Source organism: Prionailurus bengalensis, chromosome F2 (genome assembly GCF_016509475.1).
Source record: "Prionailurus bengalensis isolate Pbe53 chromosome F2, Fcat_Pben_1.1_paternal_pri, whole genome shotgun sequence".
NCBI classification, from domain to species: domain Eukaryota; kingdom Metazoa; phylum Chordata; class Mammalia; order Carnivora; family Felidae; genus Prionailurus; species Prionailurus bengalensis.
Window position 1 is genome coordinate 69,290,137 of NC_057353.1, and position 71,843 is coordinate 69,361,979.

Here is a 71,843-nt window from a genome sequence, read left to right on the forward strand (position 1 = left end):
ATAACTTTAAATTCACAGAATAACTGTAAAGATAGTGCGAAGAGCACCTGTATGTCCTTCGCCCAGCGTCCGCTATCATTAACATCTTACATTATCATGGTAATATTTGTCAAAGCTAAGAAACTGACACGGGTACATTATTTTTAGTGAAACTCCAGACTTTATTTGGATTTCACCAATTTTTCCATTAATGTCTTTTTCTTTTTCTGTTCCAAGACTCAATCTGGGATTGAATTTAGCTGCCATGCCTCTTTAATCTCCACTGGTCTGTGACAGCATCTCAGCCTTTCCTAGTTTTTGATGACCTTAACCAGCTTTGAGGAATATGGATCAGATATTTTGTAGAATGTCCCTCAATTTGGGTTTAAGTGATGAAAAACGGTTTTTATTCTATGACATATCTGCCATGAGTTTGATTTTGCTTTGGCCAGATGACCTATAACATTAATAGGGCCCTGACTCATTTTGGAGAAGAAGCATCTCTTTTACATGCAGAATTTCTGTAGCTAAGTATTATCCCTCTGTCCTCAGTGCCTCTGGCACTGAAAGATGTCTGACCCAGAGGAAAGAGCATAGGCATTAGGATCATAAAAACTTGGATTTAAATCTTGACTTCACATTTACTAACTTTGATCTTGGGCAAGTCGCTTAACTTGTGTGAGCCTCAGTTCAGTCTTTAAAAACAAAAGAGAAAGAGAGAGAATCAAATGCTGAGTTTCTGGTAGTGTTGCTTAAGATTAAACGAGCTACAATGTAGCATTTGGAATATTACGTAGTACATGTCGGTATTTAATTAACTTCCGTTATCTCCCCCTTACATTTGTTCTTTTTAGTCAAAAGAGCCTGCCTCTAAGTATCATCTGTTGTCATTTGTTTCTTAATAAGAATATATGGAAAATGAGCTTATCACAAGGAAAAAAATTCTAGCTTTGAATGGGGACAGATGACAACTAGACATTGGTGATCATTTTGCATTGTACACAAATATTAAATCATCGTGTCATACACCTGAAACTAATATAATGTTATATGTTGATTACACCTGAAAGAGAGAGAAAGGATGAAAGGAAGAAAGCAAGGAAGAAAGGAAGAAAGGAAAAGAAAGAAAGAAAGAAAGAAAGAAAGAAAGAAAGAAAGAAAAGAATAGAGAATAAAAAGAAAAAAGAGAAAAGAAAAGAAAAGAAAAGAAAAGAAAAGAAAAGAAAAGAAAAGAAGGAAGGAGGAAAATGGAGACTGGAGTGACAATCCAGCTCACAATCCCCCTCGTAGTGCCATTACCTGTGTGATTAATTCCTTTCTTACAGTAATGGACCTGCCTTACTGGTCATAGAAGGGACATGTGATCCAAGTCACCCAATGGTAGGGCTCCCCTTCCCTGGCCATAGTGATTGGTCCAAGCTCAGGCAATCAGAGTTTTTCCCTGGAATTTTTTCCACTAGAGTTAAGAAGAAAAAGTTCTCTTTCCTCTCTGTTCATGCAGTTAGCTGTAAGGATAAGCTGCTTGTAGCTTTGCTTACTGCCGTGTGGAGACAGCCAGCCTGACGGCAGGAAACCAGCATGCATGAAGAAGCTGAGCTGAGAGTTGGAGAGAGCATTCAATGGAACTCTAGTACTTGGCTCTGGAGATTCCTGAGGACAGCCTATCTCTGGCCTTTCCATAGTTTGGTGACCTGATTAAATCAAAGATCCTTTTTTCTTAAGTTATTTTTGGATTGCGATTTTATAAAGTGCAAATTAAAAGCATCTGAATAGATTGCTTTTCTGAACTTCGCTGCCTATGCCACCTGTTCTAAGCACCTTGCCCTATAACCTGTTATCTTTCCTTTCCCCCTCCTGTGGACTGGTTGGTACCGAAGTGGCCTCCCTCTCTGGCCCTTTGCCCAACACTGGCTCTAACGTTAAAAGTCTAAATTACTCTGACACGGACCATCCACTAAAGGGACAAGAATCGAAATCTCTAGGAGCAAGTCTGTGAGAATGCACTGAAAAGAAATAAAACTACACATAATGTCAGCTAATTGTTCAGAACATAGACTCCAGAGTCCATCAGACCTTACTCCATACCCTGCCTCTGTCACTCACTAGTTGTATGACTTCAGGCAACCCACTTAACCTCTGAGCCTGTTTCGCTTCGTTAATAGAGGAGCACAAGGAGACCTTTTTATGCAGTTTTTGTGTGGGTTCAATAAGATAACATACATGTGATGCCAAGCTTAGTGCCTGCTACGTTGCTGATACTTAACTTTACAATACCAGTCATTGATAATGATAAAACTGTGTAAATCACCTGAATCCACCAATTCATCTCAGCCGCAGGAAAGGTGGAGTAGTCGGACTTTGCGTCTAGCTTGATGTGCTGTAGTATGAGACACACACGAAGCGCCACTCATGAAGTATTCTTGCCAAAAACAAAACAAAAATCCGATTCTGAATCTGAATCAAATCAATCCTCAAGGGCTCATTTATAGGAAAGGGGCATGAGAAAGAATAACAAGTTACGTAAAACTCTAAGGAAACAAACACACATGCAGAATGTGGGGCATCGTAAAAGACAGATAACTTGATTTCTTCAAGGAGTCAATGGCAGGAGGAAAGAAAAGAAAGACAAACATACCGACAGAGACAGAGACTGAGAACAAACCGTGATTATGCTGTTATCTCACCATGTTATACTCATTTGGGAGGTACTGGAAAGAGTGCTGATTTTATGAGGTGACCTGAGCACGTATCCCTATCAGCTATAGTAATTACACAAATAAGCTTGTGTGATTCGTCGAGGGATGATAATCTAAGAGCTGAGGTGAGCTTCAAAAGAGACAATGTCTACGAACTAAGTCATGTGAGATCGTATGTATACATAACTTTGTTTACCCTGTCTCACATAAATGCCTATACACTAAGTTCCTGCAATGCTTATCATTTCTCTCCGTTTGCTCATACTGTCCTCATGTGTTTCAAGCTCATCTGTAACCTGCCCCTCCACCCATTAATGCTGTCAACAAACTCTTACTGAATATCTGTGTGTGCTCAGGATGGCAGCAATTATAAACACAGTAAGAAAAAGTCCCTGCCCCGAGAGGATTTCCACTGCAGTCAAACTGTCACAGGTGCATCGTGAAATAAAGGCAGAGGCAACCAAATGTGACATAGGGGTTGGGGTAGGCAGACACGGTTTCAAACCTCAGCTCCGCCATTACTGGCTGAGTGGGTCAGATCCACTCTCCACCCCAAATCCCCTTGCTCATGGCTCTGGGAGACCCATATATAGGGACAGCTTTAACAGGCACAGGTAGTGCCTGCTGGCTCCTTACTGGGTTTGACTCCCAGAGGAGCTTGGAGACAGAGAGTAGAGGCAGGCAGGCTGGCTTCCTTCCTGAGCCATGACTTAGGACCTGTTGTCTCCTACAACCTGAGCTCTCTGCTCCTCTCAAAGTGGCCCTCAAGACCGTTTTCTCCTTCTCTCCTCCTTCTCGTCCTGGGGTAATAGCCCTGCTGCTAACTAGTCCCGAAAAACTGCACTATCCCCTGTGGCTTCCTAATGCTGCCCACATCTTTCTAAATGATTCTCTATTAAACTGTTTTCGAGCTGCTTCCTTTGTGTGAGCCACCTGTTTCCTGCTGGAACTTGGACTCGACCACAAGATGGACTTTGACTAGTCTACAAGGTGGACTCTTAAACTTCTGGAGACTTTGTTGGCTCATCTGTAAAATAGGATTGAGTGTAATCTCTTCTTCTTGGTCCTAGGCCACTTCGGTTAGGAGAAGGATTTGGAGTACAGGGAAGACTGAGCAGGGAGAAGGACGGATCAGGATTCAGATCTGATTTCTGCTCTCACAAGTTGAGTGACTACTGGCATTTGGCAACAAATTTCTTTGCAGTTCAGTTCCTTGTGGGTAAAAGGATAATAGCCAGTGTTTACTAAGACGAAGTTTTGGCTGAAACCTCAAAGATGGGGGCAAAGCTAAGTAGCCGTGTGTCCTAAAGACAGGACCTCGACCCCTCTCCACCAGAATGCCTGGTCTGTATCCAAATCAACATTCCCAATAGCTTGTTTATAGGCAGGCTAGAAGCTTCCTTAGAGAAAAGGAATTCTTCCAAGGAGCCTAGTAGTATTGGGTATCGCATTGCTTCCATTCACCCACAACAAGATGAGGACATCTAGGATAATTGATCTTGGAGAGAGGATTCGTTGGAAGAGGGCAGGCTGGATGCTTGTAGGACGTGGAGATGCAGGGACTGGTCCCAAGCTGTCCAGTCTTGGAGCATAGTGGAATTCTTGGGAGATCTTCAAATATGTTCTGTTGGCATTGGTTGCTAAGAGACTGGTGCCTAGTGCTTGCCTGGAGAAGGCTGGGGCTGGGGCTCGTGAAAGCTGCCCACGATGGCAAAGCAGGTGTGTAAGCATTTTACTAGGGCCAGGCGAATGCCATGGAAAGCAGCCAGCTTAACTTATCTGCTCAAATGGACTGGGGTACCACGAGGTACAGACACTGAGAGAAGTCACAAGAGGTTAGTAGAGTGCCTTGCCAAGTCAGGGTCTCTAATGAAAGCCACCATTTGGATCCTACTATTTGTAGGGCCTTCAACAGCTAAAAGGACACCAAGAACAGCATCCGCCACGAGATCTCCCATCCTTCTCACTACTCTAACCTTGGAATATCCATCGGCAATTAGGCGAGTCAGGTAAGAGGTGGAGCAAAGATTGTTGAAGAACAGATCAAAGGCTCTATGTCTTTTCTGGTACCTGAGCATCTGGATACACCTGAGCCGGGCAGAAGGGAGAAGCTCTGAACTGGATATGAGATTCTATTTTGATTTCGATTGGACTGGACATTTTAATACTTACAAGTGACCAGGAAGCTATAGACTGTCCCCAATATGCCATCAGGGGAAGGAAGAGGCAAATGAGTGTGAAGGCCATAGGGAGAAAAAGAAAGCTATTTCCTGACACTATCAACCAGGTCCAACCTATTTCCAACAAACCTATTGTATTTACCGTGCAGAGTATTTGTCAAAAATAAGTGAAATGACATGAAGTCGTGCCTGGAACAGTGCATCCTTGTGAAAAGCAACAGTATTAAGATTCCAGTGGATATGTTACAGTGCGAGTGAACAACACACGAAGTAGTCACATCCCAACAGTTAATGTAGAAGACTGGTTGCCCACAGTGAGCTTTGCTCCAGGGATCTGTTTTTAGGGGATCCCAGTTTCCTCCTGGAAGCGGCCTGTCCTGCTTTTTAGACCTGGTTGCCCTTTCAGAACACTCAAATTCTTTCCGTTAAGAATAGAATACCGAGGTGTCTATGTTCTTTTCGGCTTCTTTTTCACCTCCCTTTAGCAATTCACTAACTCTATCATTTAACTATTACATCCTTTAAAGGCAAGTTAGGTGAGCAGGCTTGCCTGGATTGAACAGGTGACGGAACGCAGGCTGGGGCATTAAGAAATTCGTCAAAATTCACACGTAGGACACAGACCTTGAGACTTTGAGAAGACTCACTCCGTGGTTTTGCACACTCAGCGAATGTCGAGTGGCTGTTCTTGTAAGAGCACATCTGTGGCAATACACAAAAGCCATCAAAGCTTCTGTGTAATCAACATATCCCTTCCTGGCTGTACCCGTGTGGCAGGCACGGAGGGTGAGTGCCCATCTTTAACCACTTCATGGCTAGTATTTTGGAGACCACACAGATTCAGAAAGCCAGCTGGTATCCGAGTGGGGGCTACAACTGAGCTTCAACTCCCACTACTCCTTTGCCACGCCCACCACTGTCCCTGTGCGTGGGTCTTTCGACGAGAGTAAGACTCCTGTAAGCCAAGGAAAAAGGGAGTTTCTTCCCCTCTCTTTTTTGCCTAAAATATACTTTGTACAGTTTACAGAATGTTTCAACTAACCCTCCACGTTAGTGGTTCTTAATGTTTTGGAGGATGTGCACAACCATGGGATTCTCCTGAAAGACTTGGAAATTTTTCTCAGAAAGAGAAGCCCATGGAAGACAGAGATACAAAATTGGTCTAAGTATCAGAAGGTTCATGAACACTATGTATAGATCTTTGCACATCAGTGAACTCCAGGCTGAGATTCCTGCGCTCATTCAAGTGGGAGAGAACCAGAGGATCGATGAATCCAACATGGTCCCCCTTCCAAGTAGTGCAGGAGAAGAGAGGACAAGGTCACTTGGATCAATGCTACTGAAATGTGCCCTACGGGAAGTCCTCGGCTGAGCCTTCCCCAGGCACTTTCATGCAGCAAACAGCAATGTTTACCAGTGCTACACATTTCAGGGAAGTTTGCTTCAAGTCCAGCTTGCATTCCTGACTGTGATTCATGTTATATGGATCGCCATAATGCACAGGAACCAAGTACCATCCTCAGCTGCTGAATTTAATGAGAACATTTTGCTTTAATGTTTAGCTAATAACACCTTGAAAGAAAGCTGCCAAATGCCTCGTATTTTGTGGCCCCTCATTCCTGCCTCCTCTCTCCTCCTCCAGCACCCAGGTTGCAGAGGAGACTGATGAGCTCATGTTAGAAACACAGTGAACACAGAGTAGGGAGAGTCCCTGTAGAGAGAGTCCCTCCTTGTCAGACCTCAGGTGGGTGTCCGCGAGGGAGCTGATACAGAGAGCCAGGGGGAGTCGGTCCGCCATTTTGTCTGTTAAATGCTGTCTTCACCGATATTACCACTAAACACACTGCTTTTGGTGGAATGAGGGGCGGGAAGCATGGGAACGAGAGCAAGGCATGAGACTCTTGTGGTGAGAATGATGGAGGCAAAAAGACTCGAACTTTTACAGGCTGAGAAAGCTGACTGGAAAAACAAAACAAAACAAAAAGATAAAAAAAAAATCACAACTAACCCAGAGACGAACTACTTAAGCACCATCTCGTGACCTGGTGTCACCCCGGGCTTAGGAAGGCTCAGCAAACCCCTGCAGCAAGAGCTTCTACCTCAGAGAGGACGAGGAGGGGTGGCTTTTAAGCCTTCCTTCGTAACCCTTACACGTGGGGTGAGAAGCCTGCTCCGTTGTGTTGATTTAATAACAGAGGTCACCTTGCTACCTGCACAGCTTTCTTCGTCGGCTTTTTTCTCAAGTGGGAAGCTTAAGACCTGTTTGTTGTTTAGACGGGACTGTCTGGAAGCAAATTCGTTCAAATAATGGAGGTAGCGAAACGTTTCCCCAAGGGAGGTTACGTCCTCGTTATCACGGTCACTGTCATCATATCATCATGGTTACCTTGCCAGATGCAAAAACAGTATTGAGAGTGCGCGCGTGCGTGTGTGTGTGTGTGTGTGTGTGTACAACTTCCCAGAAATCCTGCAAATGTAGGGACGTTTAGTTGTCCTTTCATGTGTGAGCACACTCAGGCGTCCAAAGACTCGATGGCCTCCCCAGGGACTCTCACTTCACTCAAAGATCAATAGCACCAGAATGATGTTCCTGATGTCATTGGCTACCAAAACCCTCAGGGTTCCATTATTTGCTCTGTTTCCAAAGACTGATTTAACAAATGGATTTGCGGATGGTAGCTACTAAGTGTCAGACGCCTTGCTGGGTTGCAGGGACACCAAAATGACAAGCCACCATCCTCAGGAAGCCCCCAGTCTAGTAAAGGAAACTATCGGCTGCTGAAATATTTGGGAATCTGTCTTAACCACTAAAGCACTATACAAATCGTGGCTGCCGTGGTTGCACTAAAGCAATGTGTCACTCTCCTCTTTCACCCATTTCTTGAGGAATGGTGCCAACCTCATGTATAACCTTTATGTTCCTTATCGCTTTTCCTCTGGGCCCGACCTCCAGGCTCCAGGTGAAAGTCTGCATCTGGTCTCTATGTTCCTTTCTGCTGGTTCCCTGGTCACTGTTCTGTGGCCCTGTCTGTCCACCACGAGCTGCTCAGCTGCGGGCCTTCACCGGGTCCGGTCTTGCCTGTTAGCGCCTGGACCCGATTTCTGAATCTTGTGACCAGTGATTCAGACAAGTTTTGGAGAGGAGGGGAAGTCAAGGAACCAGGTCATAAAGGCTCCTTAGGGTGCTGAAGAAGCCTCTGGCTCTGAGGAAGTGCCCAAGGAGAGGGTAGAATAAGTTTGTAGAATGTAGTGGTTATAAGCAAGGACTGAACAGGGGCGTCTTACAAACTTTTTCTCAGAAGTCTTTCTAGCTATATTGGAGCAGTAATTAATCGCTGTCTGCCTTGGTTTCTGGGGAGTTAATAATAATAAATCCCTTACAGGGTGACTCAAAGTAGTGACTGAATTATCAGAGCAAAGTAATTATCGTTGTACGGTACTTTGCCATTTAATTGAAAAAGTCTTAGATTGCCATATGAACACTCGATGACATGTGGTCCCCGTGGCCTTTGTGCTGGGCATGTGCAAGTGACTGGCCCAGATCCACTCTCCATTCTTCTCTGTGCCCCAGGAGGCCGCCTGGAGGAACCCATCAATGGGTTCTCTTGCCATTCGGCTTCTTGTAGGCTTTGGCTAATTATCAACACCAGGAGAAGAGGGAGGAATGTGAGGTGGGGTGTTTATTCTGAGTCACACCTGGAGATGGCCACCTCCTTCCTCTTTGGGTCTGTCTCATGTCAGGCAGCTTTCTCCATACTGGTCAGGCCCTCTCTGTTTCTGTTCGATATGCCACTCTGCCCCTCTTTCCCTTGGACCTGGGGATGCAAAGGAACCTTGTTCTTTTTTTTTTTTTTTTTTTCAACTTTTATTTATTTATTTATTTATTTATTTATTTTTATTTTGGGACAGAGAGAGACAGAGCATGAACGGGGTAGGGGCAGAGAGAGAGAGGGAGACACAGAATCGGAAACAGGCTCCAGGCTCCCAGCCATCAGCCCAGAGCCTGACGCGGGGCTCGAACTCACGGACCGCAAGATCGTGACCTGGCTGAAGTCGGACGCTTAACCGACTGCGCCACCCAGGCGCCCCAAAGGAACCTTGTTCTTATCAGCCCTGGTACTGGTCCTCAGGGTTTCCTTATACCCACATGTGACATCAGGAGTCTCTCCATGAAACTCGCCTTGACTGTGACTAACCTGAAGGGCATGTCTGCTCCCAGGTACAAGACTGAAGCCACTCCCTTCACTTTGCCTGAGATGCTGCTGCTTGCTCCAAAAGAGGGCCGGAGTCCAGCTTTGAAGTTCTTGTCTTCTGGTTGGAATTTCTGTTGGTAGGATAATTGAGAGCAAAGTACTAGTTAAAATAAATTACCCTGGGGACGATAGGTCCTGAAGGAATAAAGGGAAATGTTGCAAGGAGATTTTAGCCCTAGAGATGAACAAATCCTAAGGGAAGAGCTGACAAACGGAATCAGGAACCACCTACCTCAGTTCTCATACCTCCCCAAATCCCCCTACCACATCTTCCTCCCTGTCTAGCACCTCCAGGCTCCCTCCCCTGCCACCCCCCAGGACTCCTGAGAGCAGATCTGGGACCACACTGGCTCTGGGGCAGGGCGGGGCTGGGAACGACTGACGAAGAGCAGAACAGATGTTCAACTTCACTGGTAACCGAAGAAAGGAAATTAAATAGCAATAATGGTTTTAAAGAAATGAAGAATGCTTTCTAAGCCAGGACACAGTTTTAGATTCACAGGTTTAATGAAAAGACTTCTGGTGTCAGCTCAGAGATGTAGAGAACCGGAAAGGACAAAGAGGGAGAAGAGGGGAGGGCACAGGGCTGTCCTGGAATCTGGGAGAAGCAGGCATTTGTAAAGGAGACACGGGATCCAACAATTTTGCTCATTTACTACCCCGGGGCCGATGCCAGGTAAGAAGATTCAGTTAAACTCATGTGTGGTTATATGTGTTATGTGAAAAATACATAGAGATAAACACACACATGTATATAAATTCGCTGATGCAAACATATGGTGGGTAAGCATTAATTTGAGTTTAGGGTACTGTAAATTATACCATGCCCGGTTCATTTCACAAGGTGGGTTTAATCATTCTCATTCAGCCCGTTGTTACCTGTACTCTTATTTTACATTTTACTCATCTAATTTTTTAAATGTTTATTTATTTATTTTTGAGAAAGAAAGAGCACAAGCAGGGGAGGGGCAGAGAGAGAGACACAGAATCCGAAGCAGGTTCCAGGCTCTGAGCTGTCAGCACAGAGCCCGACGTGGGCCTCGAACTCACGAACCACGAGATCATGACCTGAGCCAAAGTCGGACGCTCAACCGACTGAGCCACCCAGGTGCCCCAATTTTACATTTTATTTTTAAATATTTCCAACTTACGTAAGATGACAGAGAGTATAGACATCGACAGAGCTCCCGCTCCCCAGGTTTAACCAATGAGGATATATGTCACCTTCCACGTTGGCCACCCCTCCTGTGTTTAAACACGGCCGCCCCAGCTCCTTGGGTTCAGCAGACTTCTGGGACAACGCCTACCCCATCTTACTGCCCACGCCCACCGCACCATGCCTGGACAACTGCAGCCCGTGTTCTCCTCCGGTTCTAGCAATCCACCCCCTTCCTCTCCGAATGGAACTCAGTGTGGTGAGGCAGAACATCAAAGTTCATTTTTGTTTCTCTTGGAGCTGGTGAGTTTTTGTTTTCATGTGTAAGCAAAAGGATCTTCTCTGAGCCTCAGCTTTGAAACAGAAGCTGGCCTGTACCTGGCCTAAAATAGCATGCTTCCTGTCACACAAAGACCTTAATGTTAAAAAAAAAAAAAAAAAAAAAAAAAAAAAAAAGCTCTTGGTTTTTGAAGCTCTGATTTGTACTAACTCATTTAACGAATTGTTCCATTTGTCTTTCCAGCAACACTGTGAGATGGATGGGGTGAGCCCTGCATGACAGACGGGACCCAGAGAACGGGAAAGGTCACCAGCTTACCCAGGTATACAAATGTATATCTGTCAGGCATCAAAGCCTGCACTTTCTTTCTTTCTTTCTTTCTTTCTTTCTTTCTCTTTCTTTCTTTCTTTCTTTCTTTCTTTCTTTCTTTCTTTCTTTCTTTCTTTCTTTCTTTCTTTCTTTCATGTTTATTTATTTTGAGAGAAAGAGAGAGCACCAGCAGGGGAGGGGCAGAGGGAGGGGGGTAAAGAGGACCCAGAAGCAGGCTTCGAGCTGACAACAGAGAGCCCAAAGTGGGGCTCGAACTCACCAACCATGAGATCGTGACCTGAGCAGAAGTAGGACACTCAACCGACTGAGCCATCCAGGCGCCCCAACACCTGCACTTTGTTTTTAATGACGAAGGTACAGGTTGCCTTTTATCTTACAATATCTAGATCTGTTACTCATAAGCCTTTTCTAGGTGTGTGGCTACATTCAAGGTAATTGACGCTGAAAGGTAAATGACCTCCACGTTCGTAAGGACAAGGGGGACCAGCCGGTGGTTTTTTATAGCAAGACCTTTAATTCCTGGCTATGATATTATTTTGGACTTAGAGGAAAGATCCAGCAGAATTTCGTTACTATCTGCCTTAGGTCAGTGACATCAAAGCAGCCCTTGCAACGGTGATTTGGGTGAATGTAGATTCAATGCCTGCAGAAGGCCCTGGAGAGAGAAGAAATGCAGGGAGCAGGGTGGGCAGAGGAGGATTCTAAGCAAGGATGTGGTCTCTGGTCTCGGCAGGTTCCAGCCTTCACCTGATCAAAAAGGGAGCTCTGGAGCATGAAACACACCTGCTTAGTCATTGCTGCTTTGAGGCAGTGTGGAAAGACGAGAGATACCTTCTCACAGCAGTAGGGGAATTTGTGTGGGGACCAAGTAAAGGGAATCTGGAAAGGGAACCAACATCCTAGCTCCACTGTCCTCTAACATTTGAAGGACTGATTGATGAGGGCCACAAGTGTCCATTTGCATTACAATGGAAAGCCGCAGCATCATTAAAAAGATCGAATTGGAACTAAAGAAAACCTGCTACCTTTTAGATGATTGGACGCGCTGAATAAGGAGATTAAGTAGAGGGAGGTGGGAAAGCTGGTCCTAAATGGTTAATTTCCTCTACCACTTGCAAAACCATTCAACTGAAGTGAAGTGAGAATGAGTTTGGTCCATGGCTGACTACCTTCAGAACCTTCTGCTATTCTTTGTGATGAGGCCTTCACGGAAGGCCCCGTTGCCAGCCTTGAGATTGCTGATTTCAAGGCACTTCTAAGACAAAAATAAAAATTCCATTACTTTCTGCGGGAGATGACTGCTCCTTTAGAGCTGGGCCGGAGGGAGCATTCAGAATACATTGCTGGGAGTAAATGGAATTTCTCAGCTATTTAAATTGCAATTCACCCCTGAAAACTCCATTTTATCAAAACTCCTGGTTAATACTATTTTCCATGCTCAAGTATTCTCCCCAGATACACAGGCAGGAGATGCAGGAGCCCGGGGGAGACTGTGCCGGGAACAAAGTTCCTTTAAGGAGCCTCAGATACTAACATCCTTACTGCCGTGTAACAAACAAAACTTAGAAAAGTCTGAGCTTTAACATGGCGGACAGGTGTGCAGAAGGACAGCGGGTGTTCTACAGGAATCAGAGGATTTAATCTGCCTCTCATTAGTTGTACACCCATGAGAAAGTCATATGGTCTCTCTGAGCCTTTAAGTTCCCATCTCTGAAATGCATTTTGGGACACCTTCTTTGCTATCTCAAAGAACTGTTGTGATGATTACATTAGGTTAATTTATAGGTATGATTTATATAAAACAGTGCTACACAAAACCCTACAATTAAGACTGTGGTAGGCAAAATTCTAAGACAGCCCCCAAGAATCCCATCCCCTGGTGTATGTACCTTATATTATCCCTCCTCCTTGAGTGTGAATATGTCCTGTGAATATGATAGGCTAGTCACTCCCATGATTAGACTATGTAGCTTAAGTCTCTATCTTAACAGACCGAGGAGAGGCTTTTCCTGCTGGCTTCAAAGAAAGTAAGTTTCTAGGCCATGTTAGGACCTGAGGGTGGCCTTGAGGAGATGAATGGACTGTCAGCCAGCGAAGAAACAGGGACCTCAGTACCGCAACCAAAACTCAAAATCTACCAACAACCTCAAGGAGGATGAAAGGACAGCCCAGACTCAGAAAGAACTCGGTCCAGCCAACACGCTGATTTTAGCCTCATAAGACCCTGAGCGGAAAATCCAGTTGTTCTGTGCCAAAACTTCTGACCTATGAAAACTATGACATAATAAATGGGTGTTGGTTTAGCCTCCAAGTTTGTGCTAATTTGTTACGTAACTATAGAAAGTGGATATACAACTGGTTGTTCTGAAATGGTTGATGGAAGACCTCTGAAACCCGCTTCTCCATAAGGGCAATGAGAACCCTAGTGAAAACTGTCAAAATTAACTGTTTCATAACTGAAAAATCACCAGTGGCTTGCAACAACCCCAGCAGCATTTACTCAAGAAAAATGGCCGAATCTCAACAAGGACAGGGAGTATCGTGGCATTTTAACGGGACTTAAGCCCATCACCCTCTCCCCAGCACTTCAGTAGCACCGAAAGCCAATAGCCTCACAATTACAGTAGCTGTGAAAAATAGTGGATTAGCAGCTCCTGAAGAAAGCAAAATGGCTTTGGAGCTTCTAGGAAGTCCCATTCCTAGAAACTGTCGCCGTGTGATCTGTCTGGCAGTTCGCGGAAAAGCTCCACTTTCAAGGATGCCTTTATCTGATCTAATCAGAGCGTGCTTTCTGAGGAGCCCCACCCACAGAGTATTTGTCAAATATAATCAGTGGCAATTGTTTAATATCACAGCTGCCTGAGGATGTGTTAACAGTTGGAGCTAACAAGTGGCAAACCAAAAGCATTAAAAAGAAAAGCAAAACTGGGTAATGAGATATCATAGGCATCTTTGAAAAGCTCCAGCATATTCCCGGGAGTCTAGAAGCCCATGTGCATATTCAGGACTGTTGGGTATGCCCAGGAAAGCCTTGAGAATGTCCTACTCTCACCTCTGGTTATCTTGAGTCTCTGTGTGAGCAAGGAGTTGAGTACAAACTAGAGTTGTAAATTGCCTGCCAGAGCACTGAAAACATTACACACACACACACACACACACACACACACACACACACACACCTTAACAAGGCTGGAAGATTATTAGTTTGAGTAATTTTATGGAAACCTCTTGTCCAGTCATCAGTTAACCACTAGGCTAAATGAATAGAAACTTCAGTAAGTTACACATGACATAGAATACATATTTTACACAAATAGTCCAGGAATGTCACTAAATTAGCAAACAGTGGCAACAATAACAAAGCTCAGAGAAGAGAAGGAATCTGAGTTTCAGAACCGACACGCCATATTATTTTAAATGTCCAGTTTTCAGTAACAATAGCAACAAATACAAGACATGAAATGAAATAGGAAAGTATGGCCCACACACAGGGAAAAAAAATAGTTTACAGAAACTGTCCCTGAGAAAGCCCAAGACACTGGACTCACTAGGCAAAGACTTAAATCAGTTATCACTGATATATTCCATTCCACTTGGTCATGATGTGTTATCCTTTTTTATATATGCCTGCATTTGATTTGCTTATGTTTTGTGAAGAATTTTTGCATTTATCTTGATGAGGGATATTAGTCTAAAGGTTTTTGCTATTTGGGAGGCATTTCAAAATAAAGCAAACCCACAGTTTTTCCCGAGTGTCTATTCTGTCCACGAAGCATAAGCGCATGCACTTGTTTAATTGCTATGTGACTTTGGACAAGTTATGTGACCTCTCTGAGCCTCAATGTCCTCATCTATAAAATGGGAATAATACTAATATCTGCTTCATTGGGTTGTTATGAAGATTGAATGAGAAAATATGTATTACGATAGGTTGAATTGTTGTCTCCAAAAAAGATATGCTGAAGTCCTAATCCTCAATATCCCAGAATGGGACTTTATTTGGAAATGGAGACATCGTAGATGTGATTAGTTAAGATGACAGTAAGACGTGAGTAAGGTAGGCTCTTCCCCCAATATGACCAGTGTCCTTATAAAAAGGTAACTAAGTGACGACACAGACACGTGGGGGAGAATGCCATGTCACAACAGAGGTGGAGATTGGAGTTATGCTACCGTAAGCCAAGGGATGCCTGTGGCTTCCAGAAACTAGGAAAAGGCAAGGAAGAACATCCCTCAGAGACTTTCAAAAGGAGTTTGGTCCTGTCAACACTTTGGACCTTCTAACCTTCAAAACTGTGAAACAATGAATTTCCATTGTTTTAATCCACCTAGTTTGTGGCATTTTGTTATGGAAGCCCTAGGAAACTAATGTACGTGCGATGCTCTGAGAACAATGCCAGGCATAGGATAACTCCATAGTTGTTTGTATTAATTTTAAAACAATTTCATAAGTTAGGTAATTAGTCTATTCTGGCTACCATATCAAAATACCGCAGACTGGGTGGCTTAAACAACAGAAACTTCTTACAGTTCTGAAAGCTGGAAGTCCAAGATCAGGGTGCCAGTGTGGTCGGGTCTCTGCAAGGACTTCTTGCTGTGTGCTCACGTGGTGGAGACAGGAAGCAGGGTCTCTGGTGTCTCTTTTTATAAGGACACTCATCTCATCATGACCTCATCTAAACTTAATTGCCTCTTTTTTTTTTAATGTTTATTTTGAGAGAGAGAGAGAGCACAGCAGGGAGGGGCAGAGAGAGAGAGAGAGAGAGGGAGAGACAGAGAATCCCAAGCAGGCTCCATGCTGTCAGCACAGAACCCAACGTGGGGCTTGAACTCACAAACTGTGAGACCATGACCTGAGCAGAAATCAAGAGTCAGACGCTTAATCAACGGAGCCACCTGGGCGCCCCATAAACCTAATTACCTCTTAAACGCCCAACCTCCAGACACCATCACACTGGGGGTTAGGGCTTCAACATACGAATTTTGGGGAGCACAATTCAGTCCATAGCAGTAGGTATTATTAACTCCATGAAAATGGAGTCTCAGTGAAATTAGTACATGAAAAACTATAAAAGGACAATGGTATTAAGAGGAGAATATTCTTGTAGACATGTGAATTCCTCATGGGCATTTTCATACACAGCCATCCATACATATACAACCATGTATATTCCATAGTAACAGTCATGTTACAGGTCCTGAACTCAGAGCCTGAGTTGAATTCCACTTTCTGCCAATCATGAACTTTGGGGCCTTGGAGAAGTTACTTAACTGTTCGGAGTCTCAATGTCCGTTACCTGCAAAGGGGAGAATTCCTAATTTCATGGAGTAGTTGTGGGCACTAAATGACAAATAAAGAGTGTCCCAGAGTGCATGGCACAAAGCAGACATCAATTAAGAGTTCAGACATCAAAGATACATATACAAACTTGTTTGATGCCCGTGTGATTGTTAGAACAGATTTGGACGACTTCCATATCCAACAATAAGTCACACAAACTCCGGTTCATTCCCATAGATACTATTCAGGCACAAAACAGAGTAAGATAGATTTTTTTTAACCTCCTGGGTTCTCTTCCCATCCCTAAGTGTTGTGTGACTTTAGGCAAGTGATTTAACCCCTCTGGGTCTGTTTTCCTATCTAAAATATGAAAATAAAAGCAGGACCTTTTTCACTGAGTTGTCATGAGGGTTACATGGCATATAGTCCATACAAGATGCTTAAAATCTTTCCAGGCACATAGCAAGTATGTGATAAATATTATCCATTATTATATTATAATTCGATTTGTGTGGAAGGAAGAAGGCTAATTGATTAATTTCTGGGAAAAGATATAAGAATCTGCTATTAGCTGTTGTTTCTGGGGAGTGAGAGTGGGAAGTAAGAGTGGGAAGTGAAAGAGAGAAGGGCTTCAACCTTCCCTTTACCCCTCGGGTGCCATTGGGAAAAACCACCCCCGAATCATTAGCTCTACCCCTTCCCTCTTTCTCACATAATGAAGGCTAGACTGAATGGTAGGTGAGCACTTTCTTTTACTGCCAGCCAAGGCTGTTGTTCAGTCAGGACACATGAGTACAGTAGCTAAAAGATCTCCGTTCTACTTGGTACATAGCCTCCTTGCCCCCATTATCCAGTAAGGAAGCATTAACCCCTTGCCTGCTGGGGGGGCCCTGAGAGCCTCTGGGATGCTGATTCACCATGACTGGTTTCTTTAGGCGCCTGTAATCCAAGTTAGTAAATATTTTGACTCACTCTTGGTGCTAGGCATTGAGCTCAGGGCTTTGCACCCATTGTATTCGACTCTAAATAAGTCTTCAAGGGACTTATTCTTACTTTCCCAGTGATGAAATACAGATTACTTATTATATAACTGGCCCAATAGCACACCACTAATAAGAGTCTCTCTGGCTCCCAAGGACATGCTCCTCTCATTGTGTCTTTGCTTTCATTGGCTCACATTCTGTCTCTAAAAATATTCCTATGTTCTGCCTCAACGAGTTATTTTTAAAAAGTTAGTTTTACCAGCTTTGTAGTTCTGGCTTGTTCCAACTGGTTCAACAGTTTCAAGAGAAGAGCAGAATTATCATCAACTCTGTGAATAATTAACAAGTTGAGTTTGATCTCTGGACTAAAACTGACCACTGAACTTAATATTTGCCATGAACAAAAAGACAAGGAAAATTTCCCTAGATCAGCACTTTTTCCATGCCTGGAGAAGTAGGGAAGCCAGAGAATCATTCTCACTCTGTTGCCCCTCTAGGAGATGAAGTCCCCTGCTCAAGGTCACAGGTGCTGAACCCAGCCTGGAGGCTGGGACTCTACTCTGTGGGGACTGGATAAGGTTTTGGAAATTAAATAGTCTCAGGCTGAAGTCATTATCAGTTGTGTGACATTGGGCAAAGTTACTCCCTCCTTCCCTCAACTTCCTTCGTCATTTGTAAATGGGGGTGGTAGTATTTATAGGTACTTAAGCTAATATTCTGCAGTGATATTAACATTTTTCAGCAGTCATCAACCAATCAAAGTGGTGCACATAGAACTTCAGCCGAGTGCTGGAGGCCCCAACTCTGCAGGCGTGTACCTGTTAGTCTTTGGGGATGTTGTGGTGGGGGAGGGGGTCCCAGGGCAGCGGCAAGATAGCCAGGAAGGTGGGAGTGCTGAGGGGATGAGGGGCAGGTTTTGGGGAAGCAGATATTTATCAACTGCTATGGAAGTGTTTTAAGATTTTAACATCTGCTAGGCTGTTCAAATGGCTACAGGATGAAATAGGGGTCCTTGGCAATGTGAGTTTGCATTTATAGGGGAATTTACTCTGCTTGGTGCTGTGGCGAAACTTCGTTTCTCTCACATGATTCCACATAATCTTCACAAACACTCTGGAAGGGGCCACCTCAGGCCCCTTCTTTCGACGAGGAAACTGCCTCTCTGAAACTTACAATAGTAGTAAGTGGTAGACCAGCGATCTGGATTCTTGCTGGCCCATGCCAGAGCCAGCCATGCACCTCCGATGGGTGAGAGCAGGAAATCCTGGGCAATAGTGCAAAACTGAAGCTGAGAACATGGGTGGGAAAGGACGAGTAAGAGAGATGGGCGGCAGGACACTTCTTATGAGGAATAACAGAGCTGCTAGACTCACGGAGTCCTTGGCAAGAATGACATTAAAAACATGTATCCCACTCCCATTTTGCAAATGGAACAAAATGCTGACAAAAGATGAATCTGCATCAAGGGTAGATAAGAGTTTCTTTTGCATTATGCGTATTGAAGCAACTTTGAAATTCTGCCCAAATAATAAGTTCAAGTAAAAAAAAAAAATCATAGCCCTTTGTACAGAGGGCTTTGTCCTCTCTCAGCTCTTGGTCATCTGTCAGTTGGATTGTTCAGTTTCTTGCCTTCATTGACTCCGTTTTCAGAGTACCAGGGGCCACTGAAGAAGGTATAGGTGGAATGTTCCACCTCGCCAACTTTCAGCAGCACCGAGGAAATCTGAAGACAAGCTTTTGTGATTGTGTGACCTGGAAATGCTTGCATTTCCAGTCAGATAACTGTGGGCTGAATCTTGTTTGACCCATTTCACAGGTCAGCCATCTTGGACAAATCATGACTTCATATTAAAATAAGAATCACCGTGGCAACCTCCCAGGTTATACTGGAGATTAAATGAAATACCACTTGTAAGGCTGCAACCATGGGGTCTGGAGCATAGTATGTGCTCAGTGAGCATTTTATTTCCTTTTCTCAGAAGCTCAATTTCTACACCTATTCAAGGAGGATGGTAATCGTATCTTAAAGAGAGGGTGCAGAGATTTAATTCAATAACCTGTGAAACATGCTTTAGCAATGCATAACATTATCAACACGTTAAATTAGTGTTTTCATTGCTAGAGGGAGATGATGAAGGTGGCTCAAATGTCCTCTTGTCCCTAGCTACATCTCACAGTTGAATGTCTCATTTTATCCTTATTACTTTCAAGTGTCTTTCAACTCTTTAATCTGATTCTTCCAACATGACTATTGAAGCATTATACATGCCTCATAACACAATTCACATCTCCCTATCATGCCTCACCCAGGTCTGTAAGCTCCAAACGTGTGGTGAACACGTGCACTTCTGAAGGAAAGGCTAAGGAGGTGACAGGCATTCAAATGAAACGTTTGTCTAAAGTGATCTGTAAAGAGGTGAAACTATGAGGCTCTGGATATTTTTTCCCCTTACGAGTGAATCTTCAATTTCAGGATTTCAACGAGTCAGAAAACATTAGGGTGCAGACAGCTTTGGGGAGCCATGATTCTGCACCCTCTTGCGACATGGTATCACAGTGCAGTTAGGAATTGTTTGGTCAAATTTAGTTTCAGATATGTACACACACACACATATATACACACACAGGCACACACATACATATATGTAGGCATTTAGTTATGACACAGTTCATTTCTTATTGCAGGTCAATAGAGTGTCTGAAAATACTGTTCTAAAGCAAGTTAGAAAGACCTTGGTGTGTTTAGGGAAAAAAATATAGGACTGTGAGGCTGGAATACAGTTGCAAGAAGGAGTGATAAGAAGTGAAGTTGGCAGCTAAGCAGAGGCCGGATTGTGCAGGCCAACAGGTCACGGTAAAGAACTTAGATTTTATTCTAAGCACCACTGGAAACCACTAAAGTGTGTAAAGCAGCATGTTGCACACTCCGATTAACATTTTTAAAAGCACAGTTTTGGTTTGCTCAAGTTCACATAGTAGACTCTGGAATTTGTCAGGCCCACTCAATAACCAAGTGCTTTGGAGAGAATTAGAATGTTTGTAATGGAATAACACTGTAAACCGCTGATTTGAATTCTTGGAGATACCAATGAGATTAGCTGGGGCGGTAAAAAATAAAACTCCCATAGAAACTCAAACAACAATGTACTATTTTTCACCTGTAAGTAAGCGAACATTTTTCAAACAGCTTTACTGTAATTGGCACAATCTTTTTTAGAGGGTCACGTGGTCATTCCTATCAAAATTTACATTTTGCATAACATTTAATCCAGAAATTTCACTTCAATGATTATGTCCTTCAGAAATACTCCCATACGGGGGTGCCTGGGTGGCTCAGTCAGTTAAGCGTCTGACTTTGGCTCAGGTCATGATCTCATAGCTTGTGGGTTCAAGCCCCACATCAGGCTCTGTGCTGACAGCTCAGAGCCTGAAGCCTGCTTTGGATTCTGGGTCGCTCTCTGCCCCTACCCCGCTCACTCTCTCTCTCTCTCTCTCTCTCTCTCTCTCTCTCAAAAAATAAACATTTAAAAAAATTCCTTAAAGAAACACTCCCATACATGCCAAGAACATGTATAGCAAAAATGTTTGTATCATTTATAATTAAGAAAAAATGGATATAGTTGAAATGCACATTAAGGAAAAAACGCATAAATAAGAAACAGAAACTTTTTACTATGAAATATTAAAGAGATATTTAAAAAGAACATTCTAGAAACTTTATGTACTAATATGAAGAAGGTTTGGATTTATTAACGAGTGAAAAATAGAACTATCCCAGTAATATGGGTAGCATGAGCTAATTAAAAAAACTGGGCAGCTAAGCATATCTGAATATTCATAGAAAAAATTCTAGAAGGAATACACAACACATGTAATATTGATAACCCCTGGTCACACGTGGAACAAGGTGAAAAAAGGCAATGGAAGATGTCCTTTCTTTTACTTTATAGACTTTGCTATTTGAACTTCTTTTAAGCACATATTATTTTTGAACTGTAAAAAAAAAGTAATAAAATTATATTAATAAAAAAATATTCATAGGCTTAAAGGGCAGGCAGAGAGAGGCACTAACCCGGGAGGTAATAAAACAGTTACAGCTTTATGAGGATATGACGATGTCAAAGCCTGAGCTTCACCTCCTACGTTGTCGGGTTGGGGAGAAACTAAAGATTCCGATGAAATGATGCACTTGGCTCGTTGGGGTGTGTGTGCATGTGAGCATACATGTATGTGCACATCTATTTATGATTTTCTTCAAACACCTGGAGCCAGAGAGTTTTAACCATTACAAAACTAAATGTCACATCATCTCCGACCATCTTAACTCTGGTTAAGTTTCTTTGGCTCAACTTGCTCCAATCCTAAATTCATCTGTGGGTTTCGGGTGAGTCGCGCACACAGGGCAAAAGGGAAAAGGGGAAAATGGGTAATGACAGCCACCAATCCCTGAGCATCAAGCTTTCTCCCAGGACTACTTCCCAGTGATTTCTGTCTATTACCAGGTACTCCATAACCCCGCGTGGTGGGTAACACATCATTCCCCCTTTACAAATGAATACACCCCGGTCTCCCAAGCCAGGCGAGGCCATCTGCCCAAGTGGCACAGAAAAGGGAGGTGCTGGGCTGACAACCCAGGCCTGACTCCAGCGCCGGGCAATGCTCTCCACTCCCTTTCCAATGAGAGCCTCTCAGCTCCCTTGAAACACAGAGAAAGCAGCCTCAACCTCAACTGTGTTGGAACTGCTTGGTTATGCCTAAAGGTAGCTGGAGGATGGGGCTAAAGAGAACAGAACACTTTTAATGCCGTGCAATTATGCTTTCAATAATGTGCCCTGGTTGGCTGAAATCTGTATCCGTGCTACAAAAAAGAAAAAAAGGAATTACTAAGCAATTTATAGTATTTGTTCTCATGTCCCCCCACTCCCCCAACCTCGTACAGAGACAGATGTGTGTTTTGCTCCCAAAATAAAGGGTTGATGAGATGGGAGCAGGATTATGTCAGAACCTTCCTCTGATAAGACTTCCTCCTATCTACTTAACTTTGCCTAGGAAACTCATTCTGGCCCCCCTTCCCTACCCCCACCACATGGGGTTAGCTGCTAACACTCCCACCCCTTGCCAGTGCTGCTATAATGCCTGGAGCCTGCCCGTTCTCCGTCCTATTTACTATGTGCCTGTCTTGCTCAGCGGAATGCGGGTAGGCACCTGGACACGGGGACCTCGTGGTATTCCTCTTTCTAGCCCCAGTGGGTAGCAGGTTGCCTGGTCAGCCTCAATACGTAAAGAATGAATGAACACAATGCTAGCCAGAGGCATCATTCGGAATGGCAAAGAAAACAGAAGGGTCCTGCAGAGAAGTGTCCCTTAAGGCTTGATAAAGAGCTGAAAATAGTCCAATTCTTAGCTTGGGAGAGAAAGAAAGGAAGGAGACATGTCTTGCATAAAACTATTCCCAGATACTAGAATGGTGGATATACTTTTCAAAACCATAGAATGCACAACACAAAGAGTGAGACCTAACATAACTATGGTTGCTAATGATGTGTCAACGTTGGCTCATCCAGTGGAACAATGTGCGAAACTGATAGTCATGCTGACCCTGGGGGAGGCTTTGTGGTTGGGAGAGGAGGGATACGGGAACTCTGTGCTTTCCACCCAATTTCGCTGTGAACCTAAAAAATAAATTTTGCTCTAAAAAATAAAGTCTATTAAGTTTTTTTTTTAAAGTACTAAAAGAGATGTCAGCACAAAGAACTGCCACCGTTTGATGCTTTATGGCTTTATGAACAACCTTGCTCTTACTGAAATATAAAAAGAAATAGACCCCATTAGAATAAAGTAGAATAAATCATGTGTATCCATCGAGATACAAGAGAATTCTCTCTCTGTGGGCTTTGATGTATCCACCAACAGTAGAGCCAGATAGCGAAGTGTACCCTAGCGTGCAAAAAAAAAAGAAAAAAAAAAAATCAGTGTTCAAAGAGCAAAATTAAAAAAAATTAAAAATGGAACAGCAACAAAAAACTTACTCTAGGAAATACTATTTCTAAAGGAGATACAGATTTACTCTTATCATTGCCTTTTACCTCATCAATGGCCCAGATTTGGTTTCTAACATTAAATATTGTAACAAAATTTGCCGGTTCATAAAAACATTATATAGTCTCTACTTTTCATAATAAAAGTACTCCCTGAAGTTCAGTCATCCTAGTATTACTTTTTTACATTTACATAGTAATTTTTTTACATATTAATTTTTTACATGAATGAGGTTTAGGGCTATGGCCAAGGAATAAGTATTCATTAATTATAATCAATTAAAGCAACTAGCAACTTCTAGAACCATCTCAAAGGATAAAGTTGTACTTGGAATCTTGTCATGGACTGCTGTTGGGAGTCCTAAATTCAGGGTCCTGGTGTGGTAAAGGGACTTGTTCAAGGTCATATATCATGCTTGTAGCCACACCATTTGTGGCAGAGCCAATATGGCCACCACTCCATACCTACATGCTCCATGATGCACTCACTTGATTTACGTTATCTCATGTAAGCCGGTAAACAGACCTATGGAGTACAGCGTCCTACTAGCTCCAATTTTTAGGTCCGTCAAAGTGGCTTCAAGAAGTTATTCACTTGCCCACTGGCCACATAGCAAGCCAGGGGCTGGAGCCATGATATGAAGTCGGCCTGTGTGACCTGACTTTGGCCTTAAGGGGGAAAGGGAGTCACAGAAGCACAGAGAGGGACAGTTTCAGTAGGACTGTCACAATGCTCAGCCACAGGGAGTGTGGAGGTAATTAGGGGATGGTCAACATTCACCCAGGGCTGGTGATCGGGTTACTCACTATAAGGATTTAAAATCTCTCTTGTGAGAGCTGCTTCCCCTCTTCCTGACTCTTCTGGCTTCCAGGGTCACACTGCCCTCAGAGTTGCTACAACAGGATGAAAATCTACCTGCTACTCAGATAACGCAACAAGCCAAATGTGGGAGAAGAATGTTCTATGTATTCTTTTTGGGTAAGGAGGGAGGGGCAGCCAAAAGTGGGGAGTGACCAGATGATCTTCTAGTGGGGGAGTCCTAGCCTGGGGCTTTGGAGACCAGCATTCCTGTTCCAGGCCAGAAGCTGTAGCTTATTAGCTATGTGACCACGGATAAATCGCCTCATTTTTCTAAACCTGTTTCCTCAACTATAAAATGGAGATCTGAGCATCTGTCCAGAAAGGCTGTTGTGATGATTCAAACTGGACATTGTGGACAAGGTGACCTCATCAGTGTTAATATTCTCACCACACAATCACTTCTAATTCCTCCTCAGCTCTCCAACACCTTAGTACCTTAAAAGTTCTTTGGAAATATTTGTTGAATTAATGAGTAAACGTAATAAAACGTATTAACAAGTTAAACGGTTCATCTACTAAAAATCAAAGCTCAAGAAAACATTTCAAATGCTATAGCAGTAGTGAGACAACTAAAGTATTAATTAGTTATCTCTTTACCTTACCAATTTCTTGTATCTAGCTGAGAAATTCTCCAGAACTAAAGGGAAGATCTCTCTCTCAGAGTCACTTCATTCTGAATAAGGTTTTCAACACATACAATATCCTAGATTTTCTCTAGTCAATCATAATAGCTATTGATCTGCGCTTTTATGTGCATGTTCCATTTTGTGCTTACAGCCATTTGAAGTAGATACTATTATTTTAGTCCGATTATGTTATTATACACACTATATATTTATTTTCCAAGAATGACTGAAATGAATTGACCACCGTCGTAAGCCACACTGTACAGAAGATAAGCTAAAGCTTCCAAGCAAGTATGTAACTTCTCCCACGAAGCTTAAGATTACGAGCTTCATAGTAAGCAGAGCGCAGAGGAGAGAAACCCAGATAGTTTGACAGTCAGGCCTTAACCACTATTCAGTTCTTTGTTACCTAGGTCAGACTCTCTACCTCCAGTTTATTTTTTATTTAAAATTTTTTTTTAATGTTTATTTATTTTTGAGACAGAGAGAGACAGAGCATGAGCAGGGAAGGGGCAGAGAGAGAGGGAGACACAGAATCTGAAGCAGGCTCCAGGCTCTGAGCTGTCAGCACAGAGGCCGATGCGGGGCTCGAACTCACGAACTGTGAGATCATGACCTGAGCTGAAGTCGGATGCTCAACCGACTGAGCCACCCAGGCGCCCCTCTACCTCCAGTTTAGCCCAACTACTGAGAATCCTCAGTTATGAGGTTTAAAAAAAAAAAAATGCACCTATCAAGACAATCAAATCTTGGGGGTTAATTACATTATTGTACAAGTTTCTCCCCAAAAGTAGCAGAGCTCATCTTCTGAGTCATTTATGGCCACACTTCACAAGCAAGGCATCAAAGACTTATTATAGCATCAGGGAAAAGACCGAAATTCACTCTACTTCATAACCTGGCTGGCAATTGAGTTCTGGGAGAGGGAAAGACAGTATCACTCACTTGCTCCCACTTTTCATTCCATCCTAAACCCACTGCTGCCTGACCCTATTCAAACCAGAGCTATGACAGTACCTTTAGATGATAGGAAGGCTTTCTACTCTAGCAAACCCAATCCCCAAATTCATTCACTCACTCAAACTCTCTCTGCTTTGTCCTACTGGAGTATGAAGCAAAGCCATTCTGAGAGCACTCAACATTCTTTTGTTCACTCCCCAGACTTCCCCACCCCCCACCGAATTAATGTAACCTGTGCACACTCTGAAGCCCCTGGCTCTCTCCTGCACCTCTTCCAGAGTTCAGCATAAATGCTTCTTCATGGAAGCCTCCACTGACTCATTGATGGAGAGATCCTCTTTTATATACCCTGTACATTCCCATTGACTGAAATGAAATTCCTTACTGTGAATTCCTTTTTGGCAAGTAGTTACCTGCCTTACCTGTCAGAATGTAAGTTACATTGAGGACAGAAACTATGGATCTGGTTTATCTTTGTAGGTTAGGCACTGGGAATTTAGAAGCCTCCCGGTTAAGTACTTTGAGAGTATTTTATTAGTTACCTCCTTTTTGCCATCATTTGTACAATTTTGGTCTGAATTCTCCGAAGGGAGTACTTCAACTAAACCTACACCCATGGGAATGCCAGCTGGTGCAGCCACTCTGGAAAACAATATGGAGGTTCCTCAAAAAACTAAAAATAGAACTACCCTAGGACCCAGCAATTGCACTAGTAGGCATTTATCCACGGGATACAGGTGTGCTGTTTCGAAGGGACACATGCACCCCCATGTTTATAGCAGCACTATCAACAATAGCCAAAGCATGGAAAGAGCCCAAGTAGAAATTAATGGAAAGAGTCCATCGATGGATGAATGGATAAAGAAGATGTGGTATATATATACAATGGAGTATTACCCGGCAATCAAAAAGAATGAAATCTTGCCATTTGTAACTATGTGGATGGAACTGGAGGGTATTATGCTAAGTGAAATTACTCAGAGAAAGACAAAAATCATGACTTCACTCATATGAGGACTTTAAGAGACAAAACAGATGAACATAAGGGAAGGGAAACAAAAATAATACAAAAACAGGGAGGGGGACAAAACAGAAGAGACTCATAAATATGAAGAACAAACTGAGGGTTATTAGAGGGGTTGTGGGAGGGTGGATGGGCTAAATGGGTAAGGGGCCCTAAGGAATCTACTCCTGAAATCATTGTTGCACTAAATGCTAACTAATTTGGATGTAAATTAAAAAAAAATAAAATTAAAAAAAACAAAAAACAAAAAACAAACCCTACACCCATCTGCTTTCTTTGAAGACCTACCAACCATCAGCACTTTCCAGGGCTATCTTTGATTAGAATCTGTCCTAAACATAGGTGTGAAATTGATTTGCCCTGAGAAACAAACTCCAGGGCAGGGACTATCTCTCAAGGTGTTGCTTGTAACCTGTGTTCTAGTACCTAGACTAGAGCTCAACATCCTCCAGCCCTTCATAAATAGCTAGTAGTATCTTGTTGTGCTCGCAAATATACCCTAATCACTCTTGCATCTACTCTGCAGATAAAATTGCTACATTCGTTCAATAAGCAGTTTTCCCAGTTAATTCAGTAAAAGGAAATAAAAGCCCTTCTGCACATATTCTGGGCCTGTTCATTTTGGAGGTCCTTTTAAATGCCTCCAAACATGTCATTTTCCCACATTAGGCAGGCTCAGTCCACTTAGAGGAAATGGGAACAGCAGCCTACACCAAGATCACCCAAGTATAAATGCACATCCTGTATTAGGGTCCCCTCCCTTTACTTTGTGCAGTGAGAACCATGATAAATTAAGGACTCCCACTCTGGGGATAAATGGGCTCCCCGCCATGGAGCTTCCTACTCCCTTCTGCATTCACCTTTCTTCCTATTTACATTTTTCATAGGAGCCTGTTGACAAAGCCCAGGCTTTTGAATCTCACAGGTCTGTGGCAATGGTTTCAGGTGCTGGCCACCTCCCACACACCAGTCCCAGATGCCACATCTGCTCCTCTACCAACTGCTGGCACCTGCCTCCTTACTATGCCAACAGGGCCATATGGTCACATTTGCCCATTTTCTGTAATTCAGCTACCCAATGAGCACACTCCCTTTGTCTGAGACTCTGAAACTACTTAAGATGCAACTGATCTTAATACCAAAATGCCCCAGTGTAGACTCCAACAAGGGAGCGTAGTGATCAGCAATGTTCCCATTGATTCTGAAAATCAATGCGCTCAGAAAATTTATGTTTATGAGACATTTTTCATGAACACTGATAACCTAGAAGCAATGGGTGATGAAATTCTCACACAGCAAACGTAGGGAGGGCTTTGTCACTAAATGAATTCATCAAAATGTTTACCGAACAACGTAACGATGAAACACAGTAACATTCTCAGAAAAATTGCAGCTTGATTTTGGACCGCATATGGCAGAAGAAGGTATACAAGTGGGAAAAAAATATAAATTCAGTTAACACTAATGGATGGTTTATTGGAAACCCTCAGAGCGCTTTTCAAAAGGACTTGACAGATTTTATTTTAATAAGATAGTGAAGAGGAAGTAGTTCAAAAGAGGTCATCAGTCTTTTATTTAACTAAACACTGCCCTTCATTTTGAAGGAAATGATACACTTTCAAATCGGAACCTCCTTCTCAAGAAGTGGTATGAGAATGTAACATTGATTTAACGTACAATCTTCAACAAAAATACAGTTTACACAATTCACCAGGAAATAAAACACACAGAGAATTTACCGCATTAGTCAAAGGAATTCCCCATGGGTCACAGGAATTAGAGCTAAGAAGAGAACATAGTGAAAATCTGAATAAACCAGTCAAGTTCATAGCTACCACGATTTGAAAAAAAAAAATCACAAATAAAACATAACTTTTCAAACAAAACCATTCAAGGACCATGATCACAAGAGATTTTATTCTCATTTATATTTTTAAAAATGGTTAGACAATCACATAATATCAGGAGTCTTCGACACAGTGAATTCCATCTTAAGAAAAAAAAAAATAGAAAACAAGTAGCATTAAATTTTCTTCACTCTCCATAGCATATGTCATATAAAATTAAAGTTTTGCTTCCAAAAATATGTTTCCATGTGGTTGTCGTGTTGTCTAGTGGTGCTCTTAGGGCCAGAAGCACCAAAGACATGAGAAGTGTTAACCACCGAAGTGTCATTTTTTTCATAAAAACTAAAAACTTTCTTAAAGGTCTGGTGTAAAGTCTTCTGCTAGGCATTTTAGTGCTATAAAGTCATTTGAAATCACATGTGGAATAAAAGCTACAAAAAGTAGGTCTTTCAATACAAAAAGTCGTGTAGCTGAAGTTGTGGGCTTCTCTGACATACATAAGCAGTCTCAATAAAATATTTGCTCAAATAAGAAAATAGAATTTGTTTCATTACTTTTTAGTATTCGGTCCGGTCCGCGGCCCTGTTCATCCCTGCCACAGCTTCTCAAGAACGTCAGAATCAATATTTCTTTCTTTCAGAGAACATACATACTTCACAGCGCCAGATAGTTCTGAAGTCTTATTACAAGGGAGAAACAGAAATTATTAAATATATCTATTTTTTTTTTTAAAGTGCCAGATGTAGCCATAGCCTGGACATGAAGAACTCACTTATCCACAACACTGCCACCTTGAGGAGAGAGCGGAGTCGATGGAGTCCCCCTTTCTTGGAGCCTTCGTTGGTTGGTTGTTCCTTTAAAGCATGAGAACCCTAACAAAACTTCCAGTGAAATCCTTCTTTGTATTTACACACTTCACTTCACGGGTAGCCAGTAAAGACACATGCGTTACATGGGAAAGCCGTATCCGGAACAGATAGATTTTCTCGTCCGGTTCATTTTCACAAAAACCTCTTCTCTGGAGGCAGAATGATACAATGGGTGCGGATTTCACAAGTTCTTCCTTCAAGTTGAGACTTCTCACAGAAAGCAGTTCCTTTGGGGCGCCCGGGGGGCTCTTGGTTTCACTTCAGGTCATGATTTCATGGCTTCGAGGGTTCAAGCCCTGTGTCAGGCTCCGCGCTGACAGTGCGGAGCCTGCTTGGGATTCTTTCTCCCTCACTTTCGGCCCCTCCCCACTCGTGCTCGCTCTCTCAAAATAAATAAATAAAAACTTAAAAACAAACAAAAAAGCAGTTCCTTTTTAACAGACTGTCACTGCTGTTACCTCCATGTGACCAATGACATTCACTTTCCAACTGAGGGCAAAGGAGGGACACAGAGATGGGGGAGTGAAAGAGCTAGCTGGCTAGCCAGCCCAAAACTGCTAAGAAGTGCCGTTCTGCTGTTCTCCTTCTGGCTGTCCGCACATTGGTCTTTCGACTACTGCGTTAAGCATAAAAGAAAATCCAGATCTGTAAGGTATGTTAGGCTCTCCTAAAGGTCTCTTACCTTGCTCAGCTTTTCCATGAGCAAAAGAATGTAGACATGAAACTGTGACATTATTAAGCATGGAAAACTAGATCTACATCTCCACAGGTGACTGGTAGCTCTCCAAAGTTCCAGACCAGGGCTGAGTGTGGTTCATCTTTAGCAAAGTGACAGGACCTGTTTGGTGATCCTTGTGAGAACAGGGAACACAGCTAATGTCCCTGAAATTAAATGATTTCATATTGAGGTGCTACGACGGTCTAGGCTTTTAAAAATTATGGCCTCAGCTTCCAAGTTTGAAAAAAGTATACCAGGACATCCTTCAAGTCTTGTTGCCATGAGTTAGAAATCCCCGGGGGAGAAGGCCCAAGGACCACTATAGGATGTTCACACAGAATTCCAATCCAACTGTGAGAATTCATTCACAAAAGGACTTGTTTAGTGTCATCTATAAGGATTCCCAAGAGAAAGAAAAACTTCACTCAACTTTTGAGACGGCATTAGCAATGCCAATCTGCAGCAGAGAAGAACTGTGAAATCAAGGGCATACACTACCAAAGAGCTCACAGGAATATAAGAGATGGGTTGTAAAAATGCTCTAAAAGTCCCACAGTAAAGCACACAGGATCAGCAGCAGATCCAAACGGTATAGGCCAGCCTGTGGCTGACAGATCTCACAACCCTAACCCATGCCTTAGGACTGTCACCAGATTTGGTGCTGACTACACCAGGTGGCATTTAATTTGTGATGGCTGTCACCCCTCTGAATTGCAAAAGCGCTCTGAAGGGGTGTTCTCCAAGGATCAAAGACACTGCTGCAACAGAACAAAACTTTGCATCTTGAATTAAATTGCATCAGGTGTGGCTAGCGAAACAAACACCTTGTCGTTGAGCCCACTTCAAGCCTAAGATTTTATCCGGGGGCAAATAAAAGCGAAAGTGAGGGGGAGGAACAGTGAGGAGGAAAAAAAAAAAAAATTACAGGCCCACCACCAAAGCCTTACATTTTAAAAAAGGTTACCTTCACTGTTCAGGAAGGGGGTTAGGGTGATGGGTGGGAGATTAACTAATCCCTGCCAGGGCAACCCCATTTGGCTGCTTCTGTAGTGGATACTTTATGGGGTGGCACGAGCCAAGGCCCTGGGTGACCTGCCGAGGAACACAGCCAAGCAGGTTTAATTAGATCTGAGACACAAAGGGCTATTCCCTCCTTTGATAACAAGGAGGCTGCAAGTGCCCACGATAGCAGGTGAGAAACAAAGGCGGCAAAACAGAACCATAATTGAATCCTTCCCCTAGCTGGTCGGTGACAATGATTTACTTGGAACCTGGGAAGTGGTGGCTGGAGCAGGAAGGAGCAGGAGACTCTGCTAGAAGCCAGCGCCAGATGATGAATTACTTGCGGGCGGGGGTGTGAGGGGGGAGGTAGCAAAGTCTTTGTTTTGTAGCCCAAGTTTACCCAACTATTTATCACCCTTCACGGGCGGGGCCTGCCCTGCTGTAGTCTGCTGCTCCCGGACCTGGGCCTGGTCTCCGGCCTTACACCCCAGGAATCCCCAGCTTCCCAGGTACCACACACACCCCTGGGGAGTGGCGGTAGCAGATCTGTAGCTCTCCGAGCTGGCGGGGCGCCGCCACCCGGGCCGCAGTACAGGGCACCCTTCAGGCCTTCAGAGGAGGGGAGGAAGTAGGGCCGGGGGGGGGGGGGGGGTAGGCAACGGCCGGCCCTAGTACTCCGAACTTCCCTCCACCCCCGAGGGCGAGTGCTTAAGGGTCGATTTGGGAGCCCGGGCCAGCAGGGATGAAGTGTCAGACAAGTCCACCTTTTGGCCCACCTCAGAAAGAAAGAAAGAGCCAGCGGGCAGGCAGGACGTGCCCCCCTCCCCCCGCCCCGGGCAAAGTGCTCCTACCTGCTCCCTCTTCCTCCTCCGTCCAAGATAAAAGCTCAAGCCACAGCTGGCTGCGCAATTCGCCACCTCTCCTTTTCCCAAAGGGCCCAGGAGCCCAGATGGGGCCCCGAAGGTGCTGGAGGAGGGAGTGAGAGGAGGGAGGGGGTGGCGGCCGCGGCGAACGGCTCCCTCTCAAGGCTCAGCACTCGGCTCGCGCCTCAGTGCACCGCCGCCTCTCGGGCCTCTTCCTCCCGTCCGGGCGCAGGGGGGCGCCCGGGAGGCGGCGTAGTCCGCGCCGCATCGCTGTCGCCCTCGTCCGGCTCGGCCGGATGTAGGTGCATGGCGAGCTCCTGCAGCACCGCCGCGCGCCCGATCTGGTCGTTGCGCCGTTTCTCCATGATCAGGTCCTCCAGGCTCTGGAACTCGAGAGTGTGGCTGCGCTGCGCGGAGAGCTGGATCTGCAGCCGGTAGGGCTGCTTGCCGATGCGCAGCTCGCCGCCAATCTTGAACTCGCGCTTGCCGTAGCGGCACCAGGCGGCGAAGCTCTCGGAGTTGCGCCAGCTCAGCTCGCGCTCCTTGGCGCCCACGTGTGCCAGCGCGTTGCGCACCACGGCGCCCGGGCTTAGTGGCTTGTAGCGGTACAGGTCGTTCACCACGCGGCCGCGCCGGCCCTGGCTCGCGTCGGTCAGGAAGCTGTTGCTCACTTCCAGCCGGTGCAAGTGCACCACCTGGAAGTTGCCCACGTATACAGCCCAGTGCGGGTACTGCGCCTGCGACACGAACTCCACCAGGTCGCCAGGCCTGCACTTGTTGAGCAGGTTCTCGGGCGTGTAGGTGCTCAGCGCCGCGGAGCCCGGCGAGAAGCTCTTCTGGTAGATGCACTCGTCGCGGTAGAACACGGAACACTCCACTTCGTGCAGCCGCGGGTCGTACGGCTGCGGCGGCGGCAGTGGTGGTCCGTCGCCGCCGTCGGGGAAGCCGTCGCCGCCGCCGCCATCCGGCCCCTGGGGCGGCGGCTGCGGCTCCACGTCCTCATCGTCGTTGGAGAAAATGTAGGAGACCCCGATGCGAGGCCCGTCGTCACGGTCCACGCCAGTCGGGTCGGCCGTGGGAACTTCCTTATAACTTAGGTGGGTCAGTTTCTCCACCTGGTTGCCCATCACGCTGCGGATACACGTTCACACAGCCGAGAGGGGAGAAAGCGAAACCACCACTAGGGTCATTGGCACGGGTCCCCGGACAGGGGCTGAGGCCACCTGTTGGAAGAGGAAAGCAAGGAAGCCATGTAGGACCCTCCGTGAAAGGGACGATTTCTTAAGAGAAGGAAGAATGGCTGGGGGCCCAGCAGCTGGAGCCATTTTACGGGGAGGCTCGGTTGCGGCGAGCCTTCCCTCATTTCTCCACCTCTAGGGTCACGGTCACAGGAGGCCGGGCAACTCTAGCTCTACCCCGCCCCCAGCACTTCACCTCGCCCGGGCAAAAGCCCATTGCATCAGCAGCTCCAACAGCTTCCGCCGGCGCCCTACCTGCCGAGCCCAGGCAGGAGGGAGTAAAGACGAGAAACTTTACTCCAATCCCCCTTTTCTTCATCCTCCTTTCACCCCTGGGCCCTAAATTAGCCCCTGAGACGCCCCCCAGGCCTCCATCCTCGGGGAAACCGGCGAGGATCCCGCAGATCGGCCGGGGCAGGTGAGCCACCCTACCTGGCTCACCTGCGGCGCTCTCTCCGCCCGTCTCGCCCGCCCCTCCCCCGCGCGCCTGCCCTGGGGCTTCGGGTTACCTGTGAAAACTCACCCGCAGAGAGGTGGAGGCCTTGGGGAGTTTACCCCTCCCTCCCCCCCAACCGCACCTTGAGACTTCTAGGGTGAGTTTGCAGGTGTGGGATCCGCAATCCCTCCTCTCCAGGCGCGGGTGGCAGCGAGGCTGGGCAGCGGGAAGCGACGCATGTCTTGCCCCCGCGGGTACGTAGCGCCCCAAGATATGAAGGTGGGGGGCAATACCTGTTTACACCGACCCCCTCCCTCCTGCAGGGACTGCTGTTCCCCCTCAACCTGCTCTCGGGGGTAGGTGGGACGCGGGAAGGCGGAGAAGGAAGCAGCCAGGCTGCCCGGCGGCGGCAGCTCCGGACCCGGCGAGCAACAAGCGCCGGAGCGGGAGGGACGGGATTGTAGATCCGGCTCCGGGCTCCCCGGGCGGGAGCGCAGCCCCTGGCATTTAAAGAGACAGAAGCTTGCTCCCGGAGCCCAGGTCTTTCCCACACGGCGCAGAGCCTCCGGGATCCCCGCCCCCTCCCCGCCCACCCGGGCCGCGAGGCTCCGCCCAGACCACGCCCCCACGTCGGAGCGGGTTTAAATCCAACTGGTAAGTAATCAACCGGCGGGCGGGCGGGCTGGTTGACACTGATCGCCGCCGTCTGTGCTGGCCACTGGGAATCCTACTTGCCTTCTTAGAGCAAAGGCTTGCAGTGGGGGTCTGCTGCTTGCTCAGTTTGTATTTTTCCCAGCTGATGGCTTTAAAAAGAAATTGGAAGGCATACGCCACCTGCCAGTGCAGAGATGAGAGAGGAAATAAGAGTTTGGTGTTTGTTGTGTTTCTTCTCCTCTTCTTTCCTAGAGTACCTGGAGAGGGAGGAATCGTCATTAGGTAGTAGACAGACGTTTGCTTCTTTTCTTTCCTTTCCTTCTCTTCTCTTCTCTTCTCTTCTCTTCTCTTCTCTTCTCTTCTCTTCTCTAGATTGTTTTTCTTGCCAGAGGTCACAGAAAAGAATGTTTTGCTAGGACAGCTCAGTTTAGAGGTGTTCCTAGAACGGGAAAAAAAAGTTCACAGAAAGGAAACAGAATAAAACAGAACAAAGACTAAGTTGCTGGCTTGCTTTCAAGCCCTGCGCTCCATTTATTAGATGTCCCTGGAAGTTAGCACAAAGTTGATTTCATAATCTCTTTGTTTCGAATGTTACCAGGTCATCCGGTAGTGAGAGAAAGCATTCAGCTCTCCTTGTTTTTCTTGGGGCTAGGGGACATAGGGATTGTCTAATTGTCCTTAAATTAAAAACAAATTAGCAGAGGCCCCTCCTAGATGTATTTCCTATTTGCTGGTTTACAGAAGGAAGTGACAGGAGAGGAGCATTGCCTATTAACCTTCACTACAAGGGGACACTTCCTCCATGCTGATTTTGCTTTTTGTTTCTTTGTGTATGTGTGTTTTGTGTTTTGTTTTGTTTGTACCTAAGATGCAGGTTACCAAAATGTTCTTTGTCTTTTAAAAAATAATAGGTCTAGATTGGAGTGGGGGTGGGGCATTGTTAATAGACAAGCTCAGGCAGTCACTGGAACACCAGACTAATGCGTGGTGGAATTAAGAATGCAATTTAAGACCTCTTCTACCCTGTTTTCCATCACTGTTTCTTTTAACTAAATTTTTCCAGGTAACACTATTATTTATTCAGTGTGCATACCAACCAGTGGAAACAGGCATATACTAACGCTACTGCGATCCTTTTTAGTTTGAGAGAGAGAGGAAAAAAAAAATCAATCTACTTAGGTCCTTTTGAGCCCGAACGATCAATATTGGTGGGGCTGTGATGGAAGTTAGTCCTTCAGCAAGTCTAAAATCACAGTACAAGTTAGACCAAAAAGAGACTTCTGTGTGCCTGCTGTGAAGATTAAATTTAAATATTTTCTGAACAGCCTGAGGCACATGTTCTGAGGTGTTGCTGTTACCTGAAAGCTTTGTGTGAATGTAGGTACCCATTTTATAGGGTGGAGTTAGGCTTCTAGAGGCAATGGTGACTCATCCTATGTCTATTAGACTGGGAGACTTGTCTTATACACCACAAGTTCATTCTACAAGTTCAACAGGCACCAGCAGTGATAAGGCCACTTTGCTCTTAGCTGCTACTGGGTAGGTTGGCTAGGGATGGGAGAATCCATAGAAGGATGCAGTAGTATGACAGTTTGCTGCCAGCACTTTGGGACAAAGATCTAATAATTAGGAAACCACACCTCGTTGTCTAGATGTCTGTCCCCTTGTCTTGAGGAGTTCTGTTCAGGTATGTGATAGTGGCTCAGCAATGTTTCTTCAACTGACCAACTATAAAGTCTCAGAGAAAACTTGTGCTGAGTCATTTTTATATCCCAATGCTTGGTACTTAGTAAGTGCTCAATAAATGCTTGATGGATGCATTGCTGGAACCTTGGCCATCACCTGCCTCCTGGGTAGCTTCTGTTAATTCCTGTTTGGGGGCCCCAACTGCCATCTGATCATCTTGGTCAGAGGTTGTATAGGGCTCCCAAACATACTTTGCTCATCTCCAATAATCATTTAATTAATTACACTTGGGAAATCTCATGTTTAGATTTCCAACTTCACTTGAAAAAACTAACTATATGAGCCCATCAGGCCCACGTTCCAGGATAACATCAAAGAGCTAGAACTAAGTGATGGTTGCCTTGGAGATGAGATGTAGACTCCAGTTGGCCCCAATCCTGTCCTACCACCTCACCTACCTGGTTCCTTGATCGGCCCGGAGAATCTCTGTGTTGGCCATCTCTGCCATTCAAATTCTACCACTATCCCTTTGATCACTTCATTATATATAATTCAGCAGTGGATCATCTACCACCTGGTATTATTCTTTAATTCATGTACTTAAAATGTCTTTTCTAGGGAGAGCTTGATTGAAAACATATTTCTTGAAGACCTACTAGGTACCTCCTTGTCTTACACACCACATATTCATTCTACAAGTTCAACAGGCACCAAACCAGGTTTTATACATATTCATGTCCCCATGGAACTCAATGTAGTGGAGGAGACAGAGAAATAAGTAGACTTCTTAGGACAGTATGACATGTCCTGAAGGAAGAGGAAGTAGAGGGTGCTGAGAAGTTTCAAGGCATGTGGGTATAAAAATGAGTGTCAAAATGCCTGCCATCAAGGGTGTTGGACTCATGGGGGTGACACAACGCTAGATTAATCATGACAATGACCGGCGAGCTCTTGACTCTATTATTCTACTAAATTTAGATAGGCTAGATGACTTCTCCCAGCAAGCGGGACAGTTTCACAGGTCCCATTGACTTCGAGGCTTGTGCTCATAACCACTTTGTTTAAAGATTTGACAAATTCTTGAGTTTTGCTGATTTTACTGGGCGCCAGAGATAAAACTCAGTAGACAAAGTCCTTTCTCTGATGGCGTTTATACACTGACAGGGGGAGGGGTGGCAAGTAAGTCAATGAGTTAGGATTTCTGAGAGATAAGGGCCATGAAGAAACTAAAATAGGGTAATGGGATTAACTGTGGCTACAGAGAGGCTGTTGGGGTGGTGACCTACTTTGGATAAGATGGTCAGAGATGGACTCCTGCGGAAGGGGAACTTGAGCTGGCCTTGGCATTCCCTTCACATTCCTAACCAAGGTGGGAAGGAATTGGGATGTTCAGGAGAAAGAAAGGAGCCAGTGAGCAAGGGGCTGGGTTGGGAGGTACAGTCAGAGAGGTGGGAGGCTTTGAAGTTTGAAGGCCCTTGGAAAATGGACCGGAAAAGTATGGGAGAGGACGCACGTCCAGTAGAGGGGCCAGGCTGCGTGAGAAAAGGCACTCCATGCAAATGGAGCCTGGCAGGCAAAGGATGAAGCCCCGTGAAGGCATCTTCCCAAAGAGCAGCCACTCACTGAAGACATGTTCGTTGGATTTGGATTCTCAGACACACCATAGCTTCATCCCCCCAGCCCGGCAGTGACCCAAAATGTCACATCCCACACACCTTCTTGGAGGAGGCGCTCAATAAAAACAAGCTGTGTTGAATGCCAGTTAGTCACTCTCACAGTATCCCTTTCCAGAGCAGCAGGGAATAATCGAGAGCTGACATTTCTACCTGACAAGGCATGGGCACAGACTCTTCAGGTGTAGTGGTTTGAATGGCTCACTCCAAGAATGTAGAAAACAGGAGCACGAGGGCAGAATTATCTGATTAGGCAGTCTGGAACTCGGCCTGTTCCCCCGGGCTGGGCCCCAGGCTTACAGTGGCAGCAGATAGCTGAGAGAATTTGCTGGAAAACAGGTTCTTCCACACCTTCTTATTTGGGGAAACTCCCAGACTTACCTGCACCTGTTACCCACTGCTGAGGTTTTGTTGAGATCGTAAGAAGTGAGCGGTAGCAGAATGGAAACAGGTGACCTGGGCTGGCGTCCTGTTTGCCAGGTATATGACCTTGGAGCCTCTGTTCTCCATTTGGCCTCCTTTCCCAGTCTCTAAAATGGGGCTGATGCTACTCCTTGTCTTATGAATCCTCCAGTGAGGCCGTTTATGTGGAAGTACCTTGTAAACCCTAAAGACTGTGGAGATGCCAGGCATTATCCACACATCATGTAAGAGCCAGATGATGATTTTAACACGGGGAGGAAAAGGATAACCATTTGTCGTGGGAATGGTCTTCCTAAATTTCCATACTCATCCTGTGTTTTCACATTTCCCAGATGAGCACTCAAAGGCCCAGGGATCTGAATCTTGCTGACTGTAAGTGAGAGAAGCTGGATTCAAATCCAAATCCGGCTGGTTCCAAGTCTACTTTTCATGCTGCATCAAGCTGCCTGAGGAACACCAGCATATATGTTCATTCAGACATTGGTCAGGGTGTGGGCTGGTATGTCCTCTGGATGTAGAGTGACCACCTTGTCCAGGTGTGCCTGAGACGATCCCTATGTTAGCACGGGAAGTCCCGTATCCTAGGCAAACTGGGACAGTTGGCTGCCCTACATGGATGTCATTGCCCTCCCTGAATCAAGGGCTTTCGTGGGGTGTTGCCGGGGGTGGAGCAGGGATGGGACAGGAGCAAGGTGAGTCAGGTGTTTTAGTCCAGAGCTACCTCACAGAGGTGAGGTTGTATACACACAGCAGCAACTGCATGAGCAGGGCCAGCCCATGAAAAAGACAACACAGATAACCTGCTTTGGCATTCATTCTTTTTTCTCTTTTTGTAATGGGCTCCTCCGCAGGAGGCAAGGGCTAGGTCTCTCTTCCCCTGTGAGCTGCTCTTCCCACCCTCCTAGGCTGGCTCTCTTGGGCTTTAAAACCTGCAGGAGTTTTGCACTTTAACTGAATTATTCCTTGACCTTCAGATTAAGGAAGGAATCACAGAGGCCGCCTAGTGGGAGTGGCATCCTTTTCCTCGGCTCCCATATTTTATTTGCGTCCCCTCCCCCCACGCCGCCCCCAGACAATCAGAGCGGGGTCTCCCCAGCAGGCTGGGCCACAGCTAGTCTGCCCTGTGGGTAGGTGTGAAGACCAGATGCCCCGAGAAGGCCTCTGGGGCGGCTACCCACCCCACCCACCCCAAACCATCAGCTCTCCGTGCATTCATTCATCCTGTGGCCAAACTGCGAGGAAGCTTTGAATCCTTTTTCCAGAAGAGGGCTCACCAGTGGGAAAACACGGAGGCCTGTCCCCCCCAGATCCTTGCTGTTTTGGGAGGCCCCTGACAACATACTGTTGATGTTGAACCGGAGAGTTTGATTTGTGCTCGGGAGTCTGAGCTTGTAGCTGGGCTCCTGCAGAAGCCTCATGAAAGATGCATTTCACCAGGCGGTTCCAGGGGAGAGACTGGCTTAAATTACAGCTCCATAAATCCAAATATTGGCATCTCTGCAAATCCAAATGTAGAGATTTCAAAAAAAGTCTAAATTCTAAGAATCTTATTTTGCACTTCTTGTGCAAAATGGGGAGGATGAGATATTTAGAGAGGAGACAAGGCTGTCAATAATGAGAAAAGCTTTAGCACAGCGAGCCCAACCCCCTTTTCTTTCCTTTGGGCATTCTTCATGCTTCCAGGGAAAAGGGATGACATGAGAGGAAGGCAGCATTTGTTCAGCTTGGCTTTTTTCAGGACAGATTAGGGGGACCACCCACCCAGGATTTGGGGCATAGGGCTCAACAGATCTGGTTGGTCAATTTCTGTCTGCTTTCCCCAAGCCACTTCTAGGCCTGGGACCAAGGGAACCCCTGGGGAACTCACCCCACTATAATCTGTTCACAACACAGCAGCCCCCAGCAATCCCATGACTATGAGCCAAACCAGATCACTCCTTTGCTCAAAACCCTCCTGTGGCTCCCTATCTCCTTTGGAGAAGGGCCAAAGTCCCTAAAATAGTCCCGAAAGCCCTGGCCCACCTTCCCCATTACCTCTCTGGCACCTCTTCACGCACACCTCCAGAAACACAGGCACCTTACTATTCCTCTCCTGTGAAGGGCATGCTCCTCTCTCACAGCCTTAACATTTGCTGTTCCTTCGACCTGGAACATTTTCCCCCAGATATCTTCATGGTGTGCTAGGTCTTAACTCAGATGATAGCTTCTTCGTATGCCTTCCCTGGCAACTCTATTTAAAATTCCAGGGGCGCCTGGGTGGCGCAGTCGGTTAAGCGTCCGACTTCAGCCAGGTCACGATCTCACGGTCCGTGAGTTCGAGCCCCGCGTCAGGCTCTGGGCTGATGGCTCGGAGCCTGGATCCTGCTTCCGATTCTGTGTCTCCCTCTCTCTCTGCCCCTCCCCCGTTCATGCTCTGTCTCTCTCTGTCCCAAAAATGAAATAAAAACGTTGAAAAAAAAAATTAAAAAAATAAAATAAAATAAAATTCCAGATGTCTTCCCATACATACCCCTTATTCTTTCCGGATCAATTTCTTGATCACTCAACTCATTTATCACCTTTTAGGATTCTACTTTAATTTCTCTATTAATTATTTTTGTTTATTATCTCTCCTAATTAGAGCATAAGCTCTATGAAGTCAGGGATCCTTGTTTTGTTCACTGAGGTATCCCCAGCTTCCAGAACTGTGTTTGACACATGGAAAGGATTGTTCTTAATTTAGAGATAAGCAATTACTTATAAAATTTACTAAACACCTACGTGTGCCAGGCACTCTACGAGACAGTTGAATTTCAGAGGGATTAAGAAGTTAAGCACAGGTAATGCAGCTAATTTCACCAAGAAATTACAGCTCTGTCCTGTTCAACATGGTAGCCACCTGTCCTATGTGGCTATTGAGCACCTGAAATGTAACTGGTCTGAACTGAAATGGGTTGTAAATGTAAAATGCACACCAATCTTACACTATGACACAAAAATTTAAATATCTTACTTTTTTTTTTTCTGAGTGATTACATGTTGAAATTGTGATATTTTAGATCTCCTGGGTTAAACAAAAGATATTTTTTACAGAGCCTGGACACCAGCCATTAACATTACTGAGCATGTGCTACTACCTGCCAGCTAAGCAACCTTCTGAGAGGCATCTGGGGACTCACATAAGGCATGCTTACAAAGAATACAAATTGACTTAATAATTATATTTCCTTTTGTCAATCAGTGAGCTGAGAGGTGAGGGGCTGGCTTTATGCCTCTGACTCTGTGGGCTAAGTCCCTCCACTTTCCGTGAGTTGTCAGAGTTGGTTTCTGAGCCTCTGAGCTTGATGGTTACATACACCTCAAATGATGGAGAATTCACGGAGGTGGTAATAAACAAACAAATAAATAAGATCATAGCAGCTAACGTCTGTGAGATGCTTACTATGCACAGCACCATTCTAAGACCTTCACCTACGAGGTAGGCATTGTTATCATTATCCTCAAGGATCTTGCCCATGGCAACACAGCTAGTGCCTTGCGGAGTCAAGAGTCAGACATAAAACAGTGCCACAGAGTAGGGGTGACCTCGAGCTAGCTGCCCAGCAGGCCCAGATAGTAACCAGTATGGCAGAGTTCCTTTGTCTTCATACTCCACGTTCCCCCTGGTCCCACCTGTGGGTGATGAGGCCCTCACCTGTTACCTTTGCATTCATTCATGAATCTGACTCTTCGTCACCCTTCCGACATCATGTCCTCTCAGTTTCCCACTTGCCCACTACGTATGTCCCAGCCACGTCAGTCCTTGGTTTCCTGTCGACACCAGGCTTGTGATTACCTCAGGCCTTGACAGATCCATTCCCTGGGCCTGGAATGTTCTAGAATTCCACTCTAAACAAAGCTAAATCCTTTGTCTTCTTTATGCCTCCAATTAAGTCAAGTCCTTAGAGGGGGTTTTGCTAACTAGCTTGTTACACACCTCACCCTTCCTCAGCTTGTTTGTTTCCTACATAACACTTATTACAGTAGTGATTATATTTGCTTATTTCATCATTGCCTGTGTCTCAAGGAATCTAGACTGATGTGTCACTATTGAACCCTCGTGGTCCAGTATAGTGTCCTACACACAGTAGATGCTTAACAAATATGTGCTGAGTAAACACACCCTTCTTTGGATTAGCCGGCTATTCTCATTTGATGTGACTCAGGAGAAGCATTTCTTCCAAAAAGTGATTTTGAGTTTCAAGTGTGTGCTTAGTTCGTAAAACCCAGGTGTGAAGGGGAACCAGGAAGAAGTAGATGGAGTAAAATGGGTGAAGTAGGAGAAATAGAAAAGAAAAGAAAAAAAAAAGAAAGGAATACAATAAGGACCTATGAAGGAGAACAAATATCAAGAAAGGGTTTTGCTAAAGTTCACGGCGTTGGGGTTGATTGCCAGTTTGGTGGCTGAGTTCTCGGACTAGACTATGGGAGCGAAGGATGGGATGGAGTTCTCCCTCTACATGGTGAGGACCTGCCTGCGGGCTAGCTCTGCCCTGGGCCCTGTGGCAGGGGCTGAATGTGCACTGCTCCACATGGCAGTGAGCCCCTGTGCCTGGCAGTGCAGCTCCAGGAATCCATATTGAATGCCTACTTTATGCCATCCGTTGTTCTCCCTTGCTATGCAGAGGGAACAAAATCTAATATTTGCCCTTCGGATGCTCACGGCTCCATCACACCAACTAGCATCTACTGAACAGCTCAGGAGGTATTTAGTAAACATTTTTTTTTTTTTAAGTAACGGATTAATGAATGCATAGAATTAAGCCTTTGTCTTAAGAGTCCTAAACGCAGTTGGGGATGCCAGACGAAGTATATTTAGAGACTGAGCCCAAAGGGTAAGTTATATAAGCTTATATAGCTATGTTTACCTAGTGTTTGCAAACTGGGGAAGCTATAATCACTCCGTACATAGCTATTTTAGGGGAGGAAGCAACCGATTTTGCTCTACCTGTCTTAGGTTCATTGGCTGGGGTCCTCAAATTAGACTGGCAAATGACAGATTAACAAGAGAAAAACAAATAAAAGCTTATTAACGTGTGCTTCACGCATCTACACAGGAGTGCTCTGTGATGAGTAGATCAAAAGGGTGGCTGGAACCTGGGCTTATATAACATCTTAGCAAAGTATAGTAATTTTGTAGAGAAGTGACTTGACAAAGAAAAAGGACTTTGAGCTTCTAGGGAAAGCAAATTGTGGGAAGGCAAATATATGGGGAAACTAATGGAAATTTCCTCAGTGCCATCTTAACTCCAGTGGTACAGGAAGTGGGGAAAGGGGACACCTTAACAAGGGGGATTTATGTTCTGTTTTCAGGCAGAGAGGTAGAGGGCAGAGAACTTTTCTTATATCTGCTCCTTCTCAGTTGCTTTCAACTCAATCCTTGTGCCAAAGTGACATCTTTTGGGACGGTGTGTTATACTGCTCTTTACTATGAACTAGCAAAACGATGAGATCCTGTCTCTGAGATAGCAGGAGAATTCATTCTGTGCCAGGGACTGTGGTAATTTTGTAATCATTATCTGGTTAACCCTTCTCACAACCTCCCAGGGCAGGTTCTATCAGGAGTCTAATACTCACTTTATAGCTGAGGAAAGTGCACCATCTAAAGGGACCTGTCCCTATCACAGAGCTGGCAAAGCAGCCAACCAACAGAATATGGACCGAGACGGGTCTGAATACAAGTCTCACTGGACCAGGAACCCCGGTGCTCCAACCACTATTTGCCCCACTGATGTGACAACAACAGAAAGGAGCTTCTTGGTAAGGCAAAATGCAGCCATTAAGTGTTTCTTTCTCCTCTTCCTCCTCCTCTAAGTGGGGCATGCTTTACCCAGAGCAGCTAGCTCAAGGTTTTCAGACTGGTTTCTTAGGACTTAGCACACCCATACGGATTTCAGTAGCAGCCTGATCGAAGATGGCCCCACTGGGAAAAGGAACCTGAACTTTCTATATCAGGATAGCCCAGGGAGAGGCAAAAAGAAACAACCTGGGGACCCTGACTAATTTGACAAATGAACGTATTACTGTGGGAGGGTCTGAGTCATTAGAGCTTTGGGGACATGCCAACTATGATAAATAAATTGGATTTCAGTGTGCCGTACCGAATCGCTACATCCCCGTAGGCACTTCAACACAACACCAAACCTGAGCGTGAAGAAGTCTGCCATTTTGGCAAGGTCGAAAAGATTCCCATTCCCAGCAGGCAAATTTCCCTCACCTCGTGATTTACAAATTCCTGCCCAAATGGTCAGGGACTGGATCAACATTTACCAATACTGTGCTCAGCCTCTTTCCTTCCATTGTCCACAAGCCCCAGGGGCTCTTCCCTCCTGGGTCATTATGTAAATGAGTTACTGGCAGAATATGACAGCCTTTAACTAGGAACACTCCACCTTGACCATCTCTAGTTAGCTGGATTTCTGCTTAACTGAAGGTTAAATAAAATCTGCTTTGTTTCCTTCCTTGTTATTGAAAATCTTCCTAAACTGTGTTAGTTCACCTACCTGCCTAAGTTTCTGGAGTAGAATACAAATAATTACATTTTTGCTTGGTGATCGCACATCTTGCAGTGCCTCGGGGCACTCTTCTTGCCTCGTGGTTAGGATTAAAATCTCCATGTAGTTGTAGACTTTTGTGAGAAATTGGGTGCCAACTCTCCTTAGTTGAAAAGAAATTAATTTAGTTTTATTAAGAGAAACACAGCATCTTGCCTTCCCGGTGCCTAGCAGAGTGTCGGGTATTTTTCTCAAAAATGCTGGTGGAGTCATTGACTACCTGCTATGAATTTATTTCTTGCAGATTCCGCCCCCCCCCCCCCAATAATAATTGTATCTGGTCTTTATTGATTGCTAATGGTAGTTCCAGGTGTTGCACTAAGCCCTGTGTGTGCTTTACAGCATTTCACCCCGTTTTGCCACACGGCGGGTGGGCTTTCTTCTACAGATGAGGAAAAGGAGCCTCAGAGAGGTTGAGTGACTGGGCATATGTTCTGAAACTAGTAGGAAGGCACAAAACAGAATTCACATTACATGAGGGGTTTTATTTATGGATGGCAGTTTTCCTCTGCACGAGAGGCTAGATATGCCAGAACTGCTCCAAAAACCACAAGAAAATGGAACGTATGAGAAGCGAAATTGAGGTGGGGAAGACAGACATTTATCCCATGGTCCTAGACTTCCCGTCGATTGGGGAGTCAGTACAGTTTTGTAACTGCGAGAAGGAATTTTCCCATTATCTGTGGGGAAGGACCAGGCCGTTTGTTTTGTTGGCTTGCTTTGTTTATAATTTCTAACTTCTTGTGCGTGGTACCTTTGCAAAAGAACATAGATACCAATTACCAGAAGAATGAAGTAAAAATAATAACAGGAGTACAAGCCCTAATTTTTAAAAAGTGATTATTAGATTTATAGATATGCAATAGTTGTCAAATAGTTAGAGAATTTCGAGTGGTTCACTCCCAGTTTTTGTTCTTTCCCTGTGGACAGGTAACAGTTGGTGGACCTACTCCCATTCCACTTTAGAGTGCCGATGGGGTTTTGGAGTGATGCGGGTCCGGACCTGATGGCCAAGAAAGAATTCTTGAGACGTCTTTGGTGCAAAAAAGGTGATTTTATTAGAGCAGGGGACAGGACCTGTGGGCAGGAAGGGCTGCACTGTTTATATCTTATGGAGTTGGGGGAGGTGAGGTCAAAAGGGAGGCCTCCAGAGGGACTTTGTTTTTTTAATGTTTATTTAATTTTTTGAGAGAGATGGGGACAGAGTACGAACGGGTTAGGGGCAGAGGGAGAGGGAGACACAGAATCTGAAGGAGGCTCCAGGCTCTGAGCTGTCAGCACAGAGCCCGATGTGGGGCTTGAACTCACAAACCAAACCGTGAGATCATGACCTGAGCCAAAGTCGGACGCTCAACCGACTGAGGCACCCAGGAGCCCCTAGGGGGACTTTCTTATGCTACAGGAGACTCATAAGACATCAGAGGCCTAGCTATTGTGAAGCTAAGTGTGTTTTTCCTCTAGTAAGGCTTTAACATTATGACGGTAGGGAGTTCCCAGAGAAATGTTATACTCTGTACTTGCCTTGAGTATTTGTCAATGGGCTGCAGTTATAAGGAAATTTAATTTTACCTGACCCTTCCTTCTTGCCTTTTTCCCCATATCACTAGGGAGGGGAAGGTGGTGTTGGGGCTCCAGAAACTGAGTCTACAGGTGTCTAGAGATTAGGCTAGTGATAAGATTGTCTTTTTCTTGTAATTCACTAAGATATTTATAAACTGATGGAGACTCCTGTCTTGCAAGACTGTGATCTGGATCAGTTAATCATTTGGGTTTTTTCCCCTTTCCTTTGTTCTTGGGCAGCGGGAGTGCCAGAGGAATATCACATATACCACACCTGGGTGTGGGGTGTTATTAGCTTGTGCTTCGCCCCTAGCTTGCCTCTGCTCCCTCATCAGTGCTGGGTCAGACTGCCCCTCCTCCCAGTGTGTGGTCTTTCACCTGGCAGCATGGTCCTCACCTGGGAGCTGAGCTCATTGGAAATGCAGGCTCTCAGGCCCCCAGGCCCCCACTTCCTAGTCAACCTACTGAATCAGAACCTGCAGTTTAGCAAGGTCACCAGGCGATTCTTGTGCACGTTAGCATGTAGGAAGCACTGTCTCAAAACATAGGCTCTGAAGTCTGACCACCTGCTTTCATCAAGCTCTTATCTCTTACTTCTGTGTGACCCTGGGCATCTCACTTAACCTCTCTGTGCTTCAGTTCCCTAGTGTGAACAGTGCACCCCTCTCTGGGCTACTGTGAGCCCTGCCAGGTAATACACGTGGAGAGTTAAAGCCAGATGAGCTGAGTCCTATTGAGCCCTGCATTGTAAGGTAATGACTCTGGAGCTATTGTTATTGTTAATGATTAAAAAAATTTTTTTTTTCTAAGCCAGCCTATTGTCTTTGAGGCCTAAGCGTCCAGGCCAAGGACGTTTACTTTGATGGTTGATAAGGGAGCATATGGGAAGCAGAGGGCAAAGCACAAGCCAGCACCGCTGCCTACCCGCCTCCCCCGCCAACCCCCCGAGGGTGAAATATATGTGATATTCCTCAGGCACTCCCGCTGCCTAAGAACAAAGGAAAGGACAGAAAATAAATGGTTAAACTGATAGGAGTCTCTTTCAGTTTACAGATAATTGAGTAAAGGGCAAGAAAAAGGCAATCTTATCCATAGCCTAATCTCCCGCAACCTATAGACTCCGTTTCCTGGAGCCCTAATAACACCCTCATCAAGATGTAAAGGGGTTTGAGTGCTGGCCATGGTGATGCAGAAACAAAGGCAAATGAAAAATTAAATTTCCTTACTGCCTACAGCCCATTGACAAGTCCTTGAAACAGGCAGAGTGACCTTCCTCTAGGAGCTCAGCTGCCTCGATGATGACACTTTGCTAGGGGCAAAAGGGAATTTTAGCTTAACATTATCCTGACCCCTCCCAGGATCCTGTGAGTCTCCTCAAACACATAAAAATTCCTTTGCAAACCTCCTTTATCTTTAACTCCCAAGTATATGCTGGCAATTATACTCCATGCATATGGCCCCTGATATACATCTGAAGGGTCTCATGACTGAGGTTTTACTAAACAGTAATAAATGACGTTTTCCTACCAACAGCTAGCTTCTCAAGGTGCTAGAAACCTTGCTTCCAAAATTCCTTAGAGGCTTACACTGTCCCTAACCCCCTCTGAACCTGAAGCTGTATAGAAGAAAGAAAGCAGCTCTTTCTGTCCACAGGTCCTGTCCCCATGCTTTAATAAAGTCACCTTTTGCACCAAAGACATCTTCAAGCATTCTTTCTTGACCATCGGCCCCGAATCCCACCATCACCCCAAAACCCCGTCAACGGTCACATTTTTTTTTTTTAATTTTTTTTTAAATTTTTTTTTCAACGTTTATTTATTTTGGGGACAGAGAGAGACAGAGCATGAACAGGGGAGGGGCAGAGAGAGAGGGAGACACAGAATCGGAAACAGGCTCCAGGCTCCCAGCCATCAGCCCAGAGCCCGACCCGGGGCTCGAACTCACGGACCGCGAGATTGTGACCTGGCTGAAGTCGGACGCTTAACCGACTGCGCCACCCAGGCGCCCCCGGTCACATTTTTTTTTTAGCTGTATGGCCCCCTTCCCCTGTTTGATCCACATTATTTAAATGGCCGCTGAGGCCATTTAAAACCCACTTGGACAGGTTCTTCACCCCACTCAGGACCATCTGTTCATACTAGCCCCCGTCCTGAACAAGTAAGACTACAAGGGGCCCTGCAAACTGGGAAATTCTGGTTTCCCAGGAGGTTGAGGGCAGATCTCACTGGGACTCTCTGGGTCAGGGACCCATGGCAGTTCAGCTGGGAGAGAGGACACACGCTCTGCTCTGCCTGGTGGGGTTTCTGTCGGGTTTCAGAGTCACGGCTGGATTGCCTTCTTTTCTTCTGTTATCTCTACAGATGAAAACCAGCGTGTCCACTGGTGAGGCTAATGTTCCTGTGAGCTGGGGCCAGGAAAAGGCAGCAGACAAAGGGAACAGCCAGCCAAGTAGAGTTTGCTGGAGATTTACGTGGAAACCTCCTCACAGAGGCAGTGCTGCTGGATTTATAACAAGGGTGAGATAATTTGTTCTTGTGTGCTAAGATAAGGGTAAACAAATTTCATGCTGTGATGTAAGCCCCTATCTGCAGAAGTCAGGAAAGATTCCCTGCCCTGCCGCCGAATCGCGTGCTTGACAAATTGTCCTCAGAGGCTTATTTCTCTGGAGACTTCATCTAGCGGTCATGCCTGGGCCTGAGTATGAAAGGTGGAAGGACCGGCCTGGGTGCAGAGGAGGGGGACTCTTGTGTTCCTGTGCCTCTGGAAGCCCAGAAATGAAAGTGACCACAGCGCTGCGGTGGCATTGAGTAGCTCTGTGGGATCCCTGGGCATGATTGAGGAGGCCTGCCTGGAAATGTGAGTTTCTGTTTCACCTCGTGCTTGGCCTTGGGGCAGCAGTCACGTACGCCCTGGCTCTGCCTTTACACCGTCAACGGCAAGTAGGTAAGTGTCCAGTGTTCCTAGTTGCTCGTCACACCTCCAGGGAAGGAAGCCTTCACTGGGCTCCAGGAACTAGTTGGCTGTCTCTCCCATACCTTCCACTTCTTCTTTTTTTTTTTTTTAAGTTTATTTTTGAGAGACAGAGTGTGAGCGGGGGAGTGGCAGAGAGAGAGGGAGACACAGAATCTGAAGCAGGCTCCAGGCTCTGAGCTGTCAGCACAGAGCCCGATGCAGGGCTCGAACTCATGGACTGCGAGATCATGACCCAAGCCGAAGTCGGATGCTCAACCGACTGAGCCACTCAGATGTCCCTTTGTTTATTTTTTACAGAGAGAGAGAGAGTGTGTGCATGCACGAGTTGGGGAGAGGGAGAAAGAGAATCTTAAGCAGCTTCCATGTCCGGCATGGAGCCCAACGCGGGGCTCCATCTCACGACCGGGAGGTCATGACCTGAGCCAAAATCAAGAGTCTGATGCTTAACTGATTGATTGAGCCACCGAAGCACCCCATTTTTTTCTGTTTGTTTTTGAACCTCTTTAAAAAATATCGGGGTGCAACTTAAAATTTGGAAAGCTTATTATTCTAGAGTGTACATTATTTAGTGTTTTGCATATATATTTTTTATAATCTTAATTATTCTGTATGTAATTATTATCATCCCCTTCCCAGATACTCAGACTGAGGCCCCAGAATCAAGAAAACACAGCTCTTGTGTAGCAAAGCCCAAGCTGATCCCAGTGTCCTGAGCCAGGGTATATTGCTATCCGTGTGCCTTTGGGCATTTCCCTGGGCCTGGGCCTGCCTCTCATTTTCCCCAACTGTAAAACATGGGGAGAGACAGATTAAGATCCCGTCAGCTGCTCCTCAGTGGCGTCAGAGGTGCAGGAGGAGGAGGTGTGCAGTCAGGCAGACTGGGCTTTAAGGCTTGAGCAACGTCACGTGTGAGTCCCCAGTACACAGCCTTGGGTGTGAGAAAAGTGAATAGGGAGCCAGTCAGTAGCACAGGGCCTTCAAGAGGCAATTCATCCCAGAGCCTAGAAGTCTAACCTGCAATGGATGAGTGACCAGGCCGGCGTCATTGACCATGCTGATCCTAAAGATGGCGTGGTCGTGTTTGTGGGTTTGCAGAGTAAGGCACACATACGTGCACAGTCATGCACACACAGATACAATCATCCAGAGAGTGTGTGTAGCCAGAGACACAAGAGACATAGGATAAGGTTCTTTTACGTTGCAGATGATATCATCCAAACTCTCCGGCATCCCCATAGAGGACTTTGAAGATTACGACTGTCTTCTGTTACTCAGTCTTCCTCTGTCCATGCTTTCCATATTCTTGGTGCAGACGGTATGTATAATATATTACTTTTTTGGAAAACAGAGTAATGTATATGTGTGTGTATATATACGTATATATATGCGCATATATATATATATATATATACATATATATATCACTATATATTTTTTCCCCATGATTTTTCCTTAGGTAGACTATTCTGAAAGTTCATTCACAAAGCTGGGAAGCATAGTTGCCTCTGGGTAGGGATCTGAGTGCCAGAGGTACGAAAGAGGATAATTTTGCATAATATCCTCTTTTATATTTTTTGAATCTTTTAATCATGGGTATGGATTCCTTATTCAAAACAGTAAACTTAAAGAAAAAATAAATTAAAAAAAAAAAACTGTGGTCAAGTGTCTCTCTTACACTCCACTGTTCCTGAATTGGTTCCTCCGAGCAGATGATTGTTTCTGAATGTGATTAATTCGCAAAGTATTTATAATACAGTTAAAGGCTGTTTAGGGTTCATCAGAAAGAAGTAGACTAAAGGAAGGCCCCTGAGGTGTGGAGGATGGAAATGCCCTAGAGGGGGGCTGTTTCTCCAACCTCAGCCAGGAAAGACCAGACCACTGGGGCGTGATGAGTGCCGGTAATTCCAGAAAATCAGTTAAGAAATGAGGTGGACTCTCCGTCTTGGCACGTGGCTGGAAGGGGAGTATTTAGTAGGAGCATTGGGAGATTTGAACTGGACTTATGGAACTTATTTTTTAGTTTTGAAAGTAATTTGGCTGCAGGTACCAAACATTTGTTGCTGGACTGACCTGTGGCCACAGAACCAAGGTGCAGGCTTTAAAGGCAGAGTTACCTGACTGTATTTAATACCTGCCCTGGGCCGGATGGTGGGTAGGCATTTTGCTGGTCTTAAACAATCCTAACAAGTAGTGAATTTTACCTGCGAATGAACTTGAGACCATAACGAAGTTAGGGGTTAATCAGCTGGCCCCGGATGTCACAGCTAATATGGCAGACTCACAATCTGACACCAGATTCTCTTTGATTCCAAACCCTAGGCTTTATCCGATACTGTCTAAAGAAAAGGAGCTTGGGGTGGGGGTGGGGGGGGCGCCTGGGTGGCTCAGTCGGTTGAGTGTCTGACTTCCGTTCAGGTCATGATGTTGTATGGGTTCAGGCCCCACATTAGGATCTGTGCTGACAGCTCAGAGCCTGGAGACTGCTTCGGATTCTGTCTCCCTCTCCCTCTGTCCCTCCCCCGCTTGTGCTCCCTCTCTCTCTCTCTCAAAAAGTAAATAAACATTGAAAAAATTTAAAAAAGAGAAAAAAAAGGAGCTCGGGCTATTGTCTTATTATATTTGCAAATATTTATCATGAGGTCGTGGCTCTCAACCCTGGCTACATCACAATCACCTGCAAGCATTGTTCGAACACTTGTTGCTAGCCCCCATCCCCAGAGCTTTGGGTTCCATAGGTTTGGGGTAGGGCCTGGGAATCTGCATCTCTAACAAGTTCTCAGGTGATGCTGATGCTTCTAGTTTGGTGACTCCTCTTTGAGAACCACTGCCATAAAGAGACTAGAGTAGGGGGCTCATAAAGCTTAACTGTTGAGTTGAGGATCAGATGTGATAGGAACAGGGCAATTTCATGCTGTTTATATTTGTTGCAATTATTTGTGTTTTTCTTTGGGTTTTAATGAAGTACTTTCTGAAAATATTTGCCTATTTTTCCTGTTTTAAGGTGAAAGAGGGAAATGACTGTGTTGGCATGTGAGCCAGAGAGAAGGGGGAGCAATGTACCTTAAAGGTACCTGGAGAGCCGACCACAGGACTCCGTAGGGGAAAGACCAGATCACTGATCAGGACTGGTCAGGTCACAAGTGACAGAAATCTAACTCCTTTCTCTTACAATCAGATTTGGCTGTGTGAAACAGCAGCTCACTTTAAACAGTGTCTTGAAACCAATTTTCTGTTTTTCTCGGACAACAATTCTGGAGGTAGATGGTCACTGTCATTGCCTTAGCGGCTCACCAATATCAGGTCCGGTATCTTTGGGATTTTTTTCCCTTTTTGTAAAAACACCTGGTCTTAAAAGAGCTGCTGTGGCTCCAGTCATCACATCTATATTCTAGTAAGGAAGTGGGAAAGTGGAAGGGATATGGTCTACCTCCTCAATTGGTATATCCCTCTTAAAGGCTTCAACTGTGTGTCATATAACTACTTCTAGCTGCAAGGGAAATGGACAGAGTATTTAGAGGCGATACATTGCCTCCCCTACACAAAATCAATTTTTCAGACAAAGGAGGAGGAGTGATTGGATATGAAGAATGCACTGAACAGTCTTGCACAGCAGATTGGGCAAAATGGAGAAGACAGTAGCTTTAGGAGAAAGGCAAAAATGGGTGGCTTCGAGAAAGTTATACGAGTTAGCTTTTGCTGAAAAACAAGCCACTCCAAAATTTGCTGTCCTATAAAGTTTAAGTAAGCATCTATTTGTTTATGAATCTGTAGATTGGCAACTCATCTGAGAGACTCACCTGTGCTCCATATGGTGTCAGCTGGGCTTAGTGTTGCATCTGTGACCTTAGCCAGATGGCTGGCATAGCTGAGATCTTTGAGATACCTGCGATCTTTTGTCTACATGGTTTCTGGTCCTACTGTCACCTTCTTCACATGGTGGCAGGAAGGTCCCAGAGAGTCACAAGTTATTTATTGTTGAGCAACACAACCACTCTAAAACACGGAGAAATACACAACCACCCTTTCATTTGCTCATAGCTCCGTGAACCATCATTTTGGTCTGGGCTCAACTTGATACTTCTGCTGATCTCTGGTATCGCTCATGTGACAAAACTGGGGCCAGATGATCCACAAGGGTCTTCCTTTTATGTCCAGCAAATGGTGCTGTCTATTGGCTGAGCCACTTGTCTCCTTAGGCTAGCCTGGGCTTCTTCACATGCTGACCAAGTTCTAAAAGCAGCAAGGGAGAGAGTAGGTCCCAACATGTAAATGCGTTCCAAGCCTCTATCGTATCACATTTGCTGGTGTCCCACCAGCCTCAGCGAGTCCTGTGGCCAAGATGCGAATCAGCATGGGAGGGGACTGTGCAGGGTGTGTATACGAGGAGACAGGATTTAAGTCTCCCATGTGTACCTTAAGCCGAAGACTTGGATATCCACAGGGTTCTCTCTATCACGTTCTTGCTCTTCTCTACTTGTCTTCGTCATTCCTTTAGGCAAAAGCCTTCCCCTCAGCCTGGAGCCACACCTGCCCTCAGCTCCAGGAATCACTTTTCTCAATTTCCCAGCAAAGGGAAAAGGGTCTTTCCCCTTTCAGCGCCATTCTGAATGCCACTGGGAAGAACTCTGATTGATCTACTTTCGGTGAAATGCCCTTCCTCTGGCTACGCAATAAGGGTACCATTTCTGGCAGTTGCCTCTAAATGGCATATTTGGACAGGGGGTGCCGATAGAGCAATTTTGGAGACGCTACCCTAGAAACAAAGTGGTGTCTCTTCCGGAATAATAGAGGTCTGCTGTCCAGAAAAGACCGCTATAGTTGCACAGACAATTTTAGGGGCCATTTGAACAGAAAGCCTCACGGACTCTTCTGTGGATATTTTTTTGTTTGTTTTGTTAGCCGGTCAGGAGGGGGGGTTGGTTGTAATAAATGCAGTTTCTATCGTTTTCCAAAAACACTAAACCAATCTACACATATCCCCTATTTTCTTTGAAAAAATGCAGACCAACATCCACTGCTGGCCCCAGTGGGAAGGTTTCTTTCTAACTGGGTGTTCTTTGTGGCAAATATAAAATAGCAAGTACATTGTCTTGTCACTCACCTGCCCCTGAGATTGTGTTGGGATAACAGAACCCAGAAGAGCAAAAGAAGAAAGACCTGAGTCCTTAAGTGGCCCATTGGTCATATCAGTGAGGGTCTATTTTTTTCCCCCTCCATTCCCGTCAAGAATTCAAGGGTATGCTAGTGACGTTTCACATTATGATCTGTGAGTATATGGGCATGAAAATTGCTGGGATTGCCTCTGCTTTGCATGGCTTTCCAGGTGAGTGTCACTGAGGGGCCCCAGCAGGAGCGGAGTGTCAGGGCCCACTCTGGCCTTTTTAATTGGAGTGAGGGACAATCAAGAGAAGCAACCACTGAGGGCACATGCAGTGTAGGAATGCTGGCCTTTGGGGAATGCGATCCAGTTTCCAGAAATAGCGGAGATTCCTGAAAGGCTTTGTGGCAGGCTCTGCTGGGTAGCCATAGAGATGCTGTGTCGCCTGCTTCCCTGCTGCAGAACGGCATGAGCTTGCTCTCCTCTTTCCAGGGGCCTTACTTAGCCGGTGCAGCCGGGGGCTCATCTCAGAGACTCTCCCAGACACAACCACTACTCAGAAGCACTCCATTAATCGGTGGAACCGGGCCCTAACGGTCTCGGTGCCCTGCGGCATCTCACGGCCTCCCCTTCTGCCCAGCAAACATTTGCCAATAATTGTGGTGTCACCGCTTCTAGTTAACAGGCTCCGGTTTGCCTTCAAGGGGTTGTTGAGTTCAAGTCTTTTGGACTCTTTGTTAGCAGTTAGAGTGTGTTTATAAGTAGGACTGCTGAGGAGTCTTGGCGGTGACTTTGGAACATGAAAACCATCTGGCTTCACGCACACCCAGTTTACAATCCACGTATCCTCTCTCCACACTCCTCCGTGGTCTCCCATACCCACGGGTCCTGGATAGACCTTTTCTGGGAGATGGCTGGGCCCAGACTGGGATTTCTCAGCCAATGCAATGGAAGAGCCAAAATGAGAAGAACAGAGTTTCAAACAGGCAAATTGTGCTATGGCCTGTGAGAAGCCACAGGAGAACCACGTGCCTTTCTGAAACAGCCCCGTGGGCCTGAGGTGGGTTTCCAGGCTGGGCTACAGAGCAAGGAGCCAGTTCAGACTATTTAGGGCACACTTGTGGTGCTGGGGATGGGGATGGCAGCCAGGGGGGGTAGGCAAAGCCAGGGAAGAGTTCACGTAACTGCCTAGTACATTGGGGATTTTTCCACAGTGGTATCTCAGGGACCCACAAGGAGGAGAGTAAGATCTGAGATGTGCCTGTGGATAGAAAGTAGGCAGGACTGCACTCCTACCTCAGCCAGGATCTGCCTGTTCTTATATTTTATGTATTGAGTGACCAGCCAGGATGCAGATTTTTAAAAATTAGTAGACTTTTTTAGAGCAGTTTTAGATTTACGCAAACACTGAGCAGAAATCGGAGTTCCCATAATCCCTTTCCTCTCCACTCCCCAGTTTCCTCTATTATTAACATCTGGCATTAGTGTGGTACATTGGTTACAACTGATGAACTAATACTGATACATTATTATTAAGGCCCATGGTTTAAATTAGGGTTCACTCATTGTACATTCTATGAGTGTTGACAAACTCATAATGTCATGTATCCACATTATAGTGTCATAGGGAAGAGTTTCACCGTCCTGCAAGTGCCCTGTGCTCCATCTAGTCAGCCCTCCCTGAACTCCTGGAAACCCCGCCTTTTTTGCTGTCCCCATAGCGTTCCCTGTGTCATACCGTGGCAATCACACAACATGTAGACTTTTCCGATCGGCTTCTTTTACTGAGCACTATGCACTTAAGTTTTTTTGCCATGTCTTTTTGTGGCTTGATAGCTCATTTCTTGTTATCACTGGATAATATTCCATTGAATGGATATAGCACAGTTTGTTGGGTGCAGACTTTAAAAGAGGTCTTCTAGGGAAAGCATGTTTAAAAACCACTGCTTTAGAAAACAACAACAACACTAGTTTAGAGTTTATGCCTTCCCCCCCCCCCATTTATTCATTTATTTATTTTCCCTAAAGGATAAGAATTTTTATTTCTTTATTGTTATTTTGTAATTTTTTCTTTTCTTCTTTTTATTTCTTTTTATATAATTTATGGTCAAATTGTTTTCCATACAACAGCCAGTGCTCATCCCCAACAGGTGCCCTCCTCCATGCCCATCACCCACTTTCCCCTCCCTCCCACCCCCCATCAACCCTCAGTTTGTTCTCAGTATTTAAGGGTCTCTTACGGTTTGCCTCCTTCCCTCTCTGTAACATTTTTTCCCCCTTTCCCCTCCCCCATGGTCTTCTGTTAAGTTTCTCAGGATCCGCATAGGAGTGAAAACATATAGTATCTGTCTTTCTCTGTATGACTTATTTCACTTAGCATAACACTCTCCAGTTCCATCCACGTTGCTACAAAAGGCCATATTTCATTCTTTCTCATTGCCAAGTAGTATTCCAGTGTACCTATAAACCACAACTTCTTTATCCATTCATCAGTTAATGGACATTTAGGTTCTTTCCATAATTTGGCTATTGTTGAGAGTGCTGCTATAAACATTGGGGTGCAAGTGCCCCTGTGCATTAGCACTCCTGTATCCCTTGGGTAAATTCCTAGCAGGGCTATTCCTGGGTCATAGGGTAGATCTATTTTTAACTTTTTGAGGAACCTCCACAGTTTTCCAGAGCGGCTGCACCAGTTTGCATTCCCACCAACAGTGCAAGAGGGTTCCCATTTCTCCACATCCTTGCCAGCATCTGTAGTCTCCTGATTTGTTGATTTTTATGGTTTTGTTTTATGAGGCGGCCAAGATGTTGGGGAGGCCACCCATGTAAACAGATGTGAGGGTGGGCAAGAATGATTGGTTCACAGAAAACCTCAATTCCTACACTCACATAAAAGACAATATTTAAAATGGCTGGTATTAAGAGGAAGAACATTGGACAGGAATGAGAAAATGTGGTCCAATAGGAGTTGAGCACAGAGTGACAATTTGTTCATTCATTCATTCATTCATTCATTCATATATTCATCCATTCAGCACTTATTTACTAGACACCTTGTTGGAAGATGTCACGCTTCACACTGGGACTAGAATAATGAACAAAACAGCTGCAACTGATGGAACTTTCAGGAGAGTCAAGCGCTCACCAAACAGGTCATGCCAGGGAATATACAGTTCCCTACAGAATGATGTGTTCTGCAGGAGGGCAACACGACTGCTATTGGAGAGCCAGGGATAGTTTCTTATAGGAAGGGGCACTTGACCCGAGATCTCAGGAATAAGTCGGAGTAGACTTGGGTGAGGGAAAAAACTGCTACTCTTGTGACCAGCTCCACTCGAATCCTGCTTATCAGACTCTTCTTTTCCACCGTCCTCCCTATAAGGCAACTCCGTGATGGAAATGTAGCCCTTTTTGGAATGATGGGGGCATACGGTGGATATGACTCTCTGACCCCAACCCCAAGGGCTGTCTAAGTATCTCCACGCAATGCAAGAGGGTCAAAGACAATGAGGCTTTATTTCTTACGTGCTGCGTCTTCCGTCTCCATTTTTCCTGCAAAATGTATTTTGAGCAGTCATGGTATTCCAAACAGGGAAGTTATAAAAATAAATAGAATATGGTGTCTCCCTTCGTCGATGAGGCTGATGAGTCAACATATAATCGCAGAACGCACTCCAACGGCAGCTCTCGCAGGGTGTTCTGAGGCATCTGTGTGTGTTCCTCCTGTAATATGTATTGAGTGCCTGCTGTATGCCAGGCGTTGTGTTGGACGAGGGATGGAGAGAAGAAGGAGGTACATGATCTGTACCTCACTTTCTAGTGCAGGAGATGACCTATCAATGTAATTGAGGGCAGCGGCTGCCAAGATAGGTGTCAGAGGTAACAGAACTACTTGGAAGAAGGCACTGTTGAGAATCCTCACTTAAAATCTTTTTGGCTTTAGTCAGAGGAAGTAGACTTCTTCCTAAGTTATGGTAACGTAATTTATGGAAATGCATATATGTAACTATTTTGGCTAAAACATTCTTTTCACTTAATCTGAGGCCTGAGATGATAAATTCCTCACTCTGCAGAGGGAGGCTCAATGTTGCAGAATTAAATAAAGATCATTTGGCTTCCTGGGGTAGAAGACAGAAACCAGCACGCTGAGGTCGGACCTGCTCAGATGCAAGCAGCATCTTTAGTTAGTTCTGGCTATGAATTCTCCCAGGGACTAGTGAATGAATTAGATGTTGGGGATCAAATGTAGCCCCTGATTTTCCTTTTGGAATAAAGAATCAACCATAGCCTGTCCTCGTCCAAGGGCCCCAGTGGGAGCCTCTCTTGGTTCAGCCAGGACCCTTAGAGAAAGGCTGATGGGGGTCTGGAATACGATTCCCAACCAGGATTTAAATATGTCTGCTGTCCCCTCATAGCCTCTCTGCACCAGCAGATGTGGTCTGTCCCGGCATCGTAGAGTGAGTCCGAGATTCCGGGGGCAGCAGGCCCAGTGAGGATGTCTGTCTTTTGCCCACTTTCTTTTTCTCCCTGCCTGGTAAGGAGGCTGGCGAGTACGCACTGTCTGCCCTGTGCCATTCTGCCCACCGCACTTTCCCATGAGGAGGTGCTCGAGGCCACATCCCCCAGGGTTCCCAGCTGGCCTGCGTTGTCCAGAACCACTTATTGCTGTTCCAGTAGAGCAGTTAAGAACGTGGGCTCTGGACTTAGGCAGATCTGGTTTTGATACCCAGTTCTGTGAGGTCTTGGACAAGTTGCTTTACTCCTCTGAGACCTGTCTATAAAATGGGTATAATAATAGTAACTTTATCAGGATCCTGATGGGAAATAGGCGCCACCCTCAAGTTAGGGTCATTCAAACAGGGCTTATTTACAAAAAGAGAAGCTATAAATACGTGGAAGCCACACAAGCTAGTGAGGTAACTCAGGTTAGTTGCATAAAGCTGTGGCTACACATAAGCTAGTAGGAAAGAGGGAAGAGACAAGTGACAGGAATCAGAAGGAGGAAGAGGTGCTTAGAAAAGGCCTCTTTGAGAAAAGCCAAGACCTTAGTCTACCAGAAATGGCCTCACAGGAAGAGAACCTGACCTTTCTTACCTTCCTTTCTCCAAAACCCTGTTCTCCCGAGGCTGCCTGTTGGCCAAACCCAAGGAGAAGCTGAGGGCATTGAGGGCAGGTGATACTAGCTGTACCCACCAGCCTCCCGGGGCGGAGAGCAAAGTGGAGGCGGGCGGTGGGGAGGGTGGCCGTGGTGGGTGAAGGGAAGATGTCCAGCACAAAGCAATTTGCAGCATGGCTGAGCTGATTACATCATGCAATGACCTTCAGGCCTTCGGCACCGTTCCTGGCACTGAGTATTTACAGACAGTTAACCATGACTGTTAGTATTTCTGTTTTCTCTATCAAAGGTTCAAGAGTTGGTGACGTTTTAGGGCTAAGTGCACGAAGCAGGGCCCAACTGGAATAATCGGGGTTAGGCATGTGGTCCCTCCCCAAGCCCAAGGAATGATGAGTTTGTGCTTCTGTGGGTCTAATAGGAAAATTTAAGTGTTGTGTCTCCTGTGCTGAGAGATGCTCAAACACTTCTTTGAACCCACCCCACTTTCTGTGCTTCTCTCGTCTTTTTCTCTGCCGTTTCAGGTTGTGTGGAAACGTGCTGTTGCAGAGAAAATGTGATTTAAGCTACTAATCACTAAAGCAATGGTTCTCAAGAGAATAAGGGTTATTTGGGTTATTGGAGGGGCAGAACATGGGGACTTCACTTGCCAAGGTGCAGAATGTGTGGAATGTAACGTATGAGGATGATACGAGCTCTTATCATCAAAGAGGCTGACTCATAGAGATACATCCATCTCCGGTCTGGGTATTCACAGACCTTCCACATGGTCCTTTTTTTTTTTTTTTTTTAAGTGTTTATTTATTCTTGAGAGAGATTGAGAGAGAGCACAAGCAGGGGAAGGACAGAGAGAGAGAGGGCAGAGGATCCTAAGCAGGCTCTGTGCTGACTGCAGAGAGCCTGATGTGGGGATCAGACCCACAAGCCATGATATCATGACCTCAACCGATGTTGGACCCTTAATGACTGAGCCACCCAGGCACCCTACATATGGTCCTTCTTCTGCCTTAACTTTCTGTGTGAGCATGAACAAGTCGTGGTGCCTAGACTTCTGTGAATTCTGTGTCTTACCTCCCAGGAATATTCTATAGGTTAACAAACATACAGAAAACAGGTGAGTCTTTTTTTGCACGGAGAAGGTTGCCCACCCTGCTTCTGCCTACAGCCAGAGTTCATTAGTCAAGGTGGTTTGGCACCCCAGTTCCACCTCTCACTGATGGTGTGAACTTGGGTGAGCTGTGTCACCTCTCTGAGCCTCAGTTTCCTCATTTGTTAAGGTGAGATAACAATATTTTTCTCATGCGTTATTTGGAGTGAATGAAAGGAAATCATGTATGCAAAAGACCCGTGGGTACTCAATATATGACTCTGTCTCTTGAAATCTATTTTATTTTATGTTTTATTTACTTTTATTTTTTATTTTTTATTTAAAAAAAATTTTTTTTCAACATTTATTTATTTTTGGGACAGAGAGAGACAGAGCATGAACGGGGGAGGGGCAGAGAGAGAGGGAGACACAGAATCGGAAACAGGCTCCAGGCTCTGAGCCATCAGCCCAGAGCCGGACGCGGGGCTCGAACTCACGGACCGCGAGATCGTGACCTGGCTGAAGTTGGACGCTTAACCGACTGCGCCACCCAGGCGCCCCTTATTTACTTTTATTAATTAATTATGTATTTTATTATAAACATCCATAAATGCTCCAGTCATAGGGAGCAAGAGATACTCCACGAAGGTTCTCTAACACCAACAGGAAATAGAAATATTTCCCAATCCTCCTATATCCAAGCGTCACGGATTGACACGACTTCTCTGAACATAGCCTTCAGGTTCCCACCTCCTTCCGCTTGTTCCTGCCGGTCCTGTCTTTGGAAGGCTGCCCTTCTGCCCCACACCAGTGTCTCTCTCTTTAGTTTCCCTGTGTCTGTCCTTCCCTAGAACTGCAGTCACGCTCTATTCAAGACTCGCACCCTGAGATGCTCCGATCTGCCCAAAAGGCCCCCTGTTAGGCTGTGCCCTCTGTGCAGGTAGCACCTGGGACTTAATACCAGCAAACACGCAGAAAGTCTCTTCGGTTCCAGACGCGCTCTCTCGTTGTATCCTCCCATCTGCCTTCTGGGGCATTGTGAACACACTTTATGGGTGAAGAAACTTTAGACACCACAAGTTTCAGCATTTTTACCTCAGGTCTCCAAGGTCCAAGTAGCAGAGCCCGAATGTGAATCAGGTCTGACTCGAGAGTCTCCTCTCTTCTCCGCACCAGATATGCTCGCACTCCTGGCTCTGAATGTAATCCCTGCCTCATCCTAGGTATTCGGGAAGTGCTTGTTGAATTAACTGGAACAAACATCCAAAGCTATACTTAGAAAGTTTTAACTTCATGGACTCTATACCCTTATTTGAAGGAAATGCCGATGTAATGAACTTGCACCCATGAGGCAAAGGAGAAAGGCAGGTTTAACACGTGAAAGTCACCCTGCCGGTCCGTATAACACAATCTGTGTAGAATCTTTTTCCACGAAGACACTTACCCAGCATGATATAAACGTACACATCACTCACGAACTACGTATGCCGCACACTTCCCTTTCCTAGGTAGGGACGCTTGGGGATGGCTGGGGGGGAGTAAGACTGCAACACATCTCTCTGTGTCCTTGTAAGGAAATTCCAACAGCTCACACGGAGAGTGTGGCCTTTGGTGGGAAGCCGCTCACGCTGCACAGAGTGAGATAAGTGTTATCATGGCCATTGGACTTGACTGGAGTTTAACCCCAAGGTCACTGGGAGGCCAGAGGAGAACAAGGGAAGGAATGTGGGCCTCTGAGCCAGCCGAACCTCTGGCACTCTCACTCCCCCTGTTGGCTTTTCCACGGAGTGCTGTGACAGTCGGTACCAGCCCTTCCTGGGGCCGCCATGCTTCTCCTCGCAGGAAGGGAACAGACCCAGCAGCCAGGAAAGCGTGGGGACCTCCCTGCATGGCCCTCCACTCCTCCTTCCCCATGCACCCTGTCTCCAATTCGTACAAAAGACTCTTTCAGAAACTAGTTACCTAGATTTGAACTTTTCAACAAGGCTTTTTTTTTTTTCTTTAAGCTCTGCAGCTCAAATACCAGATCCTGCTGTTGCTAAGATTAAGGATTTTTCCCCCCAGCTCAGTTTCCGTTGACTAGGAAAGACCAAGAGATGGATTACTGTTCTCTTGCCAAAAGCAGAGAGGGTGCTTGAGCTTCTGGGGCTTACACCGGGATCCTACATTCTTCAGGCATGTGCGAATAGTCCTTAGTTACTCCTTGAGCTCTCACAAAAGTCACACGCATTTGTGTCAGTAACTAAGGCCTACGGAAACCACTCAGCCCTAAGTGCACACAGGAGAACCATGGTGTCGGAGTAAAAGGTAATTTAACATGAATATTTATACACTGTACAAACTGCATGCCATGATTCACCCAGCTTATTTTCAGTTCATGCATTTGCTTCCCATTTGCAGTCTTTATTTATTACGGAGTTGAGGCCGTTAGCAAACTAACACATCAGAGTGGGTTTTCTCCCCCGCCCACCCCCGTTTTTTAAAATTTTCCCTGCTTTCTAATCTATTTCTGGGCAAGTGTGCCAATATAGCAACAAAGCTGGTCACTGCTGCAAAACCCTGAAGAGACAGACGGAGTATTACGCAGAGCGGAGCCTTTGCCAGGCCTTCACCACTGAGGGTGGCGCAAAGCTGCCGTGGGAGCCCCGTGGTCACGGAGCCATGGTCTCCGTCACCGTCACTGGCAGGAATCACCCACGGCTCTGACTTTCAAGGTGGGGATGCAGGTGCGAAGGCTGCTAGAGTATTCCACGGCTGCAGGGGATCTGGAGCTGGAGACGCGGGGGATTACGGCCCAGGACTGCCCCTTACGAGCTCTGCAGGAGTCTAGCAAATGACTTTCTACGAACATTCTGAGTCTCCATTTCCTCTTCTACGAATCGAGCATAATACTGGAGCCTTCTTCCTAGAGTGGGGTACATGTTAAAATGCATAAAATGCATGAGTGTACTCAGCGTGACCCTTGACGAGCTCTAAATATGCGCGCGGTCCTAACAATTATGGGGGTTGATGAGGAAAGGCATAGCCTTAGGAAATTTCAGTCCCTTCCTTAATGCACACACCTACTACATTTTGGACCTAGTTGTCCGATCCCCTGTTTGCTTCATTCCAAAGCTTACAATCTGTTCATAATGAAATGTACCTCAATATCCCTTGCCACTTTCTACCAGAAACACATATTCGAAATCTGGCAAGTTTGAGTTTTGGGTGGTGGGGGGGGTGGGGGTTGACCTGGATACAAATGGTAAGAACTCATGAAAAAAGGGGGGAAAAAAAAGACTCAGGTTGTCCTCATGCCGGTGCCAGATAAAACCGTGCTTTTTAGAAATGTCATCCTAATATTTTGATTTGCGCCTGAGTTCCGTTTCTATGGGAGCTGCAATTCCCAGCACTCCTAGACTTCGCTGCTGCCATCACGGTCTTGATGACTGGTTCACAGAGAGATGCGTCTCTGAATCCCCGGGGAAGATCTTGACCAGCCCTGGATGTCACTTTCCAAGAGAAGCAGAGACACTTTGGGCATGTCCAGAGCGGGGGCCGGCAGGACGGTGAGGGCTGTAAGAACGGGCTAAGAGCAACAGTTGCTAGATCTCAGATGATGAGGCCTGATGTGTGGGAGATGGATTAATCTTTACCTTTGAGGCTTCAGACAGAAGCCTCATCTTTACCATGAGGCTCCTCTCGTGCAACAGGCAGGAGGCACTAGATTTGGGTTCAACCCGAAAGAGGGAGTTTTAAGCCTGAAAGCAGCTCAGCAATAGAATGAGCTCTGATGAACAGGAGACTTTCTCCTCCCTATGGCTGTGTCTAATGGACTGAGGAGCAGTTTTTAACCATGTTGTGCCAAGGATTTATGCAGAGACAAGAAGGTAACTAAGGTCCCCTCCAACTCAAAGATTCTATCCTCATGATACGTCTGGTGCTTACAGATGTGCAAAAGGCTTTCCTGTATCTGTTTTTCTTCTGCTCATTCATATGCAGTTAGTCAGTAGACCAATGGATAGCTACTGTGCTCCTGCTATCTGGTACTAAGTATCAAGTATGCAACAGTAAACAAACCTTGCTCTCAAGTCCCTTACTGTCTTGTGGGAGGAAGGGACAAGAAAACAGACGTTTGTAACAGAGCCTGGTAAGGGTTGGAAGAGGAAGCACACAGAATGCCAAAAAAGAAGACCTACTCTTATCTAGAGATGAGAGAAGGCGTCCTGGAGGAAGGGACATCTGGGATGGGGCCCGGCTGGACTAAGCTAGGTGAATAATGCAGGAGCATAGTAGGTAAGGCATTAGCCTGAACCATAGCCTGGAAGCCTAGAAGAACAAGGCAGGATGGGGAGCTATAAGCCGGTCAGCTTGGCTGGAGCAGTCTGTGGAGATGAAAAAAGGGACCCAAAGAGAGGAGAGTAGAAAAGGAAGTTGGGGCGCCTGCGTGGCTCAGTCAGTTAAGCGTCAGACTTCGGCTCAGGTCATGATCTCGGTTTGTGAGTTCGAGCCCAGCATTGGGCTCTGTGCTGCCAGCTCAGAGCCTGGAACCTGCTTCAGATTTTGTGTCTCCTTCTCTCTCTTCCCCTCCCCTGCTCATACTCTGTCTCTCAATGATAAATAAACGTTAAAAAAAAATTAAAAAGAAAGAAAGAAAGAAAAGGAAGTCATGGTAGAGGGCAAAATGGTCACATGTTCTTTTCCTCTTATCAACAGGGGTTATCGACTTTCCCATCTCATCCCTTGAATCTGAATCACCTATGGGACTTGCTTCGGCCAATGAGAAATTAATAAATATGATGCAAAGAAGAGGCTTGAAAAATGCCTGCATATAAGCTTCCTACAGTTGCCCACAGATGCACGAGTGAGCCCAGCAAAGCTCATGAGAAGAACTGCCCAGCTGAGCCCAGCCTGAGTGGCTGCCTCATAAAATCATGAGCTAAATAAATGGCTATTATTTTAATCAGCTAAATTTTGAGTGTTTTTTTTTTCTTTAGTAAAAACTAATTGATACAGCAGTCATAGAGATGTATAAATCATGTTAAGGAATTTGGACTTGAATCTGAGAGTGCCATGGTTAGTTCAACGTGTGTGAGCCACGGAAGTGGTAGTTATCAGATTTGTGTCTCAGGAAAAACACTGTTGGAGCCAGCCAACACGATCATGTGTGGTTAAGTATTTGCAAATTGTAGAGCAGTATACAAATATAGTTGACGGGGGGGGGGGGGGGGGGGGGCGGCGCCTGGGTGGTTCGGTTGGTTAAGTGCCAACTTCGGCTCAGGTCACGATCTCACGGTTTGTGGGTTCGAGCCCCGCGTCGGGCTCTGTGCTGACAGCTTGGAGCCTGGAGCCTGCTGCGGATTCTGTGTCTCCTTCTCTCTCTGCCTGTCCCCCGCTCACCCTCTGTCTCTCTCTGTCTCTCAAAAATAAATAAATGTTAAACAAAATCAAATAGAGTTGATGAGTAAAAGAACACACACCAACGGCCTAGACGTGCCTGGCACACAATTTCAAAGCAAGTCCTTCACATCAGACTCCTTCAACACATCCAGCAATGGCACATCCAGCTACAAACAAATGATCTCCCAAGTACCTTGGTGCTCCTAACCAGCTCTGGGCCTAGAAGAACTGGCCAAAGCTAGGCGGCATGGGGGAGGCATGAGGTGTACCAAGAACGTGGAAGATTCACTTCTCTCAGAACTTGGATCAGCAGTTTTTCAGGCAAATTTGGTCCCTGTAACAAATACTTGGGTCGTGGGGCCTCAAGGAAGCCTTTTAGAAGCTCATCCTAAGGAGATGATCAAACAATTGCACAAAGATTAGTGAATTTGGGGGTGCCTGGGTGGCTCAGTTGGTTAAGTGTCCGGCTTTGGCTCAGGCCATGATCTCCCAGTTTGTGGGTTCGAGCCCTGTGTCAGGCTCTGAGTGGTCAGCACTGCTGACGCAGCACAGCCTTCTTGGGATTCTGTGTCTCCCTCTGTCTCTGCCCATCCCCCATTTGCACTCAGTCTCTCTCTCTCTCTCTCTCAAAAATAAATAAACATTAAAAAAATTTAAAAAAAGATACGTGAGTTTGTTCTTTCCGACAGTATTTTTACTGTGAAAAAGTTAACATTATAAATGTCCAACAAGAAGGAAATAATGATGTAAATTTTTATACGACTATGTAACAGTGGTTGAAACTATGAAAATATTAAAATAATATTTTTATTTTTTTAATTTTTTTTTAACGTTTATTTATTTTTGAGACAGAGAGAGACAGAGCATGAACAGGGGAGGGGCAGAGAGAGAGGGAGACATAGAATCAGAAGTAAGTTCCAGGCTCTGAGCCATCAGCCCAGAGCCCGACGCAGGGCTCGAACTCACAGACCGCAAGATCGTGACCTGAGTTGAAGTCGGACACTTAACCGACTGAGCCACCCAGGCGCCCCTAAAATAATATTTTTAAAGATCACGACACAAAAAATGTTCACAATATAAAAAATATATATAAAGTATGTGACAGTTTTCCACTAATATCCATTCGGCCTTTTTACTTTGAATAATAAACTTCTGATTTTTATCCTTATTATTAAAAAATTTTATTTGGAGTTTATTTATTTATTTTGAGAGAGAGAGAGAGAGAGAGAGAGCATGTGAGCAAGAATGGGGGATTGGAAGACAGTGCGGGAAAGAGAGAGAATCCCAAGCGGGCTCCACACTGTCAACACAGAGCCTTATGTGAAGGCTCCCATGAACCATGAAATCATGACCTGAACCAAAATTAAGAGTCAGATGCTTAACTGACCTAGCCATTCAGGTGCCCCAAAGCTCTTGATTTTTAGCTGAATACATGGCCACCCAGCTAGAAACCTCATTTCTCAGCCTTCCTGGTTTCCAAGTGTGACCATATAGCTGGGTTCTGGACAATGGGATGTTCCCAGGAGGGGTGTGTGCCATTTCTAGATTGTCCTGTAACTATTTGTGGATGGATGCTCCCTTTGCCTGTTCTTTTCTGTAAGGTTGAGTGGCAGATGCCATGATGGGAGCTAAGAGATACATCTTGGAACCAGCACCTGTTTAAGGAGTAGGTGTCTCCCATGTTGAAATTCCTGCCCAGTGTGAATGCCTCACCAAAGCTCAAGTGACCCATGAGCTGCTGCGTGTTTGAGGGACACTCACTTGAAGGTCACTGATCAGGTGGGCAGCTTGGAAAAGTCACACACTCAGTCAGCAGCGGAGTCATGCTGAGCCAAATCTTCTCATTCGATGCCTGGCACCTTATCTCGCAGATTAACTGTGATATTGTGGGGACTGCAAGTGATGTGAAGAGACACAGGAAGGACTGTCACGGGAGTGCAGGTGGGTACATATAAGGTGTGAGTCAACTTGGGCTATTCATTTGGGGTCATTTCTCCATTGGTCTATTTTCATTGACTCTGGATTCTGCTCCCTTTCTGTCATGGGTTGAATGCTTCCCCCCAGCCAATTCTTTTTTAAAAAAAAATTTTTTTTTCAACGTTTATTTATTTTTGGGACAGAGAGAGACAGAGCATGAACGGGGGAGGGGCAGAGAGAGAGGGAGACACAGAATCGGAAGCAAGCTCCAGGCTCCGAGCCATCAGCCCAGAGCCCGACGCGGGGCTTGAACTCACGGACCGCGAGATCGTGACCTGGCTGAAGTCGGACGCTTAACCGACTGCGCCACCCAGGCGCCCCAGCCCCCAGCCAATTCTTATATTGAAACCCTAACCCACAACGCCTCCGAATGCGACCTTTACAATGCACAAAGATCTCTGCAGATGTAATCTCTGCAGGTGAGGTCACTAGGGTGGTCTCAAATCTAACACGATTGACGTCCTAATAAGATGACACAGAGACACACATGGAGAAGATGGTCACGTGATAATGGAGGCTGAGGGGACTATAACTGCAAGCCAATATTTCCAGCGGACCACCAGAAGCGAGGGAGAGTCAAGGAAGGATCCTCCCACATGAGCCTTCAGAGACAGCATGGCCCTGATCACCCCTTGATCTCAGATGTCAGGGCTCCAGAACTAAGATAATAAATTTCTGTTCTTTTAAGCCATTCAGTTTGTGGTACTTGGCAAGGCAGCCCTAGGAAACTAATACATTCTTCGTGGGCAGCCTAATTCTCTGTAGAAATGGCCAAAGCAGGCAGGGCACCTACAAGATTCTGACCCCTTACATAGAGCGCTGGGAGTGACTGGCTGGCCAGCCCGGGGCCTTGAGTTCTAGGATTTCCCTCAGCATTAACGCCAGAATGGATCACGCATGGACAACTGCAAAATTTATTACTTAACCCTGATTCCTTACCAGGGTTATGGGGGAAAGAATCAGATCCGTGGCTTATGGAGACCTTCCTGGGAGGCCCTTGTCATATTCTCCACGTTCCCTTTTTTGGTTTCATTCTTTTTCTGGGACAAAACTCTCAGATTCCTACTCCTGTCTCTGGATAAGGTGGAGCTAACTTGAGGAATGTGAACATTAGCACCAATAAAATAACAAGTTACTTCGTTTGCATACACTTTTCTCATTTAAATGCCATTACTACAGGGGGGAGGTCCTATCGCCAGGGGTGACAGAAAATGAGTAACAGAAAATAAGCAGGCTAGCTTTGCCAGAGCCTCTTTCTCCACTTTGGTTCCTGCTGTGGTCTCTGCTGTCCCCTCATTTGCCATTAAAAGAAAACAAACCATTCCCTTGTTCTCCTTTTTCTCCTCTTGCTGTGGTTTTCTCTTTGCCTGAGATCTTACTCCTCACCCTACTGGATTTGCTCATTTAACACTTCCATTTCTTCCAGCTGAGCTCGATGACCCTTCTCCCCCTGTTCCATACCCTCTTTCTCTGATCGACACCCCACTTACCTGTTTTCGTGTCTGTATTTCTGTCCCGTGCCTGGCACTCAGTCGTATGACCTGTACGGTACGCCTTGAGTGTGAAATCCAGCGTGGCTGTAAATTAGCTCCACGACCATGTGATAAGTTCTTCAATAATTCCAGGCAGCAGGTTGCTGATCTGTAAAATGAGATGTTGCGCTTTAAGAGAGTTAACTAAGGTAGCACATAGGCAGGCTGATGCAGACAGGCTCTGGTTATCTAATGCTGTGTACCTTACGAACTTAAAGCAGCAATACTCATTTATTATCCCTCACCATTTCTGTGGCTCAGAAATTCAGCAGCAGCTTGGCTGGGCTGTTCTGGCTGGGGGTTTCTTTTTTGTTGTTGTTTTTCCTTTGTTTTTTTTAAAAGGTTTATTTACCTTGGGGGGGGGAGGGGCAGAGAGAGGGGGAGAGACAGAATCCTAAGCAGGCTCCACGCTGTCAGCACAGACCCCAATGCGGGGCTCGAACCCATGAACTGTAAGATCGTGACCTGAGCCAAGATCAGGAGTCAGATGATTAACTGAGCCACCCAGGTGCCCCACTGGCTTGGGGTTTCTCATGAGGGTGCAATAAGATATTAGCTGGACCTGTGGTCATTTGAAGGCTTGGCTGTAGCTGGAGAATCCACTTGGAGAGTGGCCCTTCCACGTTGTCCAGTCCACTCACAGTGGCGCTGGTTGTTGATGGAAAGCCTCGATGCGTGTCTGTGTAAGCCTCTCTGTAGGGCTTTTGAAAAGCCTTATGGCACGGTGGCTGTCTCCTCCCCAGAACGATGTGGGGGGAGCAGAGAGAGGCACAGGGGTGTATGTTTTTTATGACCTAGGATCTTAAGTCATATACCATCACCTATACCACATCTATTTGTTGAAAAGGAGTCACGAAGTTACTAACTTCAGCTCACATTCAAGACTAAGGGATTTATTATTATTATTTTTTCAGTTTATTTATTTATTTTTGAGAGAGAGATGGGCAGGGAGGGACAGAGACAGAGAGAGAGAGAGAATCCCCAAAAGGCTCTGTGCTATCAGCGTGCAGCCCAACACAGGGTTTGAACATACAAACTGTGAGATCATGACCTGATCCAAAACCAAGAATCAGAGGCTTAACCGACTGAGCCACTCAGTGCCCCCACATGAAGGGATTTAAACTCTACTATTTCAATGGAGGAGTGTCCAGGCCACTTACAGAATCAAATGTGTCCATGGGGTCTGCAGAAGCTCACCCTGGTCCGTGGGTGTCTGCACTGAGTCAAATAGTCTGGACAGAGTCCCGGTCTGGGCAGCAGCTCCTCTGTCGGGGCCAGGCCTGGGCTCTCCCTGGCCCCTCTGCCCTCAGCACCTGCTGCTGCTGGAGGAAAACAGTTCACAGGCAGGTGCCTTGTTGGTTCGCTTGGTCCCCACCTGCTCCTGGCCAAAGCACCAGGACACCACAGCAGGCCAAACACCTCTTCTAAATTTTTTTAATGTTTATTTATTTTTGAAGGAGAGAGAGACAGCGTGAGCGGGGGGAGCAGCGGAGAGAGAGGGAGACACAGAATCCGAAGCAGGCTCCAGGCTCTGAGCTATCCGCACAGAGCCCAGCTGGGGATTCAAACCCACAAGCCGTGAGATCATGACCTGAGCTGAAGTTGGATGCTTAACTGACTGAGCCAGCCAGGCGCCCCAGGCCAAACATCTCTTCTAATGTGTGTTGATTTTGGGGTGGTTTGAAACTTCAGGAGATCTCCAGGTAAAATTCGAAACTAGACTCTGCACAGGGAGGGTACGGGGAAGGAAGAAAGACGCAGGCCACTCCAGATCAGTAGGTGACGGGTTTAAATAGCAGAGGAACTTAGGAGGCAGGCAGGGGACCATCCTAGGTGCCAAGAGCCGTAGATCTCTGCACCTGCCAGCCAGAATCTTAGCGGTTTACACGGAGGCCTTAACGGGGTTCAGTCATGGTACCCGCCAGCACCTCCCTCCCTCCAGCTGCATCCTTGAGTGGCTCCTAGTGTGGCAATGGTGGGCTGAGTGTATATTTCAAGGACAGAGGAGGGGGTAAGAACCTCTGATTGCTCGAGGGTCAACCGGAAGTCGTGTCCTCCGGATGACCTCTTCCGACAACGCCTGCGCCTGCGTGGGAAGCCGGCAGCCTGCAGGATTAGCTTCATTTCCTCCAGGGCTTTCCCTCTGGCCTCCAGCTCTGGCTCCAGGCTGCTCTCTCGTGGACAGGGCTAACCCCAGCACAAAGTGCAGTCTTTTGGCGGAATCTGCCCTCAGGCCCTCCAGGACCTCCGGGTTCACGGAGCTGGACAAAGCCAACCTCCGCGCCCGGCCCCCACGCGGAAACTTCTTGCCAGGAAAGATCAGCTGGTTTTCCCAAGCCTGGCTCTGACCTTGTGGACAGGAAGCACCTTGAAACAGTCTCTGCAGAAGGATCACCACAACAGGTAGGCTGCCCTTGTCCTTGACACATTCTGCTCATAACCAAGCCTCAGTGGTAGCAGCTGCTTGGGTACTTCCCTGGAGTCCTCATCCACTG

General features: G+C 45.8%; 1 protein-coding gene across 4 annotated transcripts; it reads right to left on the reverse strand.

The window, feature by feature from the left end:
- Positions 1-8,965: 8,965 nt before the first annotated feature.
- On the reverse strand, positions 8,966-34,158 carry LRATD2 (LRAT domain containing 2). 4 transcript variants are annotated; one of them, XR_006300582.1, is made up of 3 exons: positions 33,764-34,157; positions 31,936-33,170; positions 8,966-9,179 (listed from the first exon to the last, which is right to left on the reverse strand). XR_006300582.1 is itself a non-coding variant. In XM_043601751.1 (2 exons), exon 2 carries the CDS (start codon positions 33,072-33,074, stop codon positions 32,133-32,135), a length of 942 nt encoding a protein of 313 aa, XP_043457686.1. In that variant the 5' UTR covers positions 33,075-33,170; positions 33,915-34,158; the 3' UTR covers positions 28,104-32,132. The 4 variants fall into 4 exon arrangements, 3 of the variants coding, with proteins under 3 accessions (XP_043457686.1, XP_043457685.1, XP_043457684.1); XM_043601751.1 differs by lacking the exon at positions 8,966-9,179 and having other exon boundaries at positions 28,104-33,170; positions 33,915-34,158; XM_043601750.1 differs by lacking the exon at positions 8,966-9,179 and having other exon boundaries at positions 28,104-33,170; positions 33,709-34,158.
- Positions 34,159-71,843: the final 37,685 nt, after the last annotated feature.

Bases quoted from the DNA above. Each gene is read 5' to 3' on its own strand.
- LRATD2 (XM_043601751.1), bottom strand. From the start codon at position 33,074: ATGGGCAACCAGGTGGAGAAACTGACCCACCTAAGTTATAAGGAAGTT.